General features: G+C 39.3%; 1 protein-coding gene across 1 annotated transcript; it reads left to right on the top strand.

Annotated features, from left to right (window-relative positions):
• The first annotated feature begins 16617 nt into the window (after nucleotides 1-16617).
• LOC140229195 (ras-related and estrogen-regulated growth inhibitor-like) lies at nucleotides 16618-63811 on the top strand. The gene is made up of 4 exons (XM_072309464.1): nucleotides 16618-16798; nucleotides 55714-55770; nucleotides 61789-61862; nucleotides 63371-63811. Exons 1-4 carry the CDS (start codon nucleotides 16618-16620, stop codon nucleotides 63809-63811), a joined length of 753 nt encoding a protein of 250 aa, XP_072165565.1.
• Nucleotides 63812-72089: the final 8278 nt, after the last annotated feature.

The raw sequence follows: 72089 nt of genomic DNA, 5'->3' as shown, positions 1-72089 counted from the left end.
GGGGGGGGGGGAGGGGGTCGAGAAATACATGCTAAAGCTTTATAACGTACATACATGGATTATTTACATGTAATGCAATGACATGGTTGCAATGTCAAAGAGGAATTGGACTGTGAACTAATGTTATGATTAGCACAATTGCCTCCTCGGTGAAGTCAATGGAGCGTGAAAATTAGTAGCTTGCGGGCCATTAGCTGTGATCACGTGACGAGAGCTCTGGCAAGAATGTCACCCAGCATGGTCTCCATCCCCTCCCCTCTCTGATCACCCCCCCCCCCTTCCCTCTCTGTACGTCTCTATAATCTTACTGCCCCCCCCCCCCCCTCTCTCTCTCTCTCTCTCTCTGTCTCTCTCTCTTTGTCTACTCTCACTCATACTCCGCTCTTAGGGGAGTGAAACTCAAATATGCGTGTGAATTGGGTGAATGCAGCAGTATTAGCAGAACACATCATTAAACCTTTGAGGAGATCGGATAATCCGTTCTAAAGTTATGAATTTTACAATTCTGGTGCCGCGGTGGCTGAATGGGAAGACTAGACTGTACTACATACGGTGAAAATTAAACATAATATTTTCAAAAATCTAGTATAATGAAAGAGCACTTGACTTGACTTAACTCTTTCAGAAAGCAGGGGGAATATTACCCTAACACATGTCAGAAACAAGTTAAGGGAATGTGTACTTTCATAAGAATTGTGTTTTTTTTTTTTGGGGGGGGGAATTCTTTTCATATTTTTCTTTTTATGTGACATATTATATACATACATACAGATAAATAGATAGATGCATAGAAAGATAGATGAATGGATAAATTGTTTTTCTAGTCTTTAATACTCTTGTAGACAAACAAATTAACCTTTCGGAAACGTCAAATGAAAAACGTCTTTAATATAATCGATATAGGCATTTCAATAGAGAAAGAACACTCTAGCATGCAATAATTGTCTTAATTGTTACACAGGAACTGCAAATCATAACCAATAGATGTATAAGCATACAAAACTGAATAGCTATTTATGCTTAAAACGAAAGAATCAAATCATATTGCTGCGATTTTCCTTATGATTGGAATTCAGTGGGATTTAATGGATAAGGTACACTAAGCCTTATTGGAAACGAAATGTATTAATTGATTCAAACTAGAGTGAGGTTGTATAAACGTCGGCAATCATTTCGTTATTCTTTCGTCATAATGGCTCGCAAATGCACCTCAGCCATTTCCCTATAATCCAGCGATCGGAATGCTAAATCAGATTTCTCCGCATTCCTTGTGACGTCATGGCGTCGGCATTCTTTCTCATATTGGCCTTCCAAGATTTCATTAAGCATAATTGATATTTCTTATTACATGTACTTCTTATTACTTGTTGTTTCAACTTATTTTGATTACATGAATTCATTTTCACTGGATACAGTATTAGACATGCATGAAGGAAGAGCATTTCATATTCATAATCATAATAATAATAGTAGTAATAATAATGATAATAGCGGTAAGTACAGCACTTGTAATACGTCACCAATCTAGTGCCCAATTCTGGGTCGCAGAGGAATAAATGAAGCTTATTATGAAAGTGCAGAGGACAAGGAAGATACAGAATTTTATATAAACAATCCAACAAACATTCAAGGAACACAAGATGCGAACAGAATATAATATGACTTCAGATTCTTTTTCAATGTTTCTATGGATTCTTGCTGATCGGATCCTCAATGGAAGAGCAGATGAGGCAGCAGAGATCCAGAGAGATGGGGCAGCAATGAATATTTGTGAGTGTGTTTTTTTTTTTTTGCTTGTTTGTTTGTGTGTGTGTGTGTGCGTGTGTGTGTGCGTTTGTTGTGCCTTTTCCTTTGTTTGTTGGTTTGTTTGGGGTTTTCAAGTGGAAAAAAACAATGTAGATTGAAACACCATCTCTCGATTTTAGGATTTTGAGTTTGTATGCTGTTGTGCGTTTTGTTTTGTTTATGACAATGTCGCTTCTGTTTTGACATGCGCCTTCTTTTTCTTACAAAGACAGCAGCAAATCATTTTTCTTAAAGAAACAACAACAGAGCATATGCTTTATGGAAATACGAGAAACCAGGGACCACAACGAGTTCTGACAATGACAATTTTAGAACTGAAAAGAACAAAGAATAAAAGATGGAAAGATATTATGTCAAAAAAGAACAAGTCTTATTATGAAATGAATTCGAAGTAACACATTGACAATTTCCCTAAACATTGGTAAGATGACTGATGACTCTTTTGTATCATTTTGAATTCTTTGAAACTTTTGTTAATTTTTTTTCCAATTTGATGAACAATCCTACAATGTCTTGTAGATTCAGTATCATGTCTGTTTTCCTTTGCTTTTCTTGTCTCCTTACGTGCCACAAATTGTCATTTCGAATTCAGTTTCATGAAAAGAAATCTAAAGATAAGTGTAGGATTTCTTTGTGCGTGAGTTATGAGTGATAGATGGTGTTTTAGTTCTACGAAATCTGAGTTGTTTCCAATGAGTCGCTGGATATTTCTTTGGCTTACGATAGTGTAATGTCATCACTATGTCATGCAGCACCATATTATGCAAGAATACACGGGCAGCAGCGAAATTATTCCAGCCACGCCACATCGGGATTCAAATGTATTACCGCGTTAAGTTGCTCGGATTTCGATTTCCGCTTCGGCTGTTCGAAACATACACGAAGGAGGCGGGGGGGGGGCGCTCAGTGCGGAAAAGCTGCGCTTCAGAGACGCAATCGCGAAAGAGCGTATGTCACGTCTTCAAATAAGATACATGCGATGGCAGAATGTACTTGATTCCATTGTTGCTCGAACGTGAGTAATTCGTTGTTAAAAAGCACGCTCGCAGTGGCAGTCGGATAGGACCGTGCGATTAGTTTGGGGGGGGGGGTGGGTTCGCTTCCTTCCACCTCTCTGCTTTTCAGAGGAATGAGTTCTGTATCTCAATGGATGGAGCATTGAATCAGAGGTACAGTGGAAGTGAAACCCTTTTCTAAGTCTGCATCTTTTAAACATGAATAATTTTTAATTTCGACTAATGAATTATGTTAACAAAACATATAAACTAGCAACTTGGCAATAGTTATTGAAAGAGCTGTGTGATGGGTAAGAATTATATAGAGTTCAAAACCAACCTTGCAAATATTCGGATTCAATGACGCTTTTGTAACATTGTTAACACCTGTAGCAAATGCAGCCCATTTGATCGTTTGCTATCAGATAGCTTTGTACATAAGAATTATAAAAAAGGGAGTGAAAATCGTTACAATTGCCAAGAGTGTCATAACATAATACACGATTCACTACAACAAATCTAGAATTTTCTTCTTCTTTCTTTGTTTTTATATAATTTGTAGCAATGGGTGATAACTGTTATTGTTATTACATGATACATCATCATTATTGTCGTTATAACCGAAATCATACAGCTGTCAGTAGTACCTGTAGCAGTATCAGTTGTAAAAGTAGTACTAGTTGAAATGGTAGCGCAATCACCATCTTCATTAGAGGGCCTAATAGTGTCATTACCATTTCCATGTATAAAAAAAAAAAAGCCGCCCTAAGCACTGAGTGAGCCTTTGAGGGCGGTAATTACGGATTCAACGATTCTGCGACGCACAGACTACGCACTCGCAAGACTTCGTTGTGAAGACATCGAACTTGGCCGCGCCATTCATGTTGCGGACCGGGTTGGCTGCGAGCGGCGCATAGCGAAACGATGATATTTTTTCGCATGCTCAACATCGCTACGCAACCACTCTTGCCCGTGGATGTCGTCGGTTGCAGACGGTGAGCAGTGCACTCCGTGCATCCGCTGGCTTGAATGCATGCAATTGCGATCGCCGCGACAACCGTCCTACCGATAGCTGTAAGGACTATTTTGGTCGTGCGAGTGTGGAAAGCTCATCTCGGACTGCACTTGCCCACAGCACGCTGGTCTTACGGCCGGGCAAGCAGCTGAGCTCATTTCAGCCAAATCAAAATTCCGGAGGAAATTGATGCTACGTTTTCTTAGCTTTTCAGAGACAACAAAGGACCATCATCACTTCGCCATACTAGAGGTAAGTTACTTACCAGATCTGTATAGTGTACGGTTATTATACTGTATCATCACCAGAGTCCTTGTGGAACTCGGCAATTTCTGTGTTGCAATCATAGTTTATCCTTGAACGTATTGTACGAGATGACAGTGCATGCGTTACCAATCTCCACAAATCTAACATAATTATCATTATCTAATAATTGTGCCTTGCAGTAAATGTGACAGTAGGTTTACATCTCGCATTTCATGTTCAGGTGAATTTTAAATATCCTATCCAATATGTGAAAAGAAAAACACATTTCTGATTTCGAAGACAATCGGTTTTTGATCTTTTTTTTTCTGACAATTATTGTAGGACTGAACGAAATCTATCTTACCGATGAGCATATCTTGTTCCATCTATGAACATCAGATTTCATCAGTGCTGTCATTCTTAAATCCGCTACTTTCTTGTGGCTCTGATTCCATTCATAATACAGGCTTAATGTAAAGTTAGTTAATTGGGCTCAAAACCCGCCCCTCCATCACAAGAGTTCCTGCCAACACCAAGCGTAACACCCACATTTCTTCCAAATTCTGTGATTAAACCCTGTGTCACATTGACATTTCGGGGTTTTTTTCTGTGTGGACTTCCTTCTTCGTTCCTACTTCTCAGTACTTTAAAGCCTCTCTTTGTTTGGATACTTATGTTATCCGGACGTGTGCTGGCAACTTCTTTACACGGTTTTTCCCCTTTCCTTTTGTAGATAAAAGCATCGTATAATATCGGAATTATATTCCATATATACTCCATCCTTACTGCTGAAAATGAAAATAATGTATAACATAGTAACATCAACAACTCAAAACATTGCAAACTTTGCATAAGAACACCCATTTCAAGGCAAGTGTATGTAGGCCTATTATATGCGTTGTATGTTTCTTCCTTGTTCCCTGCTAACATGCCCCTTTCATGTAATTTAGTTTGCAGAGTATGTTATTGGCGATTAGACGCCTAGCCGTGAATTTCATTACGGCTATTTGATGTCGTGGGTTGTTGTTGTTGTTATTTTCGTAGACAGATTTTCTTTTTTTTTTTGACGAATGGGAAATGAAAAGGTTAAATTAAGGCATTGACATTTTGGATGCATGATGTAAAAACATCTTTGAAGCAAGGACGGCGGCATTTGCCTTTTTAATAGGAATCATTTGTGAATTCTGGGCCCTTTGGACTTAAAAAAAAAAAAAAACAAGCCATAAAAATCGAAGTGCAATCAATAAGAATCGTTACCACAAAACTCATCGCACATGCATCGAAATAAAAGGCAGTAATTCATTGCACACCACTCCTATTATCTGACACAAGAAAACTGCTTTTAGAATTCAGAACCTATCCTTATGTTTTATGCGGGCCACCATGGCTCTAGAATTCTCCGTTCTTGATTTTGTTTTTATTCTTTATTTTTGTTTTTGTTTTTATTTTGGTTAATTTTGTCTTTTAGACAAGTTTGGATTGCGTTGACTGATTATATTGAAATGCACATCTGTATTCATTGTATGAAATGAGGGTGACAAGCATAATATCAAACATTCTTTCAAAAACGTTTGACGGTGGTGCAGAATGCTAAGGATTTTAAATTACATTACCCTTTTCATTTCTGGTACTTTCTAAGTCTGCTTTGAGATGGCTGATGCCTTTTAGAATATTCATTTCAGTTAAGTTTTTCATCCAGTACTGAACGAGTTGAGAGGCAGCTAGCCACAGACATGGTCGAGATTTTCCTACTAATTTTGCTCAAGTTGCAGTCAGTTAGTGTTCAAATAGATTTACATCTACTACCCACTTAGCTCAACTATACGAAACGGAGAAGATAAAACCTACTCGTTGTAGTGTTTTGCATAATCTCAGTCTCTCGTTTTTGCAAATCATAACTTTCCTGCTGTTTGTTATTTTTCGGGTTGTTGTTGTTTTTTCGGGTGGTTGTTATTTTTCAGTTGTGTGTGTGTGTTTGCTTGGCTTTTTCTGGTTGCTTTGTTTCCATAAAATCACGATATCCCCACGAATGGTGAATGTTTGAGGTGCCTGGGAGAGCGTACTTCATTGAGTACCCCATTCTGCTCGGTACAAGGACGACACCGCTGCATATCGCTTTCTCAGCTATGCAGCCCCAATCAACTCATGATCAACTGGAGCACGGAGAATGCTCTCCATGGCTGAAAGAAATATCACTGACTGAATCATTTCACTGCCATGCCGAAGTTTGCATTCTGGTGACATGAATACAGTTCTCAAACATTTTTTTTTTCCTTTCCATCTTTTAAAGGTGCATGGTGTATAGAATTTGCCTACTTCTTTTTCTAAGAATTCTAAGTATCGGCCGGCTATAGATTAACATCGACGAATTAAACAAAAGCTCTCAATCACAAAGACTGATACGTGTCCTCATTTCGTCTTGCACTTTCCCGTGATTTAAACCCTTACGCTCTTCACTCACCGCACTAGAATGATTGCGATCTGTGGTTTGCGTCATAAGTTTCAAGCTTTCCACTTCAGACGTGCTCCATGCATCAAGTTCTCACCAGTAGAAGACGATGCCATGAACTGGTACTAGTATGTATGAACAGACAGACACTCAATGCAGGCACTCGCATTGTGCAAGGATGATATCCCCCTGGGGGGGGGGGGGGAGAGCGGGTAGCACGAGACACAATAATGTAGACAATACGATGTGTAGAGTTTTAAGGTTTGCCTGTGTGAGTCAAATTCTATACGTGCTCTTAGGAATGAACTACAATGTACAGCAAAAGTTTATCTCAGAAATCAATATAGATAGATGAGCTGTAGATAACAGGTATATCTTAATATCTACAATGGAATATATAGATAGACAGGTGATAGGTACATATACATTACATATACATTACATATCATTTTGAATTTATATCCATTTCCCACAAAAATGCAATGCAATTCACATGTATAAAGTTATAAATAATCAATACAACATTGTGATAAAGGACAAATACTGTGAACGAAAATACAAACATACATACGACATACATACACAATACATTGAATTAAGAACTGACATGTTGAGAACCTATGGCCCCCTGCATGCAGAAAAAAAAAAAGAAACAAAGAAAAATATTTGCATATAGAGCCTTGATAATGGCGTGTCAGTTATGTCGTGACTGTCCGTTTTGGAGTATGGGTACCTTCGAAAACAAAAACATAAAACAACGGCGAGTATATCTTGTGATCCTTAACGTCTGAACAATGATACACCAATCGATATGTCAATCAATCAGTATACCCTTGGAATTGTGGTCATTCTACCTCGAATTCAAGTCGCCAGTCTTGCAGGAGTTTGCTTTACTGCTACTCAATCCGCTCCGGAATGTGATTCTTTGTAAATGTCATGTATCTTATCGTCCTGAGAGATAGAAAGAAAAAGAAAGAGAATGATGAAATAAAAACAAAAACAATGTCTTGATCGAAATGTCCTTCGGTCAGTCTCATCACATACAGTTGATAACCCGTACCGTAGGCCAAAATCCTCCCCGTGTCTGTCCCATTTGTTAGCTGATTGGCTCAATGTGATAGCCCGCTCCGACTTTGTGGCTCAAAGGGCCATCCAGGTATACTAGTAAGTTGGATTCCCCTATATATAATTAGCATGTATGTAATTACTCTTTAATTGGATGGGGCGATAACGCCCGCTTTGATTCTTGGAAGAATTCCGGAAATATACAATACGCAATTACGGATGTAGAAGGGGTGTATTCTAATTAATGGAAATGGCTCCCGAGCACACCATATATATTGCGTTTTTATTCTTCAATGTATGTAATATCAACCAGAACTGATATGTGAGAAGGATCGTCTTGCTGTGCGCATTGGTACGTAAAACTTGTGTGCATGTCTGGACATAGTCCTCAGTAATTAGCAACTGCGTGAGGATTGGAAGAATGGGAGTAAATTTTTGTTGTTTGATTGAGCAACTTACAGCACCATGTTGTTCAAACATCGCAAGTCGTTCTTAAAGTTTGCCGAAATTTATCAAATATTTATGTCTTTAATCTCTCTTACTCAAATATGCAAAAACCGGTGAGCTCGTGTCTGTACAGAAGACCACTGATTTCTGACAAAAACTGTGACTTTTATGTTTGTTTGTTTGTTTCATTTTCCATCTGAGAAAATGGCTGGTAGCCCATATTCAGCTGCATTTACAGTAGCTGGTTTTCCACGGGGTCCTGTCAGATGGATTTCGTGTATGTTATTGTTTTTTGTTTTTGTTTTTACTGGACCCTCCAATATGTTTTGATACACATCGTAACACACGATACACAATTACACGATGGTAGTCTTTAGGACACAGCGTAATGTGCCGCAAAGAAGAGTAGTGACTTTAAGGTATATAGTCATAACAAAATTTGCCGAGTGCTCTAGAATCGTAACGTCTGCGGGGCTCCCATTGCACGGAATGCTTCAATGCTATGACAAGTCAACGAGACTCCAAATCGTGTCATTGAATCTCGTGTCTGACAGACTGCCACTGCATCTCTTCTTTATCTCACCATAGATCATGGAACATCGTCCAATGCAAATGACTACTTCTTAATTTCGATGCTGTGCGCCACAGATATCTTAATTTTTGCAGAGTAGAAAGGATGCTGTATAAGTAAAATGTAAAATGCATGTAACTAGTAGGTCCTAGGGGCCTAGCTGTTTCATAAAGATTGTTCGTAAGATTCATCTTACGATTGGTGCGATTCAAAAAAGTTATACTCGACCTGCTATCAAGTCTGTGCTTTAGATCGAGCATAAGTATCTTCATGAAATAGACTTACGATCAGGATTGATCGTAAGCTCGATGCGCTGAATTATATAAGCTCAATAAATCGAGCGCATGATATCAATCGTAACCCTATATGAAACAGACCCAGGATTTTACATTCACGAAGTCAATTTTGACTGTTATTTTTTTTTTCTCTCAGTCCTTCTCGTACAATCTAGTGCTGCCCTCCCCCACCCCCTCTCTCTCTACTAGTCTAGTATGTTCCTAGCTATCTTTTCATCTCTTTGTCTTCCTGCTACTCTTTCGCCATTCTAGTTCTTCTCCTCGTCTGTCTTCCTGTCCGCCTTTTTTATCCCTCTCTTTCAATGTCTCAATCTTATGGCCGTTAGATTCTGAAGTCACGTTTTCTATCTTTAAAAATGGTTGCGATTGTTAAAGGAACTATGCAATGTAAATGTATGTTGACTTGCGTGGTTTACGTCCCACTCCTTCCTTTCATAGTTTTCGTTATTAGGTTGTTTGTTTGAATAAGACTACTACATTTTCATCTAGGGTCCTATACAATACAAGCTTTGCTTTTCAGTATAAGGTCCCCCATATTTCATGTGTGTAAAAATGTCTTCTCTTTTAATTACGACGTTATGTCACATCAAATGCATTATACCGTCAAAATCACGTGTTTGGCCAAATGACTGTACGTATTATACATTTTCTTATAAGTTATAAGTTATAAGTTAAGTGTGTGTTTATAACACACACACACACACACACACGCACACACACATACACACACGCACACACACACACACACACACACACACAACTTCAAATCAAGATTCTGCCAGTGACACAATCCGTCAATAATTGCTAAAGTAATAGGATTAATAATGGTCATTGGAATGACCTTTAATTTCATAGTCTGAGCATAACTTGCATGTTTCCATCTTATTATCAGATTATGATTAACTAAAGACATTGCAGGTAAACATGGAAGTTTCCCTCGGTCTAGGGGTAGGTACATTCCAGTGTTATATAGTTAATCAAATTATATGTTGTGCTTAGGCGATGATTGAAAATGATATCATGTCATCGGCAAAATTTTGGTGTGGAAGGGTTTTTTTTTAAAGCGCATCCAAGTGTAATCTGAAGATAAAAATATACAAATCATTAAGATGACACATTCTAGATATTCTTACTGCCGCAAAAGTGATGATCAGAGTATTATGAATCAATACAAGTGAACAATGGCATTTGCATTGCATAGGCAGATAGTCACTTTAAGAGAATTATGTTTTATTTTTAACTTTTCTCTCCCATATGTGAGTGTGTGGAGGACAGCATTCATGCCATTGCTATAGGCCTATGTATTGCGTGTCTGTAGTAGAATGAGGTGGGGCGGTAGGTGGGGGGAGGGGGACGAAGGAATTATATGGCGGCACAAGGGTTAGAGGCGCCAAAATTCCATCGAAGTAAGAAGTGTGTGACTCGTGTGAGGACTGGTTTTATGTGTATGTACATGTGCGCGTGCGTGTGTATTATGTGTGTGTGTATTTTCTTTTGGGAAATTTCCCCGTTTGTTTCTTCCTGTGCTTCGTTTCTCCATGGAGCTGTCTCTGTTAGTAGCTCCATGGTTTCTCCATTGTCGAAACGTCGACGAAAGCACCTGCTCAACGCAGAAAACGAAACGCAAATTACGAAGGGTAGGACAAATGCTATTGTAGCGTTTCTATAAATCGCTACTTCCCCGTGGTGGTTAATAGCATGCAATTATTGTGCTCGGGTATTGTGTATTATATTTTTTGGAAGGGAATAAAGTACTCTAGGGTGAAAAGTCACTCATGGGCCAACTGGCGCGTTATGAAAGCTTGCTTTGTTGGGGTACGGCCCATGAAATTGGCACCGCCAATGGCTTATACCTCTGTATGAAAAACTGTGTTGGGGTTGACAGAAGCACAATTTCAACACTAAAGTAGTACGGCGTGATGCACGCGATCGAAGGTAAGTTCTTCTCTGTCGCTTAATGTAAGTCAGCACATGTACAATCGTTGATTAAAATGACTTATCTATTGTATGTGTCACAGAGCATTTTGATAACTTTTGATGATGACCGATATTTTAATGAGGTGCAGTGTAACAAACATAATCATTACCGATGACAGTCAGCTGTTAGTGATAGTTTTCGTCGTATCAAGGAAAAGATAAGGTATAGATGCGGTAAAGTTCTTTTTGATTTGCCCTCTTGGGTTTGCAGGGATTTCTGAACGTTTCACATTTATGAGGAAATTATCTTGCCATGTTAAGATTCAAACCAGCTTTGTAGAATTTAATTTCGTGCAGTGTCAAATGTGGCTTAACTTAATGAAGAATAATTCTTTGATATACTCTATATGGCTGCACTTATCATTTTCTCAGTATGTACATTAATCTTTGCTTTTCTCGATTGAGCACAAGTGTGTTTTGAACTATTATTGTAGTGGCTTTCGAGTAAGTGTGACGAATAAGTTAATGGACACCGACAAGATAATGAGCAGAAATCATGAGATTTCCTATGTGTTTGTGTTTTCTATTTATGTGAGTGCTTGAGTGCTTTTTATTTCAACATGTGTCACTTGTCCCACCAACTTTGTCCAGAAGATGATAATACTAAAATTAGTCTATCGATCCCGGAAACCCCATAATGTGGAGGATCGGTGAACATGGTAAAGCACCGCAGCCCCGAACTGCACGACTGCGTCAACTACATTATAGGCCTTCGTAATTATGTTAACACTGCCATTCGCCCCCTCCCCTTCCACTAACACATTTTCCTCAAGTTCGGACACGTTGCTTCCTTTCGTAGTCGGATTAAAGTTATTCTTGTTCATCCTGTTCTCATCCATCAGGTTAACCGTTTTAAAGAGAAACGTTTCATCTCCAATCCCCTAACTCCATTTGATTAACACCGACAATACAGTGCAAGAATGGACGCATTAATCCCAGAAGTGATTTCGCTCAATTGGCAGGGAAGTTGACAAGGATGTGACTATAGGTGCTAGGCTTGAGCGATTTCAAATTAATCAGTGGACAATAAGTTGGAGCTGGCATTAACCGGTGGGATTCAGCAGCATAGTTTGATGAGAAGCTTAATCTGCAATGTGTTGACTGCTAGACAGTGGATGGTTCTTCTGTTGGTGAATGGTTAGGAATCCAGTTGGCTGTGTTCTTTGGGGGCCTGTATGTTACTCGCCACTTAATCGTGTTTTTTTTTTCACTTTAAGCATTGGAGCGCGGAAAGGCGAGCAGGTTACCGACCCCTTCGCCCTTGGTGCGTATTGTACTTCATTACTTTATTGACTGTGACGTATGCGTCACGTGGATGGGGTTGAATCGTACATTAAATGCCTTTACATGTATTAAAGACTTGGAGCCAAGAGGGGTGCAAAGCTTTGGAGCGAAAGAGTTCAGGGAAGATTACCTCGAGAACAGGACACCTTGCAGTATTTCTTAATCAGATGTCAAGATGTTGCATCATTCTGTTATGGGGAAAAGGCTTCGTTTTTCTGCTGCGTATCCATGGATACTGAGACAGCGCTAGTCGACAATGTGCAGGTGCATCACACTTGTCAACTTATCGTTTTAAAAGTAAGTAAATAATAGTGAGGAGGAACAAAGAAAACAGACTGCAGAAATATATGCAGTTTTCTCTTATTTATCTTAAAACAAGGGATATATTAGGACAAAGGAAACACTGTTTGATTTCTCTAACGTTGTTCTATGAGTTTTGACACTTTAAATTATATCAGTATTCTTACATTTCTGTACGTACGTGATGTATGGACTCGGTTATGTTGCACTGATGAAGGCATTTTTATTTGTAATAAAATCGATGGTTGTTTGCATACTTGTCGACGATGGTGTAAAGGGGGAAACAATATAAAAGCGGGAAGCGTTGCATTTTCATGGCTGTGGTCTATCCTTAATTGCTCCTCAAATCCTTCAAATCTATTGACAGGAATATGCATTACAATATACGCTGTATATTATTATACAAAATTATACACCAATCAAAATTGTCAAATGCTGCATGTGGGGCGCCGTCACTCGATCAAACACTGGACAGGGTGCCGTTGTTGTTGTTGTTGCTGCTGCTGTTGCTGTTGTCACACTTTTTATCACTTTTCTTCCCGCGAGGAGGCGGGGTGGTATGACCACTATGAAGTTGTAATCGATCTGCTAAGGTTGAAGGTAAGGAAAACACGACTGGGGGTTTTCGCAGCCGCCGCCGCCATGCCAGACGGATGCAGTTTCACAGTACATGTGAGGAATATCACCCCATTCTTGCTTTATTCCTTTCTTTCTTTCTTTCTTTTCTTTTCTTTTCTTTCTTCTTCTTCCTTTGTTTCTTCTTCTGCCTCGCTCCTGTGTGCTGCTGCTTCGCGAATGGACAGCGGTATCAGCCTCCATGCCTCCAGCTATCATGTTCTTTCCATAGTGACAAAGATTGTGTATTGGGGGGGGGGGGGGGGAGGGGTACTATTTGTACGAAACTCAAGTATGAGAGTGCATGTCGATAATACTTCAATCGTCATGATAACATGTAACATCGCTTATATCAAGGAGCTCTGAAGCTCCTTGTATATTAATACTCGTATATTGATGTGAAGTTCACCTATATCGTCGTGTTTTTGTTTGTTTGTTTGTTTGTTTGTTTTTTTTTTGGGGGGGGGGGGTTAGCTTCTTTGTTAGTTTCTGCGTAAATGCGGAGTGGAGTATCATCGCTGTCCCCTCTCTTATCTCTTAATTTTACCATTTTAAATAACTTTTTTTTTTTTTTACAGGAATTAGAATTCCTTAAATCCCCTTTTCGCAACAGCGCTGTTGATTAAGTACAGGTTATGTATTAGATTACGTGTACTTAAATTGTACTTGAATTGAAGATTTGTAATTTTTATTGTCGAAGAGTAATGCACATTTTCCAGTAATAGCCTACACTATACTTGTCATGATTTCGTGAAGAATGTTTTCTTTAAACTCGTCCAGTTCCCTTCATTATTCTTTTAAATTCTCGCGGTAATTAATGTGTTAGGTCATCACGAGGGGGTCCATTATCATGGTTTGCAATGTACAATACTATGCATATAGACAAGGCTCACATTAATTCGTTTGTTTGTTCGTATAACATTTAAAATGAAATTATCCCTCGAATACATTAGTTGTACACAGTGCTTCATCATCATTTTCTAATGAAATATGAAGTAAGTAAGCCTTTGTTTGAGATTATTGTAAAATGAACTGAGACCTTGAGAAAAAGCTCGGGGACCTTGTGGATAAAACAAAGGTCCACTTGGACTCAAGCGTATATACATTGTAGGCGCTCTTGACAAGTTACCATATTACTGCACATCAAATCAGAACTAACATCACATTTTTCATTCACACTTTGGGGGAAAGGAGATAGTGACAAGATCAAATAAGCAGCATTTAAGCAAAAATTAATAGTTAATAGTTTTTCACTCCGACTGTCTGTTGGTGTGTGTGTGTATGTGTGTGTGTCTGATTGTGATTGTGTATGTTATGAGGCGCCATGGGTTCATGCAAAACTGGGCCATATTGCACTTTAGGAATGAAAAGACGCCATCATTATCATAATGATGTCTATTCGCATATTTTTTTTTTCTAATTAAATGAGGCAATATGAGCTACCGCATCCTTTGTGAGCACCAGTCGCAAGGCACAAAGCGCAACGTTGCAATAAAAAGTAATAAAAATGCACCTTCGATCAGAGGTCGTTTGCCTGTGGTATTTTCACCCCCATATAGAGATGAATATTTTAATAGTCACAGTATTGGTACTTGGCCAATAGGCTACGTTTGCATTGAACACTGGATAGAGGGTATTTATGCGGCCTTTGGCCCGAAGGTCGGGTGATCTCGAGATCGACTCCCGCAAAGTTTTTGAAATGGCAGCTGGACATCGGGTATTAAGATGTTTTCACGACGTCAGACTAATTGAATTATGATATTGGATCTGCGCTAAGGAGGAAAATAATACGCCTTGATGCATTATTCAAAGGAAAAAGTTCATGACCTAGGCTCCGATCGTGAAACAGAGTATTTTAAGGTGAAGAAAGACCGGGTGTAAAATAACATCCAGTTTAAAAAAAAAAAATGTTGTGTTTATTGAAAGCGCGGCGTAGGTCTCTCCCCTGCTGCGCCCAAGCTCTGTGGCATTGCTCTAGTCTGCCGTCGTGTTTCAAGCGCGTTTTTGCAGTGAATTTTGATATTTTCTCCCTCGAGTGATTTAAGCACCCGTCGAATTAGCCCCAAGCACAAATTATCTCACCCGAGAGAAGCACGTGAGGTGTCACTCACTGCTCCGTCGATTCGGTTTTTACTTCTCTGTTTTCGTCGTTAGCGCTAGCTATACGATAGGGTGGCACTTGATATGAGGTGTGTTTATGCTCGCCAAGGTGCCGCAATCGGGTGCAGATGTGATACTCCAGGGGGAAATCTGGAGGAACTTGTCAGCTGTACTTGAGATCATGAAATCTAGTCACGTGACATAGCATCCTTCTTCTCATTTTTTTTCATTTTTTTTTTCAAATCAAGAGATATACAGTCATCATTTTTTGCTCGAAACAAAATATCAAATCATTATGAGGTTTTGATCATCCGTTCAGTATATCATACTCTTTCGTTTGTTCAGTTTCAATGAATTAGGCCAATATACGGTAAATGCTTTGAAGTAATACTATAAACTAAAGTGTAGTTTGAAGCAAGGCTTACTTAAAACATTTTCATAATTTCGTTTTCAAATTATGAATTCAAATGTAAGTGATTTGACCGGCTGTCAGATTTCTCAAAACGAATGCCTCGTGCGAGTAATCCGTATATTCTTACAATACATAATTTGTATGCACAAAATTATTATGTGTGGTTTCACTATTAGTCTCAAAAGTAATGTTTATATATGACATTTGTGAAAGGTATATAGGTGTATGTGTATAAATGCATATTTGTATTTTTATATCTCTCAATCTTCTATCCTCTTTCCCGAGGCGGGCCACCAAATTTGCCCTTTTTTAAATTTCGTGGCCCGACTTTCACTTTTGGTGGCCCCGGGCCACCGGGCCACCGTTAGTGTCGAGCCCTGATATATACATATATATATATATATATATATATATATATATATATATATATATATATATATATATATATATATATATATATATATTTATATTTATATTCCTTTCTCCCTCTCTAAATCGTCGGTTGAGAATGATAAAGGCGTTAAGTTGTCACAAAACCCATAGTGTTCGAGACAACTTAACGCCCTTCTCATTCTCTACAGACGAAATGTAGTTACATAAATGAACAAATGATTCAAAATAACTTTTATTTCTGTTTGATGTTTCTTCTGTTCTGCAGGTAAGGCTCAACAGTCGAATTGTGGACATCGTCTTCTGACATCGACAGAAAATTCTGCCCGCCATTTTTTCCCTTGATGCTGGCATCAAGTGGTATTCGAAATTGCACATTCGACAAACGCAACCTTGGTAACGGACAAACAGCGACATTGGCGTCTAGTCGGCAAAAAGACTTGAAATAAAGCCTCGATACATTACTGCAGTTACCGTCCCCCAGGGCGACTGTTTTCCTGTACAATCAACAAAATAAAGGAGGAAACCCATCTTCAGATCCTCTTAAGATTTTTTTCCTCACTTTGCTCCACCTAACTGTTGAATTCCTTGGCAAGTCCGTTCTGGTAACACTAGTAGGTCCTACTGCGCTGCTCCCCTGTGAAACTAAATGACGGCGGATCTAGCACGGTGGAGCATTGAGACCCAGCCGATCATCACCATGTGCGGGTACCAGCAAAATCGGCGCTCCCCGGAGGAGCGCACGGCCGTGGAGAACTTGAAGGCGGGCGACAAAATGGCGGCCGACGCTCGGATTGTCGTGATCGGCGAGAAGAAAGTAGGCAAATCAGGTAAGCCCTGTGTTTTTCTTAAAGTTCTCACTTTCAAGTATGAATGTCGCGGCCATCACACATGGTGAGATATATATACGTTAAGCTAAAAATAGCGCGTATATACATAGTCTACAAGGCAATTCTACCACTGTGGAGGCCAAGTGTAAGTCACCAAAGAGAAATATTAGACACAATTAGAAGCTCCATGCAGGAGAACTAATAACATTTTGCAATGATCCGTTTGCACCGTGTGAAAAACAAAACAAAACATCAATTTTAAGGGTAATGGGCAAAACAAAAGAAAAATTTTCCTCTGTACTTATGAAAAATATGCAAACATTACCGGGGGAGTAGTTTTCATATCATTACTCTCATTATTAATAAAATTCTCATCATCTTAGTGTTACTATAACCAGGGATTATATACTTTTGCCTAAACCATTATCACTGCAATTTTCTGTTGATGTGTTATTAACTTTATTTATATTACTGTCAAACTCATTACAATTTATGGTCTGCATGTGTGCGCGGGTAGTTGTGGGCGTCAGATGGCTTTAGTTCTCTTCAAGGAAACTAGCGTGTCAAAACATTGTACTCAGCAGGAAGAAGAAATAATAAATCAACATCAAAGTGCATAAAAGAATTAAAATACCGCGACGCTGCCATGATCAGCGAAATAAAGTCGAAAATATGCGGGGAGAGCATCGAACTCTATCTCTACTCCTCGATCGCTTCCGAAAGAAGCAATAAAAACAGCTAGCATCCATCTCTTATCCCCATCTCTTTTAAAGAAATGAGAACCAATAAAGGATTAGATATGATGAAAAAAAATTATCAGAAAAAAAAAAAATAGATATGAAGTGCAAGGAAGAGAGAGTTCAAACGTGCACGCAAAAGAAAGGAGATTCGTCTCCTCCCTCCGGGGCTGCGACGCCGACAATTTGCTTGGATTAAATTGATCGAAATTTGCAAATGGTCTCCACAGTGGAATGCTGCAGTCGGCTGGCGGGCATCCTCTCGGTGTACTCAACATTTTCTCCTGCATAAGAAAGGATGAAGTTGCGCAAGGAAAACTCAGTGCCGACGTGATGGCTAATGTTGTCAATATTTGTTGTCTTTAATGTTAATTTTCTGGAAAGGAGAGAACATACAGCAGAATGATAATGGTTTCATCAAACACTATACGTTAAATTGTTAAAGTACTTATTATGATTGATCAGATAGTTGTATAGGATATGTAAAGAATGACTATATAGGTGAATAAAGATAGATAAATCATCATAAGAATAAACAGGAAAGCGCCTTTTACGCGATATTAATCTTAAAGTGAGAATCTTAGACTTATCTTAATCTTACACAGAAACTACTATGGTATACCTGTCATTGGTATCTCTGGTGTGATTATGTATTATTTCCATGTCATTAGTGTATACTATTCTGCATTTGCAAATCTAAATAGAGGTGGGCTATAGAGGGTGACATTTTCAGAACATGCTCATCACACCTTAGTTTGATGACTTTGTGCCTACTGACAGCATTTTTGAAAAAAAGAACGAAAAAAATGTGAAATCCAGGGTGCCCCGCCCGAAATCATTAAAAATCCAAGATGGCCGCCGTTTCGGCTTAAAAAAGACATTTTTGGCTATAACTCAGCTATTTTTTGGTCTATTGTGATGGTTTTGGTGTCTAACCCCATGTTTTGGGGGTCAAGGAAGTGGATTATAATGATAATTTTGGTGTAAAACCTAATCTTCCACATGATACTAACCTTTTTCCCATATTTAGGGTTAAATTTTCCTTGTCCTTTACCCTTACCCCACCCGCCATTTTTTGCACTTTTTTCTGTATTTTTTAAAAGTCATGTTTTAATAACAAGTTCTAGCTATCAATCTGGTGTTTTCTACCAATGATACAAGAAATATAACTTATGTTATATGATGTGTCATGCAGATACCGGTATGTGGCTGGTGCATTCCGGATGCATGGTAACTGTGCAACCAAGTACTAATACTGTATCTGCTTTATAGTGCACATTGACATTTGGTCAATAGACCTTTAACAATAGTCAAAGTGTACAATTCTACTGTACAAATGTAAGTGTACAATTTTGTAAAATGACTTGAATAAGCCTTCTATATATGCCAATTGTCCAGCACAAAGCCAAATGTACTTTACTGGATGATGTACATTGTATCTGCCGTCTTGCCTATAAACGCATTTTTACTATAACTCGGTCAGCTTTTTCATCTTTTAGCCTAGTTTTGGTGTTTCACCATCACCACTTGGTCCCTTATTTCTCATGCCTGCTTTTCCCTACCATGTACGGTATAGCTCTGTACTTTTATAAAGTAAGAATCCTCACGTTGGATGGGTAATTTGATACCATTTGAGTGATTTTCCAACCAGTTCTATGACAAACAAATGTTAGTACGATGTATGTTCCTCACATAGCATCATAATGGTAAAGTCATCATCTCACTCTCTGTGACTGAAAGTACCTATAAAGCTGAGGTAATTAATATCTGTTGACTTTATCAGTTATTTCCAGTTCTCTTTTCCAATTCCAAAATGTGGCCCAAGCACAACAAGCAGTTATAGTGTAGAGTATGTGCATCTAGGCTGTCTGTTACAGGAACATAAAACATGGAGAGGCCCATTAACAATGTTGATGAACTCAAGGAATGTCTGGATACCCGAGATCTCCTCAAACTCAACTTATAGCTTTTTTAGGTGGAGAGCTGTCATACCGCAGACTCATATCCCATCGAGATTATTGTACACCCACACGTGTACACTTTGTATAAGGTCTCGATACCAAGTCTCTGCTCAAGGTGAAAATGAAGGTGAACTTGACTCTTCTTGTGACTGGAGGAGAATCTGATAATCAATATCCCTGCCCCTGATATGTACCTTTTCAAATTTTGTTCTATATCACAAATATCCCGTGAATCTGATAATCAATATCCCTGCCCCTGATATGTACCTTTTCAAATTTTGTTCTATATCACAAATATCCCGTGTATATGCAATGTAAATAAATTTCTTTGTTCATTTTGATGGAGGTGAAAATAAAGTTGAAAGTTGAAAGTTGAAAGTTGACATGGTGAATGCATTGAATCGAAAGTCAACCAATGGCATCATACAACCAACTGCCCATACCAACCTTGAAGATATTGTTGATAGTGAACTGGGCATCAATGATTCTACATCTTAATTGTGATATTGGATTACATACAAAGGTGCACGACGAAACTGGTACCTTGGTATGTGTTGAGACCAAGAGCATGAGGCATATGGAATCGAGCACATGGAAAAAAATGAAAGGGACAGATCAGCATCATCACTTGTGATGCCCAAAGCAAGTTGATGTACAGACAGTACTGCTGATGCAGATTCTTCCATGTATAATACATTGACTCATGGGATGCATCATCCAGCCGAAACATTACCTTTGTGCTGGACAATATTGGCATATCACAGAAGGCTTATTCAAGTCATTTTAAAATTCAATTTGTGCACCTACATAAGTACAGTAGAACTGTAGTGTATGATTACATGTCTAATGACCAAATGCTAATTAGCACTACAAAGCAGATACAGTATAAGCACTGGCTTCACAGTTAATACCATGCATCCTGAATGCACCAGCCACATATACCGGTATCTGCATGACACATACGTTGTACATATAGCGTAAGTTATTTGTATTTCTTCTTGTATCGTCAGTAGAAAACACCAGATTGATAGCTAGTACTTGCTATTAAGAGTATGGTAGATAACATGACTTTAAAAAAATACAGAAAAAAGTGCAAAAAATGGCGGGTGGGGTAGGGGTAAAGGACAAGGAAAATTTAACCCTAAATATGGGAAAAAGGTCAGTATCACATGGAAGAGTAAGTTTTACACCAAAATTATCATTATAATCCACTTCCTTGACCCCCAAAACATGGGGTTAGACACCAAAACCATCACAATAGACCAAAAAATAGCCAAGTTATAGCCAAAAATGTCTTTTTTAAGCCGTAACGGCGGCCATCTTGGATTTTTAACGATTTCGGCCGGGGCACCCTGGATTTCGCATTTTTTTCGTTCTTTTTTTCAAAAATGGTGTCAGTAGGCATAAAGTCATCAAACTAAGGTGTGATGAGCATGTTCTGAAAATGTGACCTAAAATTGACCCTCTATAGCCCACCTCTAATCTAAATACATAATTTGATTCTTTGCGCAGTATCAACTCGTGATATTATGCCATTGCAGAAAAGCATTCGCTGGCATTCTGTCTTTTATCTGCTATTCAATGTTTGATTTAGACCGAAGAAAACGCTTCGTGTTGCCTTATACCTTCAGCTTACATTCATATTTCTAATGTGTGTAGTCAATTTCGGCTGTGGGGAAAATTATCTGTATTTCAGGACTTCGAGAGCTTTAGTTCCTTCCTTTTCTTTCCTTCTCATCCTATCCTATCCCCCTCTGAATCTTGTTTCGCTACAATTTTATGGAAAATGCATCTGCGATGATGTAAGGAAAACCCTAAAGATTATACGAACACTGCCTTACCTTCAGCTTAAATTCGTATTTCTAATGTGTGTAGTCAGTTTCGGCTGTGGGGGAGAAAAAATCATTTGTATTTTGGGACTTCGCTTTACTTCCTTCCTTTTTTCTCCTCATCCTATCCTATCTCCCTCTGTATCCCGTTCCGTTACAATTTTATGGAAAATGCATCTGCGATGATGTGAGGAAAACCCTGAAGATTATAAGAACACGCCGGTATCGAGTCAACCATGTGTTGTGTGAGGAATCTATTGTAAGAAAGAGTACTCATTATTTATCATCAGAGTGTGCGTTGTGCGCACGATTCTAAACTCGTGATATATTATGAGATAGAGGCTAATATCCAAGCGTATCTGAATGCAAAACAAAATAAGGATATATATATATATATATATATATATATATATATATATATATATATATATATATATATAAGGTGCGCTATTGAGGTGATGACAAAGGGCATTTTGATTGAGTTTTCGACATTAATGTCTTCAGATTTATTTGTCTTCCCGGCAGATGTGTGTGTCTAAGCAGATGTGGGTGTTTGTTTCCACACCACCCACACCATGCAGTTCAACACACATGAATCAGAATTCTGTTCTATAGTTGAAATGGAGCTGAATAAGGACTGCGGTCTCATTAATGTCGTGTATAAATAGACAAGAAAACGACGGGATCTTAGCGTCCTGTTATCTTGTACAAGAAATCAGTGCAATTAAGCTCATAAAAGCGAAGGGCAGGACGATCATCCACGAAATCAGTATAGCCTTAAAACGGTGCTTTGGAAAGGGTTAATATGCGTGCTTTGTCTTAAGTGTTGGGACATTATGCATCAAACACACATGCCCTCTGGGTGTATAGGAAACTCAGTGACAATACAGCACAATGTCTCAGTTTGGCGCCAAACCAAACCAAACGCGCCTAATGATCAGTGTCAGTACTGTCACTCTCTAGATGTTATATTTTAAAGGATTATTTTGAGTGTGAGTGTGACCCTATGCGTCTGCTGTCTAGGCAGAGATGCAAGCACGATTTCGACAAGGAATGCTCCTTTGTGCGAGTTCTTCTTCTGGGATTGTCTGTGTTTACGAACTCGCCAGACAATAGTACTCATGTAGTAAAAATCTGATTATAGCAACCACTGCAGCTGGTTGTTGCCTATATACGCGCTGTAGTTTAAGTGAATATCTATTAACTCGTTATCTGAAAACCAACTCGACATTACATGTTTAAACGGACGCTGAATTCAAGATAACGAATTATGACGTCATTTTGAGGTTTCCGAATAAATAAAATTAGGAAAAAAGTCGCATTACGCATGGTAATTAAGGTGCAGGAAACAATGACAATAAAGTCTACGATATCCAACATTGGCATCATAGACCAAGTTGCGTATAACGTAACTGCAGAACCATTATAAGCTATACGTAAAAGTACACACGCACCTTAAAGTCATCTACTTATTTTGGAAATAAATTTATCCCGCAGTAATTTATTTACAAAAATAAACTCGGCGGAATATTACCGAGACTAGACGCTCGGCCTTTTTTTCCTTGTGATGTAGACAATTCAGTGTCATTAAAGATAAAAGCATTTCCACTCTGAGTTGAATTTCCGTCTTTTTTTATCTGACCTGGACCTGACCATCTCATCTCTCCGATATCAAGGGGTAAAATGCCTAAAATCAACAGAAAACACTCACTGGCCTAAGTTCCCATTGTGTATCCCTGGAGGGACGGTGAATCAAATTATTATCATATCGTCATCAACTCATTTGCATAAAAGGAACTGATCGGAGAGCAGTTCCAAGATTCATTGTATAGATTTAATGAAATTCATATGATTTATTTAGATACAAACGCGAGATAGATTCAATGTTGAACGGTCGCAGCAACAACAATCGGAAATGAAAACTTCCAAGCACACATGCAGGGATTCCGTGCCCATGGTAAAATTGCAGAGTGCAATGCCATCTCATTGCCTCATTTTGTTTATTCATATTGATTAAAATCAAGCAAGAAGAATGGCAGAAGATTGATCAAACCTTGACTTACACTATCTTTTAAACTTTCCGTCATAAAAAAAAATTGTTGATATTGGTCGAAACTACGAGAATGTGTAAATTATGCGTCTCTTACCATATTGCCTGTCTTATGCAGGTTTCAAAACAAAGATTGAGAACACTATTTTCTGTTGGCTATACAAGGCGACTACTATACTATAGCTCCTTCACTACTAAAATTGCCACTCCTTTCAATTTCCATTATGACTGTGTGCGAAAATACAAGTTTAACCTCTATCATAGCGACAATCTCTGTGTATATGTCAATGGGAGACTTTAGATATGCTGGTAATCTTATCATCTTGATTATTTTTGCCCATGAAGTCGCGACTGGCATTACTGTTGTGTGAAAACGTTAGAAACTTATCCTACTCTGTGTCTGATTTTCGGTGAAACGTCTTGTTAGAGTTTACTCTGCGAACTACTTTAACCCTTTGTATACTTTGAATGCCGATTGGTACAGCAAACCCCATAGCATTGTACACACTGTCCAATGTCCCTGGCATAGAAAGGGTTAGACGCGATCGCATGGGTCGATTGGCATCTCCGATAAAGACGCGGAATGCAGTCCGGTTTTTTAATGCATCTGAAATGCATCCCGTTAGTGGGATGGCAGGGATGTGTTGTTACAGCTCCGTGAATGTACTGTGTAATGTACATAATGTATGTTGCTATACTGTAACGCTACTTTTTATCTACATACTGTAGACGACAAATATTTTGAGGGTGTGTCTTGAAATGATTACGTGGGATTTCTTGTCTATTTCGACAGTTCTCGAAAGTATGAGAAACTACGACTTACTAGTATATACCTTTCTTCTCAACATCTTGTCAAAAGTACTTTCATCAGTCGAGCTAAATTACAGTTAAGGGTTGCAGGGTTTTCTTGGAATTTGCACGATGGCTAAACATGAATGTTCTTCACAGGCGCATGCACAACCTGTGCATGGCCTCGTGATAGCTAATTAACCACAATCCATGGCTAGAAAACGACACGTGGATAAAGCAATTTACGGAGCAACGTAAGGCCGCGCGTTGATTCCGGGAGTAATCCGCTGGAAGCAATTAGTTCAGAGGAAGGGTCTTGGTGGCTGCTGTTTGAGTTAATCACTTCTTTAGTTCATTTAAAACTATCTTAACCTCTCATGTTGATGGAGGGGACAATGCTCCAAATACTTGCTTTATTCTACGCCACTCCTATGCCTGTCTCTCTGAACGCGAGCGCACGACTTTGTTATAAAGAGAACAAACCTATAGGTAATCACCAGTTCTGTGGTAATCACTGTAGAAGTGTACGCAGTGCGCATGCTCACAGGCATCAAATGCACCCAATGACGGATGGATTATAGCTACTACGGATGCACGGAAAATAAGTTCAAAATACTAGTAGTGGCATCACACCTTTCCTCATTATATTGATTAAAAGAAAAAGGAAGGTTTCAAGTTTATTTCACATCTTTAAAAAGAAATACAACATAAACAAAAAAGTACAACATAAAGAACATACTCGTATCACATTTGACGTCAAAAATATAAACAAAATAAGTATTACAAAAAACAAATGGAAATAAGGTCAGATGGCATCAGATTGTCTGACACGCACGCACACACACACACACGCACGCACTCACAAAAGCGCAGTAGATGGGGGGGGGGGGAGGGGGTAGCAAAAGCCATTGACCTATCAAGGCTATTCTCCTTTTTTTTTTCTCTTGTTACATTTTGCTACAAACATGGACAAATACAAACAAGCTAAAGAGTTCACACAATAACAAACAATACAGGAACGAACAACAGGCATTCGATGAAACTTACATAGGTTATAATCTTACAGGAGAAATTAAACACACACACACACGCACACCTTTTCGAGGAAGTAGCTGGGGCATATCAAAAGGGAGAAGTTAAAATCAAGGGATATTCCAGGAAGGTGAGGTGGAAAAGAATAAATGTCATGATGAAAATGGGGAAAAACGACATAAGGTGTAGACGCACAGTGGATTGCCCATTGCTGTCTCGAGATATCTGTTAACAGAACATGTTTGAATAACCAGTACTTGTGAGTCGAACACGGAACTTTTAACGTTAGCCTTGCGCGTCTTTGAGTATTTCTTGTTAATCACTGCAAAGGAAAATTTAAGCTTCAAAAATCGTCAGAGCGCATGCTAAGCGGCCTCGACCGATTCTATTTTTTTTGCAGCAATATTGTAGTTGCTACTAATGACTTGATCCATGTAATCGACGCTTGAGCAGTTGGGCTTCCGTCCGGAAAGAATCCAGGTCCAATACCAATTAACTCGCTCGAGTGATCAGAATTTCATATGATGAGCTGATCAAGCTGTTCATAGATGGGAAAAAGGCGTACATATTGTGATAGTAAAGGGCGGATAGAGGAGCTATACTTTCACTCCTCAGCAAGATTTCGATGTTATTTTTATCATAATTGGTTTTGTATATTTGTTCAAAATGTTGATGTTCGCGTCCATGATGACGAGCAGCTGATTTAGAACAATGTCTTTCACGTGCGAAAAGTTTCGGGGGAAAAAGAAGGAGAAGGAAACGATTAGAAGTCATTTGCCTGAGCTAATGTAACGGTGATTAGATGATTGTGCTCTACGCACGCGCGCGGGCGCATGCACTCGCACATTTCATACTGCATCATTTATGACCATGGCAACATCATCATGGTTATTTTTGGCATGAAGATAATTTTGGGATCCCAGACATGGAGTTTTCACGGAGCAGAAGATGAATTTTGCCCTTTCATCCAGCCATAAAAAGAATGGACAACTTGAGGCATGGGCAATTACGCTGTGAAGAAAAGACTCATGCTGTCAGCTTGGCTAAATCAATTCATCATCCAACAGCAAAACCAAGCTTTACTTGAAGACACCATCCTCCATCTTTCTTCCCTATGACACCGGTGTTCACCGACTCAATTCAGGAAAGCAAAGAACAATTTCCCGGTGTTATAGTCTCTGTATAATGCTGCGTTTAGCGGTTAGAGGAAAAGTTGGATTAGCAGTTGAGGTCTGTAGGTTTTCCTTTTAGTCCGACGTATCTTTTAATCTGTCCGTCAAAAAGAAGTCCTTTGCGGTTAATTGGCTGTTATTGATCCTGTTGATGGAGGACGATTGAGTGAAGGTCTGATTAAGTTTGATAATCCAGTTTTTATTTTTTTTTATTAGCGCATCTAATTGACTAAAATGTTAAGCGTGTCGATGAACTTGCGGTAAGCTGCCGAAGAAGATAAGAGAATATACTACGAGGACTCTATTGGATCAGGTAGCATTTTCCAGGATTTCTTGGGAAGTTCGTTACCACTTAATTCTCACCCTTTTATTCACGATCGTCTTCTTCCAACACCGTTCAAAGAGACGGCAGATTGCCTCAGTTGAGTTCGTCGAAAAGATTACCTGCGCTCTTCTTTATTTCCATTTGACTGTTATCCTGTTATGAATTTCAGATTAATTGATTGTACTCAAACTCCTTCGCACTCTGCTTTGGAGTTCTCTCATTGTGAAAAAGATAGGAAAAAAGAAACAAAAACCAAAGTTACGAGGTCCTTTTCCTCGAAACATCAAAGCTTTCTTTGACCACGTCATAATTACTGATAAAGATGATCAAAGCCATTTATCGACGTCACATCACCGTGATCAAGTCGACGCATCTCATGTCATACATAAACAAATAAATTAACAAACTGAGAAAAGAATTCAAATATCTGGTGACAACAACAATAACAAAGCAACTCTGTATCCATTGCCAAGGCATCATTAGTTTAAGACAAGGAATGTGTACGTGTGTGTGTGTGTGTGTGTGTGTGTGCTTTAAACCGACCACTACTTCGACCGTCGTCACTATTGATATGCCTTGTCCAAAGGTCATCCATCTGATGGACTCATGCCCGTATAGATGACTGACAGTTGAAACAAATGGTGCCTGCCCATCAGGGTGACCAATTAATTATATCAATGGGCAAACAGATTGCACGGTAAATGGCATGCATGCCATTGGAGTGGTCAAAGAAACCAAGGTAGGACTTCGCCGAATAGAAAAAAAAAAGAACCAGAAACGAAATAGAAGAACTTCATCTTTGTCATCTTTCAGACCACTCCGGTTAGGAATTGTGCTACCATTTGTGGGGTGTAGGGGACAAAATATACGACGATGCCATAGCAACGCATTATTCGGGTCCCATCAGCATATAGATTCCATCTTACCCCATCAATTCAGATGGCGCTCTTTTACGTTGTACGTGTCACTAAACAATGCATGTGGCGATCCATCGGAATGCTAACTACGATTAGAAGACGCATGTATCATTTCTTTCTTTTTCTTTTCGTTCCTTCTTTTCTTTTGCCTAGCATGAAGTTCATTTCCATCTTTTATGCACAGCCATTAACGTCAAGTTGGGACATGGCAAATGATGGACCTGATTGGGGTTGACTGTGGGTCGAATGACATTAATGAGATAGGGACCACAGGCCGAACTGAAGCCCTTTCCACTTTTGTTGCGAGACGGACAAAATTGAACATAGCTGCATGAGTGTTATTCATGGAAATATGCCACAACGTGATCGTCTTATTCCGACTGCATGGATGCTTGGGAAGATAATACTTTTTTCTATTCATTTGTATCGTTTCTCTTTTTTTTTTCCTTTTTTTTTTGGGGGGGGGGGGTGAGTGAGGGGGAGACTACGGGTCAATTAGGGGATCGCTGAACACAGCCAAATCTAGCCAGCGTCGGTGAACTAGGACAACCATTTACCGACAACAAAATTAAATGCAGCAATTTGATACCTTAATCGTTTTACCCTTTGTGCGTTTTGGTTCTAAAGAAAATAATGGCAAGAGTGAATTATTGCAACGTCTACCACACTCAGCTAGAAGCATTTTACCACTTAATTGATTTGTTGTGGTCTCACAGTGTCTAACAAAGAGAGCAGATTTGTGCTTGATTCTATTGAAACTCTTGCTCGTGATAAGGACCATTGTAATGTAACCAGCCACAACGGATTTCAGTATTGCAATGTTTTTTAACCATAAGACACGAGTTTTTGTGTTTGACACAAGCGCCGTTTGTATCGAAACTGGTATCTGTAGATTTTCTCATTGCCGACTAAATGCCTGCTTAAACGAACACGAACGGTAGCCGTAGGCTGCTGCTTTCAGCACAATGCAATTTTGCCTTGTTTGAAGAGCACTCTCAAAAGGCGGCAGCGCAGAATCGTATAAGAATCCGCGGTTTCACCTTATAATGTGTTGGATATTCTAGAGGGACAGGAGAAACAGAAGCAACCGCAAAAGTTTGGAAGAGCTTTCGTATTTCTTTCGTTTGATTGGAAGCCTAGAGGGAATTTGACCGATACACAGATTAGAGAGAAAGAAATGGGAATTTATCGAGCGAGTAATAAAGATGTAATGCCGTGATATTTGTGGCTGTGTTGTGTCACGACAACCCTTTACTTGATGATTGATAGGTCTCCCCTCATCCGAATTGTGCTTTGGTCTCTATTAGTTCAAACCACAGAGCTGTATAGTTCCATATGTTAAAACCCTTGTATTAGCTGCCAAGGTACGCATTTCAGACAGGTATCTTGGGCAAGCTTCTACTCTGGTTCTGAAAGGGTTAATTACTCGCAGACGTTTAGACGGTCAGTTCGGGTCAGTGAAGATCATTCCTTGGAGATCTAGCCGCCTGCGCTGTGTAGGCTCGACCATAGTGGCCCCTGGATACGGAACGATAGGGAGACTGAAAACAAAGAATAAGAAAACTCCTTTCTAAGATTTTTTATTCAGATTTTGTTGTTGCTGTTTGGCCACCAGAAGACCCATGATTAACACAGGCTAGACAATTCGACTTGTTTCGTGTAATACCCAAGCGTGATTCGCTGGAATGATAAATCACGATGCTGACGAAGAAATTCATCATTTTAACTTGACAGACAACGCCATAAGAGATAATATATCCCCTCAATCATGAATACCAACGTAAGAGTGTAAACGGACGCCACTAAGGTTTGTACAGGACTTTCCATCCCATTTTACATCCCGACAGGTTCATTAGAGAAATTAATTTGGAGAATAGGTATAATCTTAAACATAATATATTTGTATCTTCAATCGTTTCTTCATCTTCGGAACTATGGTAAAAAGGGTCACTGTATCATCCAGGTGACGAAATTTTGTTTATTTGTTTATCCGCACTGTGCCCGTAATGATTAGTCAATTATCTCTCTAAAGACATCAAGATGACTCGTAAAATTCTATTCAGTCCTAGAGGGGACATTGAATACGATTTAAGTAGTCTCTGATGGTGTATATAAAAAAGGTTTCGCCAAGGCAAGGAGAACTCTGACACAATTATTTATCGAAACAAAAGTGTAGGTGATGAGTGATGTCGGTAAGACATCGGATTCATCGTGTGGGCGTTCCCCCCGGAGTAGGAAGATGAAGTAATGGTATACAGGAGGAACAGGAGGACAGGGTATTATAAGGATATCGAAGGATGAAACGATTGGAGTGAATGCCATAAACGACAGCGTGTCTTTATGATCGAATCAGCCCAGCGACATTTTCCCCCTCCCCCTCTCTGAGTGTTCGTCACAGATTGATGGTAGTTGGAATTTAAGAGTAATTTCTACTCTGTGTTCAAAGTTGGCCCCAATAGATAAGGTCAAAGCAGAAGCAAAACTAATGAGAATGATATGGATAATGTTGAAAACTCTGTGCATTCATGAAACAGAGATATTACCATCAACTGCATTTGAAGGCAATTTGCATTTCAACCCAGTAATACTATATTTCAATCCATCACTGTAAAACAATAGATAATACAAAATATACATTTATAAATTGATATTATCATAAATCATATATTGTCATGACACAGTATAATACAAAATATATGGACGGATAATATTATAACTGGAAAAATGCAAACTTTGCTATGTTAACAAAAAATTAATTAAGCGATGTAAAAGAGTGATCCATTGAAAAGCACAGCTTGTGAAACGTGGATCATTTGGGAAAACGCACACACAATAAACCAATAGCATATGTATTCAAAATCAATCCAATTATATACCGTAAAAGAATTTGATTAATGATATAAGATACTAATGGTATGAAGCATGTTGTTCGCAGTAATTGTATCAAAGTACAAAAAAGGCATGAAACTTGAAATAACATTAAAATATTACGATCATTCAGCCGCGCGTGACGTGATGATTCCCATGAAATCCATGAAATCTCTATACTGACCACCACGTAAACATCACTAGATATTCATTCGAGGGCTAAAATTGAAAAGAAAACATATGGATATATATTGCATTGTATATCTTTCACATCAAAATTATTTTTGTTTTTCAGTCACCTCAGCAATGGATATGTTTTTAAGGGCGAAGGCGTTGAGTTAGTCACTGAATTATCATCTACCATAAAAAGAAGAGGAAAATTGATTCGGTGATAATTGATGTGCCTAAGCCTAATAGGAGTATTTTGAGTTTGACATCACCATCTCAGTTACAATGCATCTGTGCTAGGCCTTATATTGTGATTGCAACAGCATCACTTTCCGTTGAAAACATGTGAAACTTCAACATTGCATACCTTTTCTACCTTTTTTGTGTGAATTTCGTATCTTTCTGCCGGTCTAATTTTACCTTATTACAAAACTTCGTTTCAAAAGTTATTCAACGTGATGTGTAATTGTACCTAATACTGAAGACACACGATCATTAAGTTCCCTAAGCCTCGAGTTCTCCATGAAATGAATAAGATTCTCTCAAATGAATCGATCCAAATCAGATATATAGATAGCACCGATAATTCAATAACGTGAAGGATTGGTGTTGTAATTGAGCCTTACGTTCGATGTGAAATATCTGCAGGAAAGTGAAATTTGTAATAATACAACGCATTTTTCTTTCTTCCTTTTTTTCTTTCCTTGTTTCTCTTTTTCTTTCCTTGTTTCTTTGTTCTTTTCTTTCTTTCTTTCTTTCTTTCTTTCCTTTTTGTTTTTTTGACGTCGCAAAATTGAAGTAATTGCTTCCAGCATGGCAAGGTTCGACCAAGAATGATTGTTAAATTTTGCATTTGAGCATAGTCTTTTTACAAGGAGGACTTTTAATTTGCTGTATGGGAATGCTATGGTTCTAACAAGTCTCAAGTTTTACATTTTGCGACAGAAAAACGTTTTCTTGACGAAGAGCGCACCCTTGAGGTAGCTGTTGTATCATGATGCTCTGATTGTAAATGTAAAACTTCATGTAAATAAAGGTCAGCATTCATTGAAAATGCTTGTAATCTAGTTCTTTGTCGCCAAAATTTGTATTTTAGAGAGCAGTAAACAATTAAGTTTTTCGTAAACTTGACCTGAGAGCAGCCGCGGCTAAAAATAATAATAATAAAAAAAAAAATCAACCCATGACCACACGTAATGTTGCTTTTTTTTTTTTTCATAGCACCCACGAATTGTATTCATCATCGATGCGGAAGACACTGTTATAGGGCATATGATTATACTTGTGTACCAAGCATGACATAGATTATAAGGTTGGTTTAATGTATTTTCTTTTCCTCAAGTCAATACTTCTGTGAGGCTCCATGAGATGAGAGAAGTGGCGAAAAATACGAATTGGCCTATAAACGTGTTACACCACCTTACTGTTCAGCTATGCAATGGACCAAAATGAAGATGTATATGTTTGTGCATTTGGCTTGCGTTTCTCAGTAAAACTAGCGCCATTTCGTCGGGGGATATTCTGATATTTGCGAAAAAAAAACCTTTTAACCTTTTCTCCCTTAAACGTTTTCCGTTGAAGCGCGACGCGACGGGGGAAATCTCCATTTGCTTGACCTTCGAGTCAGGCAGCGCTCCCCGCAGAATCGGGTCTAGGAAACCTTGAGGAAAGTTTGGCGACGTTCCTTATCGATTACTCGATGGCGGGAAGTGAGCATTCGTCTTACTTAAGACGAAGTAGTGTAGCAAGGGAGATGGGCAACGGGACATTGCTTATCATTTCGAGCTTTTGAAACGACTTTAAATCGCCTCCACAAAAATCCCACGATATATCTGCATTTACTCGTAGATAGTTGTTGTTGTTGTTGTTTTGTAAGTGGTACGTTTCCAAGACGTGGGGAACTTCATGGCCTGACTTTCGAATATCTGGAATTTTGAAAGAATAAGATGGAAACGTGCATATATCGCGTGAGATCACCATCTAACACGACAACTCAAGGACAAGAAGCACGGACTTTCATTGCGGGGTGGAAGATTTCACACTGCGCTTGAGATGAAGATATAAGAGGTTGATAACGTCATCCATATTCACACCCGGTGCATGTCAAGATAAGGAGATGGATGCTCTGGAACACAACTAATCAGGATTACATGCAGGTTTTGATTTTCAGCAGCTGATCCCACTTCCAATCGGGGGTATCCATCAAAATGGCAAAGGCAGAGATGCTTATTTTCTCCGAACTCACGGATGACTTGTTTATCATTTTCACAAATGTCTTCCAGAGTGAAACCGTTCCGCTGTCTCATGTTTCTCTCTCCCCTCCCCCCCCCCCTCTCTCTCTCTCTATCTCACTCACTTACTATCTCCAGCTGGTCTCTTAGAATTTTTGCCTTACCTTGTAAAGATGAGGTAAATATGAAGAGGGTGACCGCAAAACGGGTCAAGAGCTATTTCAAAACATTTTAAAGTAAGCTCATTATTAGATAGAGTAAAATGTTTTTAAAAAAAGAGATTATTTCTGAAGTTATGATAAAAAATCGAACAATTTCTTATTATTCTTCAATTCAATTCAATTCAATTCAATTCAAATGATTTTATTTCCACATAAAGTAATACAAAGTAATATACATAACGCTTACATGAGTACATAACATCAAAAGGAACTTTCAATCACGTAATTTTCAACAGAACATGAATACAATTATAAAAATGATATCAACTCTGATTTGGATAAATAAACAAGTAAGCAATACAATCTCGATTTATAACTTTACATGGAAAAGAGGAATTCACAAGAAAAGCATAGCTTGTAAAATTTGTGAATTACTCTAGAAGGTGAGGGCATCTCAAGATCCGTCAAGGACTCCATGTATAAAATGCGGATTAACTCATTTTTCTGTCAAACTCTTCATGTAGTAAATGGTATAGGAGGGTAACTTTTGTTGCTGCTGCTGCTGCAGTTGTTGTTGTTGTTACTGTTTTGCCCTCTAACATGAAGCTGTTCATTAACCATAATTGTATTGTCCCTGATGATGCCACACTCCAGCGTGGTGCGCCACGTGAGTTGGGAGACAAATTTGTCGCCATCGTCAACAAGTGTGACTGCACGGAATGGAATATATATATATATTATTCTTCCTGGTGTGCAGGAAGGGCTCACTTCAGGACAAAATGAAACATTGACAAAGAGACCTCAGAGGATTGAAAACGTCATAAATAGTTTAATAAGGCGTGAAACGCAACCAACTTTGGACGTGGGGGGGGGGGGGGGGGGTTATTGGGGCTGATATTCATCCTTACTGCAATGAATACCCTAGTCGCCCATAATCATTTCATCGCGCCTTCCACGCTTAGATGGTGAGATAATGGCACAAAAAATAGAATAGTAATGGGATCGTACAATTCGCGACAGCTAGATCGATAAATTAGGTTGTCGCCCAAAGCGGCTAATTCTGAAAACGTCGTGAGACACAAGGTGGGTAGACTGTTGTCTTATCGAAATACAAATCGAGTGACAATGCTAGACGAATGACGGATCTTTCAATAAAATTGTAGGGGATGGTTTTTTGCAAGGGGGAGAGTTTTGATGGAGTACAACGAAGCAAAGCTGGCAAAGATGAGGAGACTGTAAATGAAAAAAAAAAAAGATAAAATAGAAAGGGGTGGTTAGAAATTGTATTGTATAATTATGTATGCATAGAACGCAGCGAGCGAGTGCACGAGAGCAGCCCGCACCCGCACATGCACACACCCTACAAGCACTTGTGTTCAACATGTACATGTGATAGGACCTGATTATGGATGTTGTCACATACATACATAAGCGGATAGATAGATAGATAGATAGATAGATAGATAGAAAGATAGACGTGTGAAAGAAATTGGAAAATTCTTCAAGTCCTGCATAATGTTTCGTTATGCGTACGAGATAACCGTACATTGTTCAACAATATTGTAATGCTCATCGCAAGGTAGAAATAAAGTTTCGCTCGGTTTCTCTTGCGTCATTATGACGTCACGAGTACGCTCCAGAGAGGGGGAGAGCGCGGGGGGGGGGGGGGGGAAGCACAACATTGCCGTCGAAGCACACAACAGGGGAAAGTAACCTGCGTTAGTATACTTACCCCTACCAAGGGACACTTCTGCCCGACTTTTCGCGGGTTCCTGCCAAACGGTATGTGAGCAGACGAGTGTTCTTTAGGGTGTTTTCGAAAGGTAGAGATCGTACTGGCCCGTGACCAAATGGACAGCAAGTGGGACCAGGACTGAATTTTTTACGACGACTATTTGTCCTGCACTTGTATGCAGACGCTGTTCATACTGTAAAGATATAGAGAGAAATAGATGATGATGCAAGTGCATCAGCAGTAGATATGAAATTCGAGATAAGGCGGTGGCTGCTCTGGCACGATTTCACCATGAGATTACGATTTTACGACCCGTAATGAAGATTGTGTCAGATCTTGTCTTGATGATATCCATAAGTAGAATCTACAGCCGATGTGCAGTAGAATATAATGTATACACTGCATTCGTTGCGGTGGTTATGCACATAATTGAAAAATGTGTTCGGGCTCACATAACAGTGAAGACTGTTTTATTTGTGTGTTCTTTATCTATTTTTATAGGGTTAAAAAACACTATCAGCCACAAGGCTTTTTTTTTTTTAGTAAGTCCGTATATCAGTTTACAGTTAAAAACAAATCAATATGATGCAGTACAAAAAAAAAAAAACTCTCACAGCAAGAGAAAAAAAAAATATAAACACAAAAAGGGAACAAGGAACAGCAGATTGACTAAAGTGGAAGACTTTTTCGTTTTAACAGGTGTACTGTGATGCCGAGGAAATAAGTATTAGCCCATAGCATGTGGTGAGCATTACATTACCTTCGCACGATCCATGGCTCTCAGTATCAATGGCCAAACCGTGTCCAAGTTAAACTCTCTTCGTACACCATTAAGTGCAGCGGCCTGTGATTGCTTTGGACGGGATTATGCTTCTTTCATGCGCACGCGCATCCTTACCCGCTATCACGTTTTCTTTCGAAGAGCCGAGATTATATCGAATTATCGTCAGAGCTACATTGCAGGGATAGAATGCTACGCCTGGCGAAACAGGCATCCATTGACTCCCTATATCGACTGGTGCTCCATGCTTCGCTTCCCAGGAATCGTCCTCTTCCGAAAGTGCAGGTGAAGTATCATGAGCATCGGGGACATTTTCATGGAATTGTTTCATCTTTTTTCCCTTATCGACATCGATTCACCACGCATGGCTCATTGATAATGACTAATAAATGCATGCACATTACTCCAGTTATGGAATTAATTTTCTCGTAAATTGTTTTCCACCACTTTGAAGGACAAACCCTAATACATTAATGATTGCCATTTCGGTCGTGAGGTTCCGGCGAAAGTTTCTCACAATCTTTTTGGGTTAATCTCGATCTGTTCTGTCCAATGAATACGATGGGTAGGGCAGAAGAAAAAGAAAGCAATGATAAGGAGACATTATGCTGCCCCCCCCCCTCTCCCGTCTAGAGGTTTAAAAAGTTTTCGACGCCTAACTTTAAAGTTTGAGGTTGCGTTAGTAACGCATCGACGGCAGATCAAAGCATTATATCTCTCTCCCTCTCTCTCTATTTACTCGCCTCTCTTTCCGTACATACCTCCGTCTCCTTCTATATACGAATTACATTTCTTTATCACTTTCTCTTTTTTTCCTTGCATCGCTTTTGAATCCACATCGGTCGACAGGTACCTATTCTTTCTCTCTGTTTTCCAACCTCTGCCGTGGCCACAACGGCTCCTCAACAATCACCTAATCGTCGTAAGAGAGCTTTCGAGAGCATCCAAACCATTTGGCGCCCCTTTCCTCCCTCTCTAGTTCCTCTTCCTTTCTTTTCCCGCTCCCCATCAATACCCGCCTCTGTTCCCCCGACTAGCTCCCATGGAGCATCCGCGCACCATTCCCGCTAAGAGTTTATTCCCACATCACGCATCAGCCTCGGAGGTGATACCATTATCGTAATTCGAGTCAGGTGGCAAGGCGATCAGGCCGGCCTATCATCCACGCGCTCATCACCCTCGTCGCCTTCCGATTCAAGGTCGCAATCTTGGGAAGACGTTCTCACGGCTCTCTTCATCCCATGGAGGGGTTCTCCGGGACTGTCAAATGGGATTACTTCAACCGCCCTCTTTGAACGAAATAACATCAAAAACAGGCAATGCGAGAGAGGGAGAGGAGAAGACACGAACACGTGTTGTGCCCAATCTGTGATGAGTAATTCGCTACCTTCTATAAGAGTATCACTGACGAGCTTTAATCTCCTTTTCATACGTTGCGTGTTGCATTTTAATGGCGACTGCCTGGATCCGTCAGCACTCTCCTATATAACCTTTAAAATAATATGTAGTGTGGTTTGCACTATAGGAGACTCCCGAATATTTTAAATTTCCAAATTGTAGCTGTCTTGAAAGAAAGAGATTATTAATGCAAAGTGGAGTCTTCTTTCATACTATCTAGATGACATCATCATAATCATCATCATCACCACCACCATCATTATAGTCTTCGTTTTTGTCATCGTCCTCAAGGTTTATGGTCGTGTTTCTATACAACACATAAATCTAAGTCCTTGAAATTAGCGAAAATATTCTTTGACCTTTATGGACTAATAGGTATTCTTATGACAGAATATGACCTTACACTACTGAATTCAGCGGCGTATTGGGAACTTAAGGGCCTGTTACATCGTTCTCATGAATTTGCAAGTCAGACTTTACATTGGGTTCTATATTTCCATGTTTACGATTTAATTGTTGGAAGTCAAAACAATTATACGCTGTGCGTACTATGATGTTATTTGACCGTTATTCCCGGGTGGTTTCCTTTGCTGATTTAGACATGTGATAGGACTATTACATGTTCTTCATAATTATTGTCTTGTTTGTGTTCAAACAAGACAAGAATTACTGGCAATTCTAAGACAGAATGTACTGCCTGCCCAGTATAGAAGTCTGCCCATCAAGGATTGTAGTCATATACGATTGCGAGTATAAACTAATTATGTGTAAAATGTTTAGAGTCCTATCATGCTACAACAGCGCCACAGTGTTTTCTCTATCTTCTTCTCATTAATTCTTCTTCTTCTCCATTATCATCAACATCTCCCTCTCATCTTTCCATTTCTACTTTCTCTGTTCCTTCTTTCTCTTTCTTTGTCTCTTTTGCTTTGTCTTCCACTTATTCTGCTTCCTTGTGTTTAATTAGGTGATACGCTATCAGCGTATCACCTATTGTGATTGTCAAAATCTCTCTTTATTTCTTTTTATTCTTCTTTCTTTCTGGACAATTTTGTGTCATCAATATCTCAAGAATGACATTACGGAATAACATGACATTTTCAGGGAACATGTCTCATGACAAAATCTAGCCACAATAAGGTTTTCATGACAGTAACATATCTATGACGTCATCTAGGCGCCATTTTGTGATTTTCGGACCATGTTACATGATCGATCATAACTTCATAACTAAAGGTCATTTCTGTATCATTTTCTGTGGACATTAAGTTTAGGTCACGCTCTATCTTACATGTTAATGCTAATTACCTAGGACATCATTACGCGCGCGTACGCGCGCATCAAACTTTTAAAAGGCTCAAAACAACTTTCCAATGGGAAATCTCGAAGTTTCAGACAATTTTAAGCGTTCCGCGCGTAGGCGTCCGTCCGCGCATTTTCGCGCGCAGTGCGCGTAAGCAACATGAAAATGCAATTGTTTTGACAGATTTGGATTCCTGATACATTAAGTAACAATATCCAATGATTTCCGATCAATTTTGACTTATAACAAAGGAATGCGCTGGCGTCAAAGTTGAAATTTCGTGTGCGCGTCTATGTGGAAATATAGTGAAAAACATGTCTTTGTTTATTTCGCCATAGCTCTTTAAAACGCAGGGTGACCCTATGTTTTTATTGCATATTACAAAAGCATATGAATTGGAAATAACATTTCAAGCATCAATATTTCCCGAAATACATTATGACGTCATCATATCATCATCTGAAATCAAAAAAAGTGGAATTAATTTTTTTGAGGTACTGTTTCTGACATTCATTTGCTCGTATCTCTCTTGTTTAAGCTCAATATTATCCCAAATTCAGATATGTTTTACTTTGAACATTTGCCTTTCAAGTCCATGTCATGGTTTTGAAATTTGATGACATCATCATACCTTAAATTGTGATTAAAGGTAAAGACTCAAAATCGGACAAATTTACGTGTATTGTCTATGGGAGGTGATTTTTTTTTAGACCATGCATTGACTTGACAACGTTTAAGCACCTTTATCTCAGCTGATTTTGCTCCATTTCCTCTGAAACTTATGTATGTTGTAGCTCAGACAATAAGCTGCAGTCATCATGCATTTTATATTTTAAAATCTCCTCATGAGGTCGACAATTTTGTAGTTAAAAACTGAAAATGAGAATACAATCTGTACGGAACGATTGGCGATCGTTGTTTGCAACTGTATATTGGTCGAATCCACGCGGCCACTTGTGGGAAGTTGAATAGCGCCATCTCCGTCAACAGTCACGATTGTATAATTAAAAATTTAAGTTTCGCAAACGATCTTCAGGACAGCCATTTGGCGTAATCGCTTAGCGCGCTGGGTGTTCATAACGCCATACGGGAAGGCGAGAAGTTCGACTCCCGCAGGACTTTTCCCTTTTTTTCTTTTTTTTTTTTCGGCTGTTCAGCTTTACTCGATGTCATTTATCGTATTATTTTATCAAGTATACGTAAGCCGTGAACACGGCTGCTCTATTTCCCTTAATTGTTTTGTATTGGAGTTTGGAGATTGGGTTTGCTTCATTAATTTTGTCACACTTAATGTTGTAAATTGCCCCTTGTTACAGTGTCCCGCTTGCCACCTTTCGTTTGCTCTTTCCTTTTCTCTTCATTGGTTATTGTTATATTGTAACAGGATAGGTAGGAACATGTACGTTTAGATAACTGGCAGGAATGGGAGCTGAATTGATTAATTCTAGTCCAGGTGTATGGCGCCTCGCTCATATCTTTGAAATTCCAGGTTGTTATTGTTTGACCCAATTACGGAATTGTAGACAGGTTTTATGTTTCTATAGAGGTATCTTATGCCACATGAGTGGAAGGCATCACTGTTTAGTAGTAGTAATGAACTTTTTCATGTTGTAAATGATATTAAGTTATGAATTTCACATCCAATCTTCGGGACAGCCGTGTGGCTTTATAGTCGCTTAGCCCGCTGCATTGTCATTATGCACTACCTTAGGACGAGATGTTCGAGACCCGCAGGACGCTATTATTTTTTCTCTCTCTCTTTCTTTGTTTTTCTTTTGGCAGTTCTGCTTTATTCCGATGTCATTTATCGTATTATCTTATCAAGTATATAACTACCCCACGAGACACAGTCACTCAAGTTCCATTTTTTTTTGTCGGAGGCTGGAGGTTGTATTTGCTTTATTTATCATACGTAATGTTGTAAATTGCCCTTGGTATACAGTGCCCCGCTTGCCACCTTTCGTTTCTCTTTCCTTTTCTCTACGTTTGTTCCTGTTACACTGCACAAGACAGGTCGGAAAATAATTTACATAACTCAACTGGAGCAGGAATGGCAACTGAATGAATTAACTCTAGGCCAGGTGTATAACGGCGTCTCGCTCATCTCTTTGAAATTCCAGGTTGTTATTGTTTGACCCAATAACGGAATTGTAGACAGGTTTTATGTTGCTATAGAGGTATCTTGTGCCACATGAGTACAAGGCATCACTGCTCAGTAGTAGTAATGAACTTTTTCATGTCCCTCCATGTCAATTATAGTGTGTTTAAAGGGGTTGTGCGTCTATCTGCCAAAGAAAAGGAAAACCTTATTTTCGCCATGGCTGTTTCTCTATACGTAGCCGTATGTGGTGAGTGTTGTTGGTATCTGAGCAGTGAAGAACAGAGCGTCAGGCTAAAATCCCCCTTAGTTATACGCGCTAAGCGTTCAATGTCATATATCTTTATTTATGTAGTCAATCACTGCTAATGGAGTTACAGAATTATGTTATGACACGTTTCACTGAAAGTTTGTAAAGCAAAGTTTATGGACAAGGCAAGCAATTGTACATAAATAATACCATTGATTTCAGAGGGAAATTATGTTATACCTAAATGTAAGAGTATCACTGCTTTGGAATTGGTGAGACAATATGCTTGGCACGAGGGCTTCCACTTCTAATAGCTGATCCCTTTGAAGATTTGTCGGTCACGGGTGATCGTCATGATTCATCTTTCACGTAGAAGCTTACGTTCCACACTCTTAGTTCGAGAAGACTTACCATCACACTTCAAATTGCGATTAAAGGTAAAGACGCAAAATCGGACAAGTTTACGTGTTATGTCAATGGGAGGTGATTTTTTTTTAAACCATGCATTGCCTTGACAACGTTTAAGCACCTTTATCTCAGCTGATTTTGCTTTATTTCCTCTGAATCTATAGTATGTTGTAGCTGAGACAATAAGCTGCAGAAATCACGCATTTTATTTTTGCAAATCTCATCAGGTTGATAATTTTGCAGTTTAAAACTGAAAATGAGAATGGAATGTCGACCAGACGATTACTGAATCATCTTTGACATACATAACTTTACGTTCCTCATGTTTTCTCGTCGAGACGTATGGCCGAGTGGTTAAAGGCGACGTTTCAGAGACGTGAGGTTGCGGGTTCGAACCCCACAAGAGCACGAAACAAAATACTTACTTTTTTTTTTTTTTACTTTTTTCTTCAATGGAGTACTACACCTTCACCTATGCAGAAATCACGTTCGCATGTAACCGCACCTATACGCACACACACACAATATCCCTTTGTTTTGTGTTGGAGACCAAAGCGCTTCGACTGGAAATTTCGACTTGAAAATACACATGTAAATGTGAAGGTGACCCTTAAAAGACCTTATCGCCATGTTTGATTTCTGTTTTTTAACAGTATAAAGACCTATTGGTAAATATTCATTTACATATCCTGTCTGATCGACTTACTTGCCCACGCCGACACACGCATGAAATGTTCACATGGTTGCATGACAGAAACAATTTCATCTGAATTATGTGGGACTGTATAAAGAATAGGACTTCACGAATGTGTCTCATGTCCTCTATTTGTCTGTTTATGCTAAAAAAACAACTGCTATAACATCTAATACATTTTGCTTCACTTGTCACACAAAAGGTTATAAATTGCAGTTGTGCAGTATATTTTTGCCAGCTCTCGTCTTCTCTTCCCTTTTCGCTACGTTTGTTTTGTTATACTGAAGGTGGGGATTTATGCATTTATATAAATACTTCAACTTGAGTGGGAAAAAGAACTGAATTGATTTACTCTAAGCCAGGTGTATACCGTCTCGCTCATCTCTGTGATATTTCGTACTGTTTGTTTGACCCAATAACGGAGTTGTAGACAGGCTTTATGTTGCTTTAGAGGTATCTTGCGCCACATGAGTGGAATGCATATGCTGTTTAGTATTAATGAAGAGTTCTTTCATGTCCCTCCGTGCCAATTACAGTGTGTTTAAAGGGGTTGTGTGTCGATCTGCCAAATAAAAGGCAAAACTGTTATTTAAGTAATGGCTGTTTCTCTATACGCAGCCGTAGGTGATGAGTGTTGTTGCCATCTGAGCAGTGAAGAGCAGAGTATCAGGTTATAATCCCCTGAGTTATATGTGCTAAGCGTTCATTTTGATATATCTTTGTTTATCTAGTAGTCACTGCTAATGGAGTTACATAGTTATGTTATGACACGTTTCACTGAAAGTTTGTAAAGCAAAGTTTATGGACTATGCAAGCAATGGTAGGCCTACATGATTGATACCATTGATTTTAGAGCGAAATTATGGAATGCCTAAATGTCATTGTCTCATTGCTTTGTTGAGACAATATGCTTGACACTCCTTCCACTTCTAACTGTTCCCTTTGAAGATGTGTCGGTCACGGGTGATCGTCATGATTCATCTTACGTTCCACACTCTTGGTTCGAAAAGACTTACCATTTAGTTACGTGGTTAGAAGCTATGTCTCTTTCTTTATTTTAGTTGAGGTAATGCCGCTTTCGTCTAGGTACAAATCATATTGTCTTGTAAACAAACACACACTCTCTCTATTTGCCTCTGTTTTGTTTTTGGACGTTTCATTGCTTTTTCTGCCGGAAAATTTCACAGGCTTGTAGCTGCAAGGGCTTTCTTTATTTTTCCTTTTTTTCTTAGGCAGTTCAGCTTCACTCCTATGTCATTTGTTTCACTATTTCCTCAAGTATACACATCCCCACGAACACAAACACGCAATTTCCCTTATTTTATATCGGAGGTTAGAGTGTTTCTGTTGCTCGTGGGAATTTTTGTTTATCGCCAAATTACAATTCATTTAGCTAAACATGGATACTCAACCAGCAGAGCCCTTAAAATAAGTCAGCAAGTAGTTACTAGTACAATATAGCACCATATTTCGTCCGGGTATAAATCCCATTCTGTAAAGACACGCACTCGCTGTATTTTCCTTTGTTTTGGATTGGATGATTCATTGCTTAATTGCTGGAAAACTTTACAGGCTTGTAGCTTTAAGAGCTCTCCAAACTGATCATATTAATGACAAGATTCGATATAGCAGTTTTGGTTATGGAAATAAGGGCTAGAGTTCATATTTTTAAAAGACCACTATTAAAGTCAAGACGATCTTTAGAACACTGTATTGACGTGTTTCAATTTGTTCGTGTTTATATTTGTTCGTCATCGTAGAGATACACTGTGCTAAGAAAACCTGTTAATCTACTTGGGCCTACTTGCACACGCAGACACACGTACAGGACTTTCCATGTGGTTTGCATTGTTACTAACAATATGATCTGAATAATGAAGGTCCAAAAAAATCGACTTTGCTAAAATATTATTGCAGAAATATAACTTAAAGTCGCTATATTTAATTGTTTCGTTGTCAATCACTGGTGACCGATATCTGATGACCCAAAGCGTATCACCTAACTCGTCTTTAAAGTGACGAGTTTCATGTCTCGTTCTATTTGTGTTCTTCTTCTTTTTTTCTTTTTATTCTTTTCCTCTCCACGAACTGGGCGGGCATGCACTATATACAAGGGTGCTCTGGTGAACAGCGCACACTTTCTCACTTTACAACGCATACACTGGCATACATCGCGCGCTATCTCCTTGCAAAGAAATTGTAAAGCAAACATGCATAAAAAGAGCACTCTCATAAATTGAAGTTCGGTTTGTTCAAGGATTAGTTCCATGTATGTAGCTATTCACACACAAAAAAGGAGAAATGTAGCCTGTACTCTAGTCGAATGACGCAAGCGTTAATCATTCACGTCCCAATTTTGTTCTTGGGACAAAACTGGGGACAAAAAAAAAGAGAAGAAGAAAACGCTTAACGTTTCGCCTGTATCTTGTGTTGTAGAAAATCTACCGAGCAAACTAAAAGGAAGCCAGCTGCAACCTGGGGCTACCCAGGGGAGAACTTCAGCTATCTCTAGGCGGAGATAACAAATTTAGGGGCTGAGTAAAGATGCGGCTGTCTGAATTTTATGATTTACGCGAACAATTTGTCTTCTCCGTCACTAGAAGAAGCGTTGGATTTGGCACGAAGCTTTCAGAAATATCAAAGCATTCAGTAAATCCGCCGTATATCATACGTTGTCTGTGGTGCGAGCGCACATACCAGGTAGGCGCGCATAAAATTCCCGGGAATAACATTAATCACTGCCATTCACGAACGAACGAACTCAGTGATGTTTGTTTTCTTTCTACAAGTCTCTCTTCTCCCGTTCTCATGCCCCTCCGTCCCCTTCTCTTCATTCTATCTCACCGCTCCCGCTCCTGCCCCCCTCCCCCCCCCCTCTCTCTCTCTTTAGTCCCTTCGGCCTCAACCCACCCCCTCTTCCAATTCTTTATATCCCGTTTGTTTGTTTGTTTGTTTGTTTGTTTGTTTTTTAGTGTTCAATAATAGCGCGGCATAATGGAAGTATATTACGAGAACTGCATTCGTCATAAAAAGAAGATTATGACTGTGTAGATGTCGCTGATCGACAATCTACGTTAGGCGTTACACGCATGCTGTTTCACACTCTAAGGTAGCTAATTATCTATGGACCCTCGTGGCTGTGCATGAATTTCATGATTTTTTTTTCTTAATTCATTTAGCGTTGCGTAGACAAATCATGCTGCGAGACCTTGCAACCGGCTCAGCTTCGATCATTTGGAGAATAAAATGGAGCTTCTCGCAAGGTCAATCAGATGTTAATGCGGCTAGACAATTATCTTATACGGTCAAACGGCGCAGTCTTGGACAATCGCACGGGGCGTATAGCTTGGACGTTAACAACAATACGCCTTGAGATATCTGTCCATCATGCGATGAATCGGATTGGATTATATTATCAATGAAGAAACAAACTCCCCAGGAATGGTAGTCTATATATAGCAGAGATGGAAAAAAAAACATGCTACTATCAGCTAACAATTGGTTTTACACTAATTAAGGGGACAGATTAAGGGGATATTCTCAGTGAAGATGAAAAGTATGCTATACTACTAGCTGACCATTTGTTTTGGAGGGTTTGCCTGACTTTTATCAAGCACAGTGAACAAACAAAGTATTATTCTGTTTTGCTTTCTAAACCATCTCATACTTGATGTAATATCAGAGGGTGATTTCAAACTTTATTAATTAGGTGTTCGGTGAATACGTTCTCACGCCCGACCTGAAAATCTAGGTGGTTAGATAAATATTTGTCGATAGATAATTATGTAATTGGACGCGACGGTGTTCTCTGAAGAAATCGAGGCACGACGAGTATTCTGTAAACAAATTATAGAGAATTATATAAACGAGATGTCTCCGGGTCGCGCCTTTTTCTGGGTCCAGAGGGAGATGTGCATGGTGTCGTGGCCGATTTGTGCATATCACGACATGATTTTCACCCAAAAAGTATATACCACAATTATGATACATATCACTTGGCAAACTACGCTCCCCCTATTATACTACCGCTACCTCCACCGCCAAACACCACCTTATTCCTCATTAGTCTAGTTTTCTCGTTACTATGAGTTCTGTTTTGTTTTTTGTTTTGTTTTTTTTTTACTTCTTCTTGGTACAGGGAGATATCTAAGAGTACTGTTTGAGCTTTTTTGTGGCTATGCAAAGAGTGCTTACAAAAATAAGGAAATCCATTTAATCTCAAAATATCGCGGTGCATTTCAGTTAGATTACACTGGATTATGGAAGGTTTTTCTATTAGTCTCGGGTATCGAAAGCTGCAGGAATTTAGCTTGATCTTTATTCCAAACGTAAAGCTGGAAAGCAGATAAGTGTGTGTTTGTTTGTGTTTTTTTTTTTGTGGCTACATGTTCGTCTTTTTGCGGCTAAGTCATAAAACCATTTGCCTTTCTTAAACTAAAAACTCGCTCCCCGCAGGTTCTGTACTTATCTTTCAATCTGATCAATCTTGCGAATAACACGCACGTCAACAATATCGAATGCTCCTATTTATTATGTATGGGTGCATGAGGAAGAAAGACGTATAAGAAACAACTAAACAAAGAAACAGAATGCCACTTCCGTTCGCTTACCTGTAGATGGAATAATTGCCAATGCCTGGTTAGATTTAAGAATAGTCTATGAATTAAAGTCCTTTTATGACTCAATTTGGCTCTGGGTATATATTGGAAAGACTCTGATGATACCCATTACTGTTACCTAGACTTAGTGTTGGACAATCCGCTGCACTTGAAAATAGTGATGCCGTGTGGATCGTTGGGAGGGGACAAGCACTGGAAAGAGCTGCAGTAAAAGGGACTATAATGCAGGAGAGTGCCACACATTGCATACTCTCTTTTCGGTGATGCCACTGCCTGACGGGATCGCAGGCCAAATTGAAGCGGTTGCCCTAAAAATTGACATACCGCCTTCTGCGAATCAAGAGTATAGATCATGCGCGCGGAGAAGAAACCGAGTTAGGCAGTCAAACTAATGGATATATCAATCAGGGTCGATAGAAAATGCACTTCAGAGATAAACACAGTGACATACACACGCGCACACACACAAAGAAAGAGTAGGGGAGAAGTAGAGAGCAATGATTGCATTCATATACGCTCATTTTCTTCGGAATCGTAACGTTGGTTTACTTTGCAGGAAAGCTTCTGGGAACTAGAATATAAAGATCCTCATATTATGGGCAAATCTAGAATGGAAGAGGATGGGGGGGGGGGGTGAGGACTTACTTCCGAAGTGAAAGTACTCTGAAATGGGAGTGCAATGTGTGGATATACATCAAGCCATCAGCGTTGGTCCATCTATCTAACCTTCACACGACAGGGACCGACAGAGAATAAAACAGCCACTTACGCCGGAAACCGACGGCAAACCGATTCGGACGGCCTAAAAGCCCTTTGCATCATTTTTTTTTTTTTTTTTTACTTGAAAACCAACTCATATAAAGTTTGGAAGAAAACAGTAGATTCGGGCAAAGTCTCGATTTCAGTGCGTGGAAGGATAGCTGCTTCCGCATCAGAACTTGACTTAAGTTAACCTTTCATAGTGTGTACAATTAATCTTCTACTGGTAGCCTTGAAGATGGAGGCATAGTATAGGCATAGTAGGCATAAGTACAGACCATGCAGTGGGAGATAGAATCTTACAAGTGAAAAGCATGCTAACAAGGATATTATGTCATAATCATAGAAACAGAAAATTCCTGAGGGACTTGTCACCACATCACTTCATTCAGTGGAGGTTTTTTGTTATTATCAATTAGCTAGTCCTGATAGTGGAGAAAAGAAGAACGGTTCCTATGGTAGGTATTGTAACTTTGATCCATTAACCGATACGATAGTAAGTCATTATAATCATGATAGTACGCTACACGATACAGGCGCATTGACCTAAGCAAACACATTGCATTCTTTTTCAAGCTAAAATATCACTCTCGCGCTCGATGGACACCGCTATGACCCGATATATCGTATTCGATTTAATCGAAAATAAAACATCTCATAGCAACCGCGATTGGGTATAGCTCTGAGATTGGTACTTCAGACGAACCATATTGGCTAATGTTTCCCGATTTCGTTGTTACCCATACTGAAATTGTGCTATTAATGGCGTACAATCTTTCACACATTTCTCATGCATATAGATGTACATTTTAAAACAAAGAAAATCGACAGTTCTGCAGGCATATGAGAAGTATGTTTCACTTTAGTTTTCTTTGGATAGAGTCATGGCAAGTAATACTTGTACACTCGTATATGGGGCACTGTTGCGCGAAATTGGATCGTGTACCTGTGGTATTACCAACACGCTCGCAAATCGTCTGTTAATCAAACTTAAAGATCGTTTGCGAATTTCATCGAAGACTGCCTTTCTATCTTGGAAAGGTAAATGCAGCTTTACCGCCTTCCGCTCCAGTTTCGGGAGAGCTGCTCGATCTTCCGAACGCAAATATCACTATTTTTCCCCGATGTCATTCCGATAGCATATTTGCTCTGCGAAAATACTTTGCCTTCCGTGGGTGGCGCGATGAGTTACATTAGTACGTGAGTGGTCAGTAGTGCGTGTATGTATGTATGTGTATGTGTGTGTGTGTGTGTGTGAATGTGAGTTTGTCTTTCTGTCTGTTTGAATGGGTAAAGAGGAGGACATTGTCTCATAACCCTGTGCGATTTTTGACCGAGTAATCGTCGCAAAAGTTGATAAAGATTCTTTTTTTTTTTTAAATCAAGATGTAAGCAACCACAATGAGTGCATTCCAGACATACTGAAAGCGGAATCACAGATGCCGTCACGTCGGTGTGAATAAGGGCATTATCATTTTAGTTTGAGCAAGCTCATCGTTGTAATCATAGACTGATGATAATTGATAATCAGTGCCATGTCGCTGCTCGATTTACCACTTCATTTATTTTATTATCATTATGATTATCATTATTATATTTATATAATATATCATTATTATTTTATTGTTATTATCGATATTATTATCATTTTATATATCATATATAATTACAGAGCCCCATTAAAGACCTGGGCCCCGTTTCATAAAAGATGTTAGGATAGCAACTCTTGCTAGACTAGCAAATCTCCGTGGCAACAGCCAATCAGGAAGCCCAATTCTTGTCGTTACTGTGACAACTGCCATTCCAGCAAGAGTTGGTATCATAGCAGCATTTTATGAAATGGGACCCAGAAGTAACAATCATTTGTCACTACTGAAAAAGGGCTACGTTTTCCTCTTGAACTCGTTTTGCAAACATTTATTATACTCTATTGAATTTGTTGATTTTTAAGTACGGAAATAAACAAACAGACTTCAGTAGTACCAGCCAGTCAGTATCGGGATGCTAATATTGATGACGGAGGCATTACGACATCTTTAGGGTTTTTTTTTCCACTTTGATATTGTATTGCGCACCTGAGACACACGTTAAAAATACATACTAATTATCATAACAAACGAAATCAGAACGGGTAACCGTCAAAGGGCGTAACAACCACAGCATAAACTTAAGGTTATACAAGCCTCATTAGAGAGGAGATAAGTAAGCCACAGCTGGTGAACTATCCTGGTCAATCAGGTTAGATTTTGACGTCAAAACCTTTGGCAATTAATGATTGCCAAAAAAATTCCACCTGTACCCTCGAAAAGAAGACATTGCGTATTTTTCCGTAGCTTACAATCACAATTTGATGGATGGTGTGTAAAGCCAGTGACGAAAAAAGACATGTTGGGATATTTGTGCAATCATTTCATATATATATATATATATATATATATATATATATAATATGATTATGTAGGTACACCAAATTGGTGAATTGCTGTCAGTTATAGAAATGTTGTCATTCGTCAAAGATATGCATGGAAAGTTGTGTAAGACATGATCTTCGATGCGATAGATAGTTTAGAAGGAACATGGGTGGAAAAAAAAGACATAGCATGTAGTTGGGTTACATATTCATTCCCAGTCAATGTCATACATAATGCACCTGTTTTCACATGTTATTATGGTGAGCCAGTAGTTTTTCTTACCGTTATATATCATGTTTGAAACCCATCATTTTGCACTGCGATGTCGTTACGGGAACCGAAATAAATAGAGGCAACATTATACAAAATCCAACGAAACGGATGCGGCGACGCGTACAAAAAGATAACAAACTCAGCAAGCGACCTAATGAAATTATGGCGGATCGAGTTTGTCTAATCAGGCTGCGACATATGACGATCTCTCCGCCATTACCAACTCGGCCTGTGAGCCCAAGCGCCACCCGAGCGTGCGCCCTCATTTTCGACCCAGAATTTCATCCAGGCTGGAGGCGATCCGAAAAAAAAAATCAGAGAGGTGAAGAGAGAATTAGGAAGGTAAACGAGTAGAAAAAAAAAAAAGAAAAGAGGAGGAAAAAAGAAAAGAAGAAGAAGAGGGGAGGAAGGAGATGGAGATCGGGAAGAGGGTTCAGAGCAATTGAAACCGGGAGGACGGAAGTTAAGTCCCTGGTTGAGGCTTGGATGACGTTGCTCACAAGGTCTTTGGGAGCGACCATCAAGATAATCAGCTGAAATTCACCACAGGATCCGAGATATGCGATTCTCGGAAGAAAGTTGGGCAGATTGTTCAAACGCCCATTTGAACTTTAAGATGCGGAAACGGAAGCATCTATTTTTTTATTACTATTATTTCTTTTAGTTGCCAAAAGTGCTATACTGTGGCTTCACTTGTTTTGTTGCATCGGGACGACTAAAATACTTACTGAAACTGTTCATGAAATTTCGAAGAGGCACGTTGTTGACGCAGTACTCATGTCCTGATGGGTTATTCATCAAAATGACAGAAAAAAAAATGTCATTCATCAAAGTTCAGAAAGGAAGACAACGTGAAAAGGAACAATTCCCTTTTCTCACTACAAAATAATATTTGAACCCGGCGCCGAGTCGATCGGCAGCTGCTCGGCAGTTAGTATCGCTGCTCATTGATTGCTTTGAATCTCAGAATAATGAATACGCTCCTTCTATACGTTGCAGATGATGATATATATATATATATATATATATATATATATATATATATATATATATATATATATATATATATACTGTGGCAACAACTACCACCAGTTTAGACGCATTCCATCACAAGCAGGTTAGTTTTGAAATCCGTCCGACCAGGAGCAGACGTATACCCTTGTGTGTATGTTCTGCTTCAGAAACGGATTTTTAATCTAACATCACATCGCATCCTGGTCGCTGATGAAGAATGCGATGACTAACCTGTTTGGTGTCTTGTTTCAAAAACATGCGCTTTCCTCGCCAGGATAAAGCGTTTTAATGCCATTTTAGGTTTTAATCTCTTATATATATATATATATATACATATATATATATATATATATATATATATACATATATATATATATTGAGTAACTTGCTCTTTCTGTAAAGATTTTGCCGAGACAGTGAGGGGACAGTTATTTCCCAAGAATTAGACCGTTAAATGTTCGCGGTTTTGTTCCGCACGTTCAACACCAACGCAACATGCTCGGCTTTCGATCCGAAATCCTCGTTTTCAGCTGTGAATGTCTAAATATTGGTAAACAACTCCTCCAATCGAAAAAGTGCCGCCGGGGGTAGAAGGAAAGAGACTCAGAAAGGGGATGGGCGAGCGTCCTTGGGAGGGTGGGAGAGAGGGGAGGGACGGTGACGAAGGAGAATCCCAAATAACATCCATGCGAATTGACACACTTCTTGCGCGGTACCGCTTTCCGCAGAGAGCCGTCGGAAATAACTTGAAGAATCGGTAATCAATAAACGCTGCCGAACGAATTTCACATCGCCATCGTCAAAACGCACGAGGGAGACGAAAATGTCGAGATTTGCATCTTCTCGTTCTTACATCTCTCGCGGGAAAGAGAGGGAGGGGGAGAGAGAGAGGGGGAGAGCGGGTATGTTCACTCCCTCCCCCCCCCCCCGTCAATCATGCGTTCATGTACCTGGCTGTATTTGATCGTTCAATTAAGGAAGAATGCCCGGAGAAAAAGAATCTCTCTATTTTGAAACTCACACCCATGGCCTTATCGAATGCCATTCCTCAGATTTTCCCCTTATTCTAAAGACCAAGTGTATAGGGAGAAAGATACCAGTGTGATTGTCGATTTTCTGTTTTGTCAAACGCTCTGGAGGACCTCCAGGCGCTATTGTGATGTTGTGCATTTTTTCAGAGACAAGATAGAGGCTTGTGCGTCAGCCACACTGAAGGTTTGATAATAATGTTTGAACGGCAGCATAATCACATTATCATCTTTACCGGGATTCGAGAACAATAACCAAGTACCCGCTATTCACTTTTCAAATTGGCGGTTTCGTGTGACGAATAACTCGTTTTCTATCGCCACAGGTCAAACGCTCGGAGAGTTGCTTCACATCAGCGTTAGATCCTGTCCTGGGCCCTATCTCGGTTACAGCTCGTTATTCCGAAGGTTCATAATTCCAAAGGCTCTTTATTCCGAAGATTCGTTATTCCGAAGGTTCATTATTCCGAATTTTATTTTCGGATTAACGAATATTCGGAATAACGAACCTTCGGAATAGCGAACCTTCGGAATAACGAACAGCAACCCATATCTCAGACCAATTAAAGATATAACGCGAAGTCGGCTGTTAATTTTGTGTGTGAGACACACAGACTATGATAGACACCTATATAGAATGTACATGCACACATTTCTCAAGGCACGCATAAAAAACGATCATTATCTTTAAAATAGCGACTTGTACGTTCATGAGACGGTTGTGATCGCACAACGCGCGGCTTGATTCTGGAAAGTTTGTCTGAGCGTGTCGATTTCGTTGGCAGAGAATTGTACCGTGACATTACCGTTTACATATTATATCTTACACGGATCACGTTCCTTCGAAAACGGGCATAATTTGACTCGTACGAGGGGCAATTTTATCTTGATTTGATGTTGATTTGGCACAGATCCTAGCAATGCATGCTATGAAGCGACTGTCTGCGATGATTGGTGTCGGGTGCTGCGACAACAATTTCATCGGCACGATTCACGGATCTCACTTTCCTTGTTTGCTTGTGTGTTGGGTGGGGGATGGGGAAGGGGAGGAGAGTTATAGAGGTATATATATCCGTTTAATGTCCCCGAGCTCTCTGAATAATTTGCCTTGCGGTATGATAACTCCGTGCCTTAATCTATCAAATCCCAGAAATCGGGTTTATCGGGTTTAGTGCGGTATTTTTGAATAATATTTGTCCACTATTCACTTTCATTGTTTCAGAAGAAACATTATGAACAGTCGAACCCTATGTTTTTCAAACAGGCATATAGCTGTGTGCTTCTGTTGCAGGATTTCAAGAGCGCCTTTAATACCTTATTTATAAACGACATTAAAACTTGCAACTTATAGTTTGGAGTTCCCCTTTTTCTCTCTCACATTGGCAATTTGCTCATGAATTTCTTTCTGATGTCATTGAGACTAAATTGATATAACGAGTTCCTTCTGATCTTTCTCTAACATAGAATATGCAGTCAAATTTCATTATCCAATCCAATAACAAGAAGGTCATTTCTGTCTTAACCTTCCCCTTGGACATATTGGGTTTGTCAAAAGGAACAGAGAGCGAAGACCTCATCAGATACTCCACCTAATGATCATTTATTTTGGAGCATACCTGGATGAGAAAATCATTACAACAAGCACGCCTTGGTATCATCGAGGCGCACATGCTGTTGTCATGGTGACGAGTGCAAGTTCGTCACGATCTTTAAAAGGTCACCATCTTCCTAGAATTCGCCGTTAGATCTCGCTTTCATGCCCGTTAAATAGGTTGTCACTCTGAGGATGTGATCCCTCCAGAATGTATCGTAAGATGAAAAGCGTAATCCATCTATTTGGTGTAATGGTATTCCGCCTAGGTTATTAGCCATAGTAAGGAAGAAGAGTAAAGCACCTTGCATATTTCATATATATATATATATTTTTTTTTTAAACAAGGAATATATATATATATATATATATATGTATATATATATATATGTATATATATATATATATATATATATATATATATATATATATATATATATATATATATATATATATGTATATATATATATATATAATATATGTATATATATATATAAATATATATGTATATATATATATATATTCATTTCTTCTCTATAGATGCTATCATTCAAATAAGTTGGGGAAAAAGAAATAGGATATTAAAACGATCATCGATTGATCATCTTTGCAAAATTTAATAATAAGGCACTAAATTCAGAAGATGTAGCATGACTTTTTAATTTTGATTTTAAAGTGAAAATATCAATGTTTTGAAAGTGTGTGGGTGTGTGTGTGTGTCTATATCTATGTATGCGCATGTGGTCGAGAGAATGTTTGACGTGTTAATCGACAAACTCATAACTATAAACACCACATTGAACGCAGGTAGATCGTCCTGTATTTTTCAGTTTTCTCTTACCACACATTGTCGGTATAAAAGGCTGGCTTGATTATACAAACACATAATTTAATGTATATTATTTACTACTAAAGTATAATGTGTATTATGTATATGTGTGTGTATGCGTGTAATGTACGTCCGCGTGTACCGTTGCTGTCAATTCTTAAATTTCGTAATTCGCTGTACTGTGTGTACATAATACGTACACGTTATGTATATGTAAAATATATTTCTGTACAGTGAAACACTTACCTGCTCATGGTCTATGTATAGTGACGTAAGATTTCTTACTGGAGTGTGATTGAGATTTGACACTACATATTCAGGGAAGATGGAGGCAATGCGATTCAAGGGGGGGGGGGAGGAAGGATACATGACCTCTGGTTTAGGCCTCAAGTCTTCAGATATAATCTAAGGCATTGTAAGGGTTGATAGTGTCCTTCATCTGCCCTCGATTCGTCTCTATCTCTTTTTTTTTTGTGTGTGTGTGTGTGTGATACGTTAACGCCGAATCGGAGGTAAAAATGTGCAAATTGCGAAAAACGATACGTTATCCAGGAGCGCGAAACGGTACGAGGTTGATTGCAGTGTGACGTCCACATTCTGCGTACACAATCGGCGTACGTGAAGTGGGTCGACTATTAACACCTTACGCGCATCCTCCCTCCCCCCCCCCCCCCTCTCTCTCTCTCTCCCTCCCTCTCTCTCTCTCTCTCTCTCTCGCTCTGCAACTTGGGTGCTTTACATAATCAACGCGAGATGGTCAAGATCTGTTTGTGCGTACATATGGTTCTTTTGTGTTCGCGATTAATTTACGTTTCTCAGTGCGAGGCGGTGACAGATTTTATGGCCGATCAGCTGACGCAGATTCTGTACGTTGGTTCAAGATATTGAGCACTTGACTAGAAGGAGTTTGAGATCAAAGCACTTTAGGCGCTCTACTTTTAGAATTCGATGAGACTTTTATCTGTTTATGCTTGTCTATCAAAATTGAATTTGTGCTTTTTGTATGTTACCCGATATTAAAATGTTGTTTTGTCATTGCATTGGAAGTAAAAAAAAAAAATAGTGAATCCCTTTCAGATTAGAAAGAAAAAGAGACAATCGTGACTATCGGTGTTATTACGTCAATAAATCGTTCACCATAATTAGTATATTTACGTATATTATGTTTTATATGTATAATGTACATGTACATACCTGATTACAAACTGTTTCTTTATTTCTCTGATTCAATCTAAATTATTCTTACTTATGAGAGACAAAATAGTGCGTTTATTGAGTATAGTATTATGTATTATGCATTGTGCATTATGTATTATGTAATATTATGTATTATGCATTATGTATCATAATTATGTATTCTGTATTATCTGATTATGTAGTATGTACTATGTATGATGTATTATGTAGTATGTGGTATGTATTGTATTCTCATTCTCAACTTCCTTTTGTATTTCTCTTTTCTCTTGTGTCATTGCATCATGTAGCTGTCACAGTGAGGTTTCTGACGCGGAGGTACATTGGAGAATACGAGAGTGATTCCGGTGAGTGTATAAGACTACAATATCCCGATAGCGCTTCTTTCATTCTGGTAGAGCTTTCTCTATCCCTCTTTCTCTATATTTCGCTCTACCTCTCTCTACCCCTCTCTCTCTCTCTCTCTCTCTCTCTCTCTCTCTCTTTGTAGCAGTATCGAAAAAGTAATACCAATATTATCGTGATGACGCACATAGTATCCATACGTTAATAGTTGATGAACGTTAAAATCAATGTTTCCAAGGTTTTAGCCATTACAGACTCTTGAGATGAGTGACCTCCAGTGATATCGAATAAGACGAATAAGAAATGATTATATGAATGATGAATAGATTTGTTCATTATCGTGTTTTCCCCTAAAATCACCCTTTTTGATACTCTTGACTTCCCTTCATGTTGAAAAATAAAGATACCATTTGAATATAATGGAGGAAGCAAAATGAATATGATCGTCTCGAGATAAGCATTTAATTTTCGCCTGACACCCATTGATGTCTGAAATTACGCAAAATAATATACGTGATCTGACATCACCTTAAAAGGTCCCTGCAATCCAAGTGTATGTTGACCTCTATTGGTGCCTTTTCGTCTGTACATGACCAAATCACTGAATACCTCATGAAAAAATGCATCATATATTTTATTTTTCATATTATTTTTGTGCATCCTGTTAAGTGCAGGGAGTAATAGCAAGGGACATTTTATGCATGATAATTCACAAATAAAGCACTTCGCATCGTCTATTCAAGGGTTTTAACACTTCACGCTCAAGGTTTTCGTCTTTTACCGGTTATGACTTACATATCAATCCGATATCATGAATGCAGGCAGATCTGACGTTTTTCATTTCGGAATAGCTCAGGGGTATTGACATGGTCCCTTAATTCAGGATCTTCCCGGCAGTACCCTTGAGTACTACATCTCAGGAGAGCAATATACATAATGTGGCATGATGGGTGAAGAGTATGAGGGGAAGGGGCTGTTAAAGGCATAATTTACCATTTGCAGATGAAACAAAAACCCAGCATTAGTGCTTTAAAATAGTTCTAAAATGTGAGTTAGGAATCGAAACAACCACTGTAAAAATTTGAATCCGTATAATCGATGTTAAGTATTGTTAAATACACAAAATGTGAATAATAGTTATAATAAGAATGCTTCCAGACTAAACCATCTACAGTTATGGTTTATTGAGAAAAATGCTGATATCTCCTTATATTTTAGGCTTTACTCTGAAAATTTTATATGGTAAGATGTTTTGTGATACAACAGACCTACACATATGCATCAAATGTGATATCTTGAACATTTTTGAAATCACTGCTCCCAAAGGTAAACTGAACCTTTAATAGGTGCCTGGCCTTATATCAAGTAACACAAAAATTATTGCCTATATACCGTCCCCTATAATCTCAGCTATATCACCATGATCACTGCTGCCTGGCGTCCTGGTAGCTGCAGCATTTTTTTTTTTTTTTTTTTTTTTTTGGGGGGGGGGGGGCTGCGATGGTGGATAATGTTCTATACCATTGAAAGTAATGTCTTTGCATCACTCTCAAAGTAGGTACGTGATATGCCTAGAATGCGAGCACGTAATTGTCGTAACGACATGCTATGCGCGCTGTGATACGATTGTCAAAGATCTATGGGAGTTTGTAACTTGATATTTACTGTAACATCCACTGCATGCGTAACCTGGGCAGATATAATTTAATGTGTCATTCCGAAAATGGCGCCATGAACCGGGGTCTTATTAGTACCGTTGCCTGAGGGCAGTGTGATTCTTCTTCGACAAATTAGGGCGTGATGCTCCGTGAAATTTGTAATGCATAATTACGTCCCTCAGAGTAGTTAATGGTGAGTCTTACCTCAGTATGTGATCTAAAACACGAGCGTGGAAGCAAAGGCTGAGGAAGTGGCGAATCATCTCTCTCCCCACGGAAAGGGGAAGAGAAAGAAGATTTTAAAAAAGGAAAGCGAAAACAAAGAAATATATAGTAGACGACAACATAGGAGCAATAATGACACAGAAACACAACGAGAAAGCAATGCACAATTTATACAATTAACATGTATGCGATTTCAATACTTCACTATGTTGATACGGGGTCGAAGTTTGATATTTTTATTAGATTCATTCTTTTTTTGTATGTAACTACTTCATTCTAATGATTCAGGGCCTGATCAAATAAAATAGTGCAAATATCATAATGTATACAGGAAGGTGGTTTCAAATGACTTTCGTGTGTGTTGGAGGTTTTGTATTTGTTTTTGCAAGCAGAGCCTTTAAATATTCTTATATTTCTATCTGAATCCCCTTGCAGTCTTTTCTGGTGTCCCATAAGTTCTTGATGAGGAAATCACTAAAAATGAAAAATAACTTTTTACAGTGATTTTCAGTTTCCCCGGGTTTACGAACATAACAACACTAATATGTATACAAATATCAAAGGTGTATCGGGGTAGAATAAGAGGGCACACATCTGTAAAAAGGAGGTTACACCAAAGGTAACTACGAAGCCTCTGTCATCTTACAGTTTTGGTTTAAAAAATACAGAACCAAAATGTTCATGCTGTGCTTGTGGTTGCCATCTGTCGGAAGATTCCTTCCCGCTCAAACGCTGTGCTGGCTGTGTAAATAAGTCGTCTGGGAGAGAGCAGGGGGTGAGCAAATAGACCGGTATCGGGGCCACTTATGAGCGGAAATATCAAGCCAAAATAAAGATAGGATAAAACAAAATTATATCAAAAATGTATAAACAAATATACGGTTTCGTGATTAGGGAAGAGATTCTGGCTGCGGTTACATTTGTGAAGTCTTGTTTACTTTGTAATTATTTTCGTTGGGGACTGTCATATATGATTATGATACTTATGACAGATCAAAATTCGATTATATATTATCCATCTTTCATAATGGAGAAATTGAGATATTCATATCCTACGACAAAAGTATGAAAACGTTTCTTTCGTTTTTTGAAGGTTTCGTGGGTGGGAAGCTCAGTTCTAAACTATCCAGTGTTTATCGTATATTCTGATGAGATATGGGGAAACCTGAAATCCCCTCAGTACGAGCTTACTCTTGGTGGTACATTAATGTTGGTGGGATAAGCGATTTGCGGTTGCATGCTCTCTGCATGCACCCAAATGTCACATGATCACATGTGATCACCCGTCAAGTTCAATTCAGATCCAGTTCAAATTTTTAGTACGTGCATTGCAGCCTAGTCTCAAGTTAGTCGATCGCAATAGGCTGTAAAGAGCTTGCGTACCATATGAGCGGAACTCACATACGACATCGTCGTTCCAGTGCAGATGCGTGTATACCGTGTTTCATTTCAGCACGGATTTATGTACCACACGTTTAAGTACGGATCCCACGCATTTCTTTATAAGTCACCAAATTCTAATACGCTGATGGATAGTGAGCAATATACAGGGCCTTTAAGTTCCTTTTAACATTGATGACACGACTCAAACATCTGACTTTCACAACGCTTCGCTTTATACAAGAAGAATGAATTCTCAGAGAGAGAGAGAGAAAAAAAAGAAAAGCTGTCAGGCTATTAAAGTGTACGGTTTTTTTCAAAGCTAAGGCGTGAAGAATGACGATGTCTGCGGGCCATCCTGTGGAGACAGAAACGTGTTCGAAGAGGCGTTACTTGGACGCGGACATCAGTACTTGATCTTGCACAAACAAACCCTCGATAGCGATTGTGCCAGCAAATCAAAATATACCTCTCCTTATATAGGCACCCCCTCCCCTCGGTGATGCTAGCTTAGCATTTACAAAGGCGGCACCTTTATACCGTCGATGTTTTACAGTGCTTCTTCCTCGATTTTCCGAGCCGTCGCCTCACAAAATATCAACCTGCTGTCCAAGTTAGATGTGAACTTATTTCAACTCCCCCTCGATCTCCTCGTTCCTTAAGTCCTTCCCACCGAGTACGCCTACACCATGAGACCATGCAGACCAGACTCAGAAAGTTTAAACTGAATAATTATTCGTTGTATTCTGCTTGTCACAACACATCTATGAACCTCACCCCTCCCCCCCCCCCCTCTCTCTCTCTCTCTCTTCCTCTCCTTTCACGCTTAAACAAAAAGGTTACCCAGAATGAAATGATTATTTATCTGGTTCGCTACAGAAACAATTTTTGTCACTAAACAAATAATATTGACGATAAACAATTCCACTGCACGTGTCGTGACATGCGTGCTATTTAAGATACATAAACACCTGTCCTTACCTGATTCTTAGGCACATTTCCGTTCCTAGGATACAGTTTATAGAATGTATATAAAGTATACTTGTATTTATCACCTTTCCTCTCCGCACTGTGGTGCAGACGGATAATATTTGGTCATCAGAGGAGCGGGAAAGCTGGGTGAGATAGACTGAGCTCGAGAAAGACAGAAGTGATAAGGGGGCCGACAAACCCTCTCTCCCCACGCTTAGCTCTTTTTTTTTTTCTCTGGGATATTAAAACACCTGTCAGATTTATCCTTGGCATGAACAGGCTTCGACCAGGCTGCGTTTATTTCGGGAACATTCCCCGGGTGCACCACGAGCCAGGAGCCAAAGTCGCTCGGGCTTCTTTAGAAGATTTTAAGCCTTTATTCTGCGCGCCGGCCTCGGGCTCTACAGCGCCCTCCAGGGACGTATTATGCCTATCGATTTGAATGTATTTCCTTCATTCTTCCGCTCACTCGCTATATCTCTCTTTCTCTTTGTCCGTCTATATTTATGCATATCTGTTATCTATCTTCTCTCTCACACACACACACACATTCTCTCTCTCTCTCTGCTCTTTCTCTTACTCTCTTTGTTGGCTAAGGGGAGTGACATCAGTCGGGTATACCTTAATAAGATTATGATTAAGAACGACTAACTTTATGTACGGTTGGATCCATATTTTCTTGCCTGGCATCCGCCGCGCGGAATTTCCGGTTCACTCGAGGCAACGGGACGGCGCTCGTCCGACTAATCTTGCCGAACCCTACACTGCAATTAGATCACGTGACTTTAGCTGGAAGGAATATTCATATAACCAAAATGTTAGTGGCATTATAGGGCTTTCGAGCGAGACCGTATAAGGAAAGGAGAGGTAAAATCAGGATACAGTGTACAATCCTGGATGAATGTATAATGTGCTATATTAAAAGAAGGAGCTTAGATGTCTCGTAAGAGAAATCGATTACCGCAGTCACACACATAGCAAACTGTACAAGCTAGAATCATGGTACTTGAAAGCGTGGTGTGCGAGATTGTTTGCTTAGCCGACAAAGAGCGATTACTACTGAAGAAAACGTTCCAGAACATAAAATTTCTATACATCGTCTCGATGTACCACCTCGGGAAGGCAGAAGAAAAAGGGCGGGGTGATGGGATTGAGGTTTTGAGAAAAAAAAAGTAAGATTTGTCATAAATGTCTCGTAGTAGATTGTCCTGGAAGAAATGTCAAGTCATTCAGGCATGTTGGTTGTTTGAGAGCTGTGCCTGTGGGAACTAACCAACAGACAGGATTGACTAGTTGAGGAGTTAATTGGACGCCACTGAGGGTTTAGTGCTGGGATGAGGAGTGGCGGGAGGGGGATGCTGTGGAGACATTTTGTCACACATAGACACACACACAGACACACACACAGACAGACACACACGCACACACACACACACACACACACACACACACGCACACGCACACACACAAAGTGCACACACAAGCATCTGCCAAATCTTAATATATCCGTCCCTCACGATTCATTTCCCTGGTTTTCACGCCGTACGACCGTCAGCCTTCAAAATATTCATTTCGCTCCTATCTTAACGCCTCTCTCTATTAAATCATTTTTTCTCTCTTCCATCTGCAGCTTCTCCTTCTTGATAGATAAAAATTCTTCCTTGCATGTTGAGGATATTTTGCAACTTTGTTCTATGCTGTGAATACCCGTGAGTAGGTGTTGCATTACAACAATCCTGTGATTTTTTCATTCCAATCTTTACTTCTCATTTCTATTTTGTGCAGATCTCCTGTACAAGCAAACTGTACTTCAAAGTGACATGCAAATGAATATGGAAGTCTTGGATACTTGTACAAGGGTAAGCATTTTCTACTATTTTGTAAGTAATGACACAGGCTTTTCCAATCTTGTCGGTGCTATACCTTCGCCACTCTTCTGTATTTTTCATTCGCCCCAAAACCTCCCTATCTCGAGCATAAGTGATAGTAAGAGAGATGTTTCTCATAAAGCTTTAAAACGCCAGAAGGGCGTAAAACGTTTAATTGAAATTCCAGGTGCGTTGCTTAGGTCTCTTGAATGTATCAAATACTGTCGTCCCATATAGTGTATAGCCAAAGGGGCTTGTTAAACAGCGTTGATCTTTTCTGATTTCCCGTTGACTTTTTGCATATGAGCGCATTCGTTAGGCACATCTGCAGGCTAATTTGTCTCGATTATGCTCGATTTTTCCCGCAAAAAGGTTATAATATTGTCCAATTATTCATCTTGAGGGGAGAAAAAAAAAGCAGTGTCAAGAAAGCTCCAACAACCATGTGCGTCAGATTCCCGCTGTTAATTAGCGATTATTTATCTCCGCGGCTTGCAGGTATTTTGATGTTATGGCCATAACAACTAACCATCTAACATCCCAAACATTAAGTTAGCTGAATTTACAATTTTGGACACTCATAAAACGCCATCGCGTTCATTATGGATTTCCCTACAGAGGAGAGAGGTTGTTTTCGTGGTCAATCGGCGCCCAGTTCTCCCACAGATTAGGGGGTATTTCCTGTCATCATTATTTTTTTCCACTAGATGCACCTGTGAGTGATTTCAAACTAAAGCTGGGGCTTAGCCGAAGGAAAGCTGACCGATACGTCAAGCTGCAGGTCTCCTAAGCTTAACTGACTCCAGATGCTAGCTCTTATTGATCACCCTAAAAATAAGAATACATTAAAAATCCCCATGGTAACGAGTGTCACATTCTAAGGACGATAATAGGATGCAAATTTAAAGTCTGTCATCTTCAAGTTAGCAATATGAAGACCGCTCTATCGGTAGGGAGTTTTTAAGGGAAGTTCAGCTTCCAAATAACAGGTAACTTTTCCAAACAAGCATACACACACACACACACACGCACACACGCAAGTACTGTTTGAAAAACGTGGAGATTGAGATGTGTGTTTGTAAATACACACACACACATCAGGATTGATAATTTCCTATTCATAATTGATTGCATTAATTCTAGTTACATCAGCACGACATGCTAACACGTTTGTCATGCGCAATCCGGTTGATACGTGTGATTCACAGCTGTTTATGGCTGAATATGAGAATTCAGAGTGCATGTTAAGTACAATGTAGGCCTATATCGTTTGCATCATTAATATTATCATAAAGCCTACTTGATGTATGGTATGCGAAGAAACAGCCATGAACAAAGGCCTATTCTTGTGTGTATGCGCACGACATCCGATGAACGAACTACTTGTAGGTTGTGAATGCATTCCCCGTAAGTTCGAATTCTTACACAATATGCTAGTCTGGTTCAACCACAATGAGGCACATGGAAGTAAACATTTTATGTATTTTGTCCTCCTTTAGGTCGACCTCCTAAAGCACCGAGATGATCACGTGAGATGGGGCAACGCCTTTGTCATCACCTACAGCGTCTGCAATCGAGACACATTCCGCCCCGTGGAGGCCCAGATCCGCTGGTTACAGCGCTGCAAGGCCCCTTGCTCAGTCCCCATCGCCATCGTGGGCAACATGGTTGACCTGGAGCACAGGCGCGAGGTCAACCCCGAGGAGGGGCGTGACCTCGCCGAGGAGTACGGGTGCCACTTCTTCGAGGTGTCGGCCGCCGAGGGCAGCGCGGAGGTGCGCGAGGCATTCCTGACTGTGCTCCGCGAGCTCCATGAGGCCAAGAAGACGAAGACTCAGATAAAGCGCAGGCGCAGTAGCGTGACGCGGAACGTCGCCAACAAAGTGATGCAAGCTGTCTTTGGCTCGCCCAGGCGGTCGCGGAAGATTTCGCTCCCTTGATCGCGGCTTAATCCGGAAGTATGCTTCTTCCAAACTATGTTGTTCATACGTTTTTCGAGCTTGGTTCGCGACGGAGAAGGCACCACCTATGCTGTGACGAGATGGTCCGAGCTGCGTCTGGATGCTTGACCCGAGGTGACCTGGCTTGGATGGAAAATTTCCGTCACGCATCCAGGGTGTGACGAGCACGTCGTGACCGTGTGATCACAATAGCACTGTGTCATTCATGTCATTTGCATTCACCTTGCTGAAATTTATTCTTGTGAATATCAGTTTCGCTCGTTTTTGTCCTTCACAACCAATAGATTGTCACATGAATCTATGTTAGATCACGTTCCAACAAATTAACAAAACAACAACCGTGTGAAGGTCTGGTCTGAGTGCACAATCATTGTGATATGTTATGTTCGGGGCTGAACTGGGTTTATTTATTTCGCTCCATCATTTCGACATGAGGTCTTTCTTGCGTAGTATAATTGCTGAATTTGTAAGAAGACATGAACAAGGTTTGGAGTACTCTCTGAGAGTCTCTTACCGATGCCACCCATGTGTTAAAAGGACGAAATTTGCATCACAAGCACATGATTCAAGTGGCCAATCACTTCTTCGGCTACTGAATCGATGGAGTACAAATAATGAGCGTGTTTGACAGGGTAATCCATCTAATTACCTAACTAATGACTGCATGTCTGTTGTTTGTACTGTCAGGTTACAGTACTATTAATTTTGTTGACCTTTTAAAGTCGTTTTTCCCTCCTCGCACATTAATCCATGCCAACGCACTATATCAAGAAAAAGGAGAGAAAGATACACGAAAGTGTGTCTCAAATGTTTGTATGTTATTATTCCGGTAAGCACTTAAAAAGCGGAATGCGATAGAGTCATTTTGTCGACAGCGAAAGAAGGCAAGAGCTATTGAATGGAAGTTCCGATTGCGCCCAGAGTAAAATGGTACGTCCGTTGTTATGTTTTGGAGAATTAAAGGTCATCATTTCGAAGTGTAATGAATTTTATGCGACCCATCAAGTGTCGATTTCCTTTCGGGCGCATTGCGTCTAATTGAAGAGGAGTATTTTCCACAATGGCCTCTAGACTCGGGTGATCACACCATGCTTCATTAACAGAGACCAGAATGTATCGTACACAAGTCTTGTAGAATCAGGTCGCAAAGACTGGATGTCAAACAATATCAAAATATATTTAAAAAATGCCACGACAAAAGGTAAATACAAATAAAAGAGAGGGTAGATACGGCATTTTCCTTTATAGGCCCTGTCGGTTTTTAATAAGTGTTAACTGGCAACATGCATTTTGCTGTGGTCTGCCTGTCATGTCTTCAGAGTTTGTTCCATTCATTGTGAATAGTAAGTTGCAAATATATCAAACATCAGCTTCTGAACAGATACATAGGAAATGCCATAGGAAAGGCCCTAACGCCTGGTTTGTCGAGTTTGAGATGATTTATATACCATTAACTGTGGACCCATAAACAAATGTATCACATCTGGATAGCATGCAACATGACGTAAAAAGGTGCACATGATTCATGTCATCAATAAATAAGGTAGCTTTTAGCGGGTTTGCTGAGACCATTGTCCATCACAAGTCTCATAAAGACTGATATCATACAGGTTATTATCATCCATCCCAAAGTTCGAGGGCACTGCCTACTATTCAACTTCTGGTATCTACCCAAATGATTCTTGTTCGTTGATATGTATTGAAACTTTTATTATTTTTTTAATCTCATTGCGCAACGTGTTGACGTCAGATATCATTGTTGTCTGCATTTTTCACAAGGTGACATTCAAAAATATTGATTTTGAGTAAAGATCAAGGTGTACATACCTAAATATAGTAGATCAGTTAACGTCATGCATAGCGTTCCTATTCTTCGTTTTCTTCAAAGTGGGTAAGAATACACGTAAGACTGTTCAGGTGTTGTTATTTCACTGGCGTTTTCCACGTTTTGCGTTGTGCACGAAAGTGTGTTCAGTGAACGCTACGGGACTGATTAACTAACGTTATATACACACAAGCAAATATGAATGACTTTTGTGCAAGACTTCTTGTTGAAAGAAATTCGTAACTCATATTTCATGCAAGAATGTAGGATGACTTTACATCTTACTTCCATCACGTTATGACAACAATGCACAATGCACACATAATTCCTCTCAAATCAAATTTCAATTCTGACGTCATCGACGGAGGCAGTGATCATTGTTTCATTATTTTCTAAAGCCTCAGACAGTAACGTTCGCCGATTTCATTAGGATACCTTGCTGGCAGCCGGAGCACACGGGGCGCGAAGTGAAATAAAGATGCTTGTTCAAATTCAATGTCATCAGGACCTAATTTCCCGTTCAGGGCAAAGTAACACGCATTTTACAGCTTAAGGCAAAGTAAGAGTCGCTGGTTTGTCGCCCCCACCCCCCCCCCAAAAAAAAAAAAAGAGAAAAGAGGTGAGTTCTATTTCTTTCTCTATCTCGTGGGAGGAGGAGTCGCACAAAAAGAACTCAATTACGAACCTGTATATCAAGACGATAGTTCATCCTCGTACTCTGGCTGCTTTGAGGCGCTAGTTCAGATAACTTGATATTTTGAGTGGGCTTTTTCCAATTTGAGCTGAAATCTTGGATGTAATCCCGCTGGAAATTGCCCTCCCCTAGCTCTCACGAACGACCAATCTTGTTCTCTTTGTTTATTTGTTTGTTTGTTTGTTTGTTTGTTTGTTTGTTTGTTTGCTTGCTTGTTTGTCTGTTTGTTTGTTTATTTTGATTTATTGTATGATTTCAGAAAGTCTCTCCGAGGTTGAGTCTCCTCTTGAGAACTCCATGTCTTGTTTGTGAAAGATTGTCTTCATTTCTTAGCCTACATCCATGATATTCCTGTTAGGCGTAACTAGATGCAACGGGGAAAAAATGTGCGTGGCCATATCAATCAAAGTTGGGAGTCATTGCACGGTGAAGTGCGATTCCGCCTACGCCGTAGGTTTCCCATTCCTGTTGAGCGATGGCATAGTGCCCACTAATCTTTACTTTTACAAGACAGTTGGGAATGAGATTTAGAATAGTTGCGACTGTTTTATTGGTTTTACCGAACAACACGACATACATTTTTAAAACAAAGCACAAGATTACAAATCCACGCAATGAAAAGAAGGGAGCGTATTCTTGGCTTGTCAGAGCAATAGGCGTTGTTTATGCCCCGACCATCCAAAAAACAAAAGGCAAGAATGTTTTGAACAGATCTGATCCAAACAAATGTGAAGGCCGTGTGCTACTTTAAAATTTGTACAGTTTGTACAATAGCTCGACATGTGAGCCAAGTAGTCGACAAAAGAAGTATGATCAAGTATCGGAGTATGGTCCGAGATAAATCTTGCGACGTTACATTTACCCTTGTACTATTATAATATTGATCAATACGTGGTGGCGCAATTTGCATACGCGCCGTGTCAAGTAAAAAAAAAACGACTACACAGCTAGACTGTACATGACGATAAAACAAAAATACAAGGCAAAGTGTTTTGTGGTCGATAGCAGCAGGTTTTGTTTGTACAACGTGTATTGGGTTTTTATCGGGTTTTTTTTTTTCTCTCTCTCTGAACGGTATCTTCAGTGCATCTGAGCTGTTACGTATACGGCTGTTTTGGTTTTACGTTTTGTTTTGACGCACGGCTGTGCTGGATATTTCACATCGGCGACACGTGGACTTCATGTCACGTTGGGTGGTATTCTAAAAGAAAGGTGGAATGAACAGTATAAGATGCGAATAATTATAAATTTTTCTCATCTTTCATATGTCCAGCTAACAAAAAAGGGATAGGCATAAAGGAATAAACTAGATTTAGCTTTGATAGCGATAGGCATCGATGATACCTTAAACCGATATCAATACAGATTTAGAATATTTCTCCTCAAGGAAAATTCATATTCAAATTACCGGGAAATATTGTTTGTTTTTGTTTTTGCATCTGCTTCCATGTTCTTCTCTGCTGAAACACAGACAAACAAACAAACAAACAAATAAACAAAGAATATTATTCTTCAGCTGTTCTCACCGTCAATCATGTGAAATTGCATCCCAATTCTGTATCTTTCATAACTTTCATAAGAAATGAGACATAATGTCGGCAATGTTTGTAGGCGATGATCGAATGTACGCGTCCTCGACAAAAGCAAAAAGCTGATACTGAAACTACGATGTACAGAATTTGAACTCGTATGTTTTCTACATGCTGAAGTGAATCCCTCATTTAAGATTACAATGATCGTGAGAGTCTTTTATATTATTAACTCCCAAAGGCCAAATGTAGGTTATGATTTGAATTTCTGTGTAACTCAGCGTTGATTGTTTGTGGAGAAGATCATAGAAATTTTGAATTTCGTACTCGTCATTTCTTGCTTTTATATTACTGTTTCCAACGAAATGTTGCATCCGGCGTGAGAGACTTTCACGTGTCTGCCGGCAAATAGGGAAAAGCAAAATACAAAATCCGTTCGATAACTTCGCTTTAGCTCACGAAGGACACATTTTATGAGTTACCACAGCTTAAGTACCAGGTTGACATGGTTTGTAGTATGTCAGCTGTGTTCAATATACTCAAAATGTTCACGGACCGTAAACTTCTGGGTTACGATGCGCAGTCGTTGCGATTACATCTGCCCAATCAGTGGATCACTTTTCTTGCGTTGCAATCTACGGCAGCTGTAATCAGTTTTCATGATACAATGTTTACGTTTGTAACCTGCACATGTCGTAAAGTCCGTGGGGGATGGGGGGGGGGGCGATGGAATTTTTCATTACAAGGAGGTTGAAAAGTATTCGCTGATGAGGTGTGTATTATGTGTTTACAGTAGTGCAATATGTACTATATATTATTATATTTGACACGTCAATGATGATGTACATCTTTGTAATGTATTGTATCATACGGAGACTTGCATTTAAAAGTGCTCGTGTAAATGAACTCGCAGATGTGCTTTATATGAATATCAGAACATTTTATACATCAAATAAAAACAAAAGATGATTATTTTTCATCTCACGATAACTAAATCTGTCTGTTTGTATTGTGTTCCAAAATTTGTCTGTGATTTTTATCATCTACTTTTATATAATATTGTCATCCACATTTACCACATCATGTACATTCCACCAAAAAAAGACGTTAGTGACAGTTAAATTATAAATTATTTTAGTGTTTATACGTATATATATATAATTATATATATATATATATTTATTTATCTATTTATACATGAATGCATACACATATACATATATATATACACATAATGATGTGTAGGTGGATTGATATACATAAACTAACATTGTTATCCATGTCTACCACATCATGTACATTCCAACAAACAAAAACGTTAGTGTACACCTAATGTATACATGATTATAGTGTTTTTAAATACCTGTAAATCATAATATGCATGTATATATTTATATATTATGTACATAAACATTATATAGTTATGTGCATACATACTAGTACATACATTCCATACATACATAGGTGAATTGATATACATGCACACAGCATCTATTATGTGTGTGTCTGTGTGTGTGTGTGTGTGTGCGTGCGTGTGTGTGTGTGTGTGTGTGTGTGTGTGTGTGTGTGTGCTTCTTTCAGTGTGTGGCATGATGAACTTGGTGGCTGGTCAGACATCCTGGTTTCAGCGTTGCTCACAGATGTTCTCTCTGCCGCCAACTTCCTGCTCAACCTCAAATGCAGACAGCCTCATTCCCGTCGTGTGTGTATGTAGTACTCGCACGCTCGACGCCAGCGCGGCAGCGTCGCCCGCATAAGAGATGGAGGATTATATTTCTGGTCGTTTCGGGTCAAATTTGGCTACCATGGCAACCGAGTGAACGGCGGATGAGGGGGATACAATGGCAGGTGCGATCCCGGGAAGCGTTATCTTTTGTTGTCGATAAACGATTGTTCTTTTTCTTTATCTCTATCTCTTTCTCTATCACGATCTCCCCTTTCTCTTCTTCCCATGCTGTCACTCTCTCTTTCTATCTATCTGTTTGTTCATCAGTCTGTTTCTCTCTTCTTTCTCTCTTTTCTTCCGTCCTTCCTTCGCCATGCTCGTACGGAAGAACTGGTTGACTCTTCCAAGGAGCATCATTTCCTTAATGGTACAATCGGCCCGAGGGTTGCGGTGTGGACTGTCGCAACCGGTAATATGAATTATGATTTCGTTTTGTGGGAAATTTGAAACTCGCAACGGATGTTGAAAGAGATAACGAAGGAGCGCAACTAGAGCATGGGATTGTTCCCGTCTTCTTCTTGTATGTATCTGTTGCCTTTGTAGTCGCAATAGCTAACGGGAAAGCAGTTCCCTTGTATTTCTTGTTTCAACGCTGCCGGCATTGAGATCGATTTCGACTCCATTGTGCCTGTTACAAAGAATGATGACTGCGCGTTTTTCTCAGCATAAATAATTACGATGCATCTTGATTATTACATAAAGCATGTTGTATTACTGTAGATTGAATTTCACGTCATCACAATGAATCTATTGAAAATCACACTGCTACATCAGATGATACCACTAGTTCTATTGCAGAGAAAATACTTCAAACCACGACAGAGAATATAATGCTGACAAGACAACAATATCAATGACAATCATCAATCCTCACCAATATCACTTCTAAAATTACAATATTAGTTCTTCTCTTACTACAGGTGAGGATCGGTACATGAGCATCTGCCACTATAGTAGATCACGGTTGGCATGACTGCAATTTCTGGGCCCCATTTCTTTGAAGATGGCAGGATAGCAACTCTTGCTTGAATGGCAACCGCCCATAGCGAGAACCAATCAGGAATCTAGATTCTCGTCGTTACCATGACACCATTCCAGCAAGAGTCGCCATCAGTATCAACTTTTCTATGAAATGTGTCCAAAAATAGGTGATCGAAGTATACATTGTGCTCACCTATAAATAGGCGCATAGGCGCGCAAACAAGATTAATCCATGTCAAAATAATCCATGCTAATTTTAAGTGCCGTTTGGAACGGTTTACACGAGATAGCATAACTTTCTGGGTTTTGATCTAGATTATTCCAAACATTTCTACCAAAGCGCACAGGATAGACCTGTACATATTCCTTCTCTTTTTTTTCCCTGGCTGGGGCTTGCTTTGATATTATACTTTGAAGAAAGAAAATGAACAAATTTACCGGACGAACAAACTCTGTATGGTCAGCAGAAATTGGCAAAATGTGGTTTTGGTTCCTAAGTAATAAGAGTTATGAATTTCGTCACCTGTTCAATAATATTCATCCTGTTACTTTATTCTCATAACATATAAGATTATTTTTCGTGCCGTTTGGTAAGGTATTATATGAAAATAATCGCATATGTTATATATATAAATAAGTTGATTTAGTGTATATATATATATATATATATATATATATATATATATATTACGAAATGGTAACAAAACAAAATGGTAATGCATTTTTGGCCAATAAAGAATGAGTTTATTCGACTCGGGTGAACTCATTCTTTCATTGGCCAAAAATGCATTACCAGTTTGTTTCTTCATTTCTTCATGGATCCAATACGTGAAATCTCAACAAGCATAGGCCGCGAGGCAATACACAAGACAGACAAAAGCAGTAAAGGAAGAAGTATCACATGAAGTTTGCATTAATTTTAATATTGAAAGAGAAAGCAGAAGAACTTGACATTTACACTAGAGTAGATATCGCTATTTATAAAAGTCCCATCGAAATGACCTATATGTTACCTTTCCTTTGTCTTTTGAGCGCAAATGAAAAGATAAAGCTTACAACTCAGAAACACTGTCTGTCAGCGATGCATAGTTAAAGGAGACCTCCAGATGATTTTCAGACTTTCACATTTGAACAACTATAGATTAGTCATGCTGGGTTCAGAGTTTCAGAATTCATAGTGATTGGAATGAGGAATAAGAATGTTTTCAAAATTTATAACATATTGCAATGAACAAGGATGATGACATGGCAGCCTCACCATAAGAATGCATGATTTGGGGCTCAAGGAAGCAGAACAAAAGAAGAAGGCATGCATCGATTCAACACAGGTGAAATTGTTAAAAAAGCAAGCGGTATTGTAATGGAATTACATTGCCACATATCTGAAATATGTGAGGCTCCTATCATTAACACTGTTTAGTGTAACTTGTTCAAGATTTCTCAGAGTATTGGTTTCTCTGCTCAAGGATCACAATAGATTCCACAAATCTGTACATGGAGCT

The sequence above is a fragment of the Diadema setosum genome, chromosome 5 (assembly GCF_964275005.1).
Source record: "Diadema setosum chromosome 5, eeDiaSeto1, whole genome shotgun sequence".
Classification (NCBI taxonomy): Eukaryota; Metazoa; Echinodermata; class Echinoidea; order Diadematoida; family Diadematidae; genus Diadema; species Diadema setosum.
The sequence above is the reverse complement of the archived record's forward strand: the minus strand, read 5'-3'. Positions and strand labels throughout refer to the sequence as shown.

What these genes read in the sequence shown, in the direction of transcription:
- LOC140229195 (XM_072309464.1), top strand. Translation starts at nt 16,618, where the DNA reads ATGACGGCGGATCTAGCACGGTGGAGCATTGAGACCCAGCCGATCATC. An exon ending in AGAATACGAGAGTGATTCCG is followed by an intron (nt 55,771 to 61,788) that starts GTGAGTGTATAA and finishes TATTTTGTGCAG; the next exon opens with ATCTCCTGTACAAGCAAACT. An exon ending in TCTTGGATACTTGTACAAGG is followed by an intron (nt 61,863 to 63,370) that starts GTAAGCATTTTC and finishes GTCCTCCTTTAG; the next exon opens with GTCGACCTCCTAAAGCACCG.